The sequence below is a fragment of the Neolamprologus multifasciatus genome, chromosome 15 (assembly GCF_963576455.1).
Source record: "Neolamprologus multifasciatus chromosome 15, fNeoMul1.2, whole genome shotgun sequence".
NCBI lineage: Eukaryota > Metazoa > Chordata > Actinopteri > Cichliformes > Cichlidae > Neolamprologus > Neolamprologus multifasciatus.
This window is the reverse complement of record NC_140453.1, coordinates 145,600-217,371: the sequence shown is the minus strand read 5'-3', so window position 1 is coordinate 217,371 and position 71,772 is coordinate 145,600. Positions and strand designations below refer to the sequence as shown.

At 42.9% G+C, this 71,772-nt stretch overlaps 4 protein-coding genes across 17 annotated transcripts in view; 1 reads left to right on the top strand and 3 right to left on the bottom strand.

Moving 5' to 3' along the window:
* disp1 (dispatched homolog 1 (Drosophila)) overlaps positions 1–22,365 on the top strand; it is a 114,870-nt gene extending 92,505 nt beyond the window's left edge. For all 11 annotated transcript variants that reach the window (XM_085132298.1, XM_085132296.1, XM_085132300.1 and 8 more), the window contains 8 exons: positions 5,842–5,871; positions 6,216–6,339; positions 7,790–7,917; positions 16,049–16,143; positions 16,906–17,003; positions 17,092–18,681; positions 19,868–20,131; positions 20,217–22,365. In XM_085132298.1, coding sequence (XP_084988424.1) covers positions 5,842–5,871; positions 6,216–6,339; positions 7,790–7,917; positions 16,049–16,143; positions 16,906–17,003; positions 17,092–18,681; positions 19,868–20,131; positions 20,217–21,971 — 4,084 coding nt within the window. In that variant the 3' untranslated portion in view covers positions 21,972–22,365. The remainder of the gene's footprint in view (positions 1–5,841; positions 5,872–6,215; positions 6,340–7,789; positions 7,918–16,048; positions 16,144–16,905; positions 17,004–17,091; positions 18,682–19,867; positions 20,132–20,216) is intronic.
* A 13,537-nt stretch (positions 22,366–35,902) lies between these two features.
* Positions 35,903–45,788, bottom strand: LOC146501216 (toll-like receptor 5). 4 transcript variants are annotated; one of them, XM_085133142.1, is made up of 5 exons: positions 43,887–45,787; positions 43,727–43,775; positions 40,004–42,278; positions 38,419–38,507; positions 35,903–37,641 (listed from the first exon to the last, which is right to left on the bottom strand). In XM_085133142.1, exons 1-5 carry the CDS (start codon positions 43,913–43,915, stop codon positions 37,420–37,422), a joined length of 2,664 nt encoding a protein of 887 aa, XP_084989268.1. In that variant the 5' UTR covers positions 43,916–45,787; the 3' UTR covers positions 35,903–37,419. The 4 variants fall into 4 exon arrangements, with proteins under 4 accessions (XP_084989268.1, XP_084989271.1, XP_084989270.1 ...); XM_085133145.1 differs by having other exon boundaries at positions 45,014–45,787; XM_085133144.1 differs by having other exon boundaries at positions 45,103–45,786.
* A 2,763-nt stretch (positions 45,789–48,551) lies between these two features.
* Positions 48,552–51,121, bottom strand: LOC146501215 (thrombomodulin-like). Its single transcript, XM_085133147.1, has one exon. The coding sequence runs from the start codon at positions 50,902–50,904 to the stop codon at positions 49,282–49,284; it is 1,623 nt and encodes a 540-aa protein (XP_084989273.1). The 5' UTR covers positions 50,905–51,121; the 3' UTR covers positions 48,552–49,281.
* A 1,653-nt stretch (positions 51,122–52,774) lies between these two features.
* LOC146501214 (thrombomodulin-like) lies at positions 52,775–55,985 on the bottom strand. The gene has a single exon (XM_085133148.1). It carries the CDS (start codon positions 55,707–55,709, stop codon positions 54,189–54,191), a length of 1,521 nt encoding a protein of 506 aa, XP_084989274.1. The 5' UTR covers positions 55,710–55,985; the 3' UTR covers positions 52,775–54,188.
* Positions 55,986–71,772: the final 15,787 nt, after the last annotated feature.

The following is a 71,772-nucleotide window of genomic DNA, read 5'->3' as shown; positions in this document are numbered from 1 at the left end:
TCTGAACTCTTAACCCCTTTACTTATTATTTTGCTACTTCCTATCCGGTGGTGAAATGCAGCGAGTTTGAGCACAAATGTCAACAACAGCAGTGCACAAACGTGGCCCTGAGAGCTTAACGCCAGCAATCGCCTCACATCTGTTACAGTGCGCTCCAAGATCTCCGTTTTGGATGAACCCCAAAAGATTTCGCCATGCTCCTCCTCGCGCGATTGTCTGCTTCCGTCTGGGATGAGCCCGAGCCGTGGTGTGGAGAAAGCCTCGGTCCCCAGCTGCTTCTCTGTCAGCGCCGCGCTGAGCGAGCGGCGGGCCGTCTGTGTTTACCTTATTAATTAGCCCAGTGATCCAGAAACACTCTCCCTCTGGTAAATAGAATAACAGTGAAAGGTTACACGGGCGAGGAGAGGGAAAGAGAGAGCAGGCAGCAAGCAAAGGAGGAAAGGGAAGGCGGCAGGAGGGACCAGAGAGTCGTGGAGGAAACCTGATGTGGCAGGTCAAAGGATTTAGGTGGTTTCTGTTCATTTTACAGTTCTCGATCACGTTGACCCCAGCTCTCCAGTTTCAGTTTTATAACAATGGCATAAATTATTGCTGTGAGCTGCATAGATCAAGAATCCATCATCTCTGGTCTTCTTTAAAAGCATCCAAGTATGCTGTGCAGCTTTCCAATGGGCTGAAATGAATTCAGATCGGAGCGTTGCAGGCCAAAATTCAGACCATTAAGTAGACAAATAGACAGCCTGACAGCGCGTTTATGAATCTGCTCCAAGTGTTTCCGATAGCTCCACTCCTCCATTTTGGGCCGTATCTGTGTCCTGGGGTCTGCAGTTCAAGGCCATACATGGAAAGCCAGGAGACGGCGCCCAGTGAAATGAATTACATTAGCAATACAGAGTTTTCCCTCGGCTGCATGTTCAAAGGAGGGCTGGAGAAACGTGGCTTTCATTAGGTACTGCTGGTTTAAACCGGGTTAGAGGTCGCTCTGAAGGGGAAAAGTCTCTAATATACGAGAGCAAAGGGAGGGAAACACATTTTAATTTGATCAATGAGCTAATTTAAAGCCATTGCTTCAAATGGCTTGATGCTATGAAAACACTCAGGTCCATCTGTGAGTGGACTTTTTCCTGGTTAACACTGTGGTGACACAGGCAGCGGTGAGGCCTCGCTGGATTGGACCTCTTCCAACTCATCCGTGCTCGATCCGTTTGGGATTTGAGGAGCGTCGAGGCCGGCTCGATGCCGTGGGCTCTGTGTGCTGTTTGCAGGGAGCCGGAGCATCGGAGCACTGCATTGTAACATTTCCTTCCCCAGAGGAGCGTGAGTGATGGCCTGTTTGTGTCTGTGCATACCTGTGTTGGCAAACTGTGCTCTCAGCTTGTGCCACTTGACATTTGGCTGTCATATAAAAAGGCCCAGCGGGACTTTAAAGCGGATTTACAACCTCCTTACGACCCTGTGGAGTAAAGCTCCTCACTGGTCCCACTAGTTCATTTGTGGTTCCCATTATGACTTATCTGACTTTGATGGGGGGGACAGACGCCCTGCTTGGATCATGGGGCCATGTCGCTAAAATCAGAGTGCTGTCAACTTGATTAGCTGCACAAGATTACCTCAGAACTCACTTCACACTCTTCAAACACTTTTGAAGAGTTTCAGTCAGGTTTCAGAGTTCATCACAGCACAGAAACAGCTTTATTGAAGGTTACAAATGATCTTCTTATGGCCTCTGACAGTGGACTCATCTCTGTGCTTGTCCTTCTTGACCTTAGTGCAGCATTCGATACTGTTGACCATAATATCCTATTAGAGCGATTAGAACATGCTGTAGGTATTACAGGTATTGCACTGCAGTGGTTTGTATCATATCTATCTAATAGACTCCAATTTGTGCATGTAAATGGAGAGTCCTCTTCACACACTGAGGTTAATTATGGAGTTCCACAGGGTTCAGTGCTAGGACCAATTCTGTTTACATTATACATGCTTCCCTTAGGCAGCATCATTAGAAGACATAGCATACATTTACACTGCTATGCAGATGACACCCAGCTCTATCTGTCCATGAAGCCAGATAACACACACCAATTAGTTAAACTGCAGGAATGTCTTAAAGACATAAAGACTTGGATGGCCACTAACTTTCTGCTTCTTAACTCAGATAAAACTGAGGTCATTGTACTCGGCGCTGAAAAGCTTAGAAATATGGTATCTAACCAGATTCTTACTCTGGATGGCATTACCTTGGCCTCCAGTAACACTGTGAGGAACCTTGGAGTCATTTTTGACCAGGATATGTCCTTCAACGCACATATTAAACAAATATGTAAGACTGCGTTCTTCCATTTGCGCAACATCTCTAAAATTAGAAATATCCTGTCTCAGAGTGACGCTGAAAAACTAGTTCATGCATTTATTACTTCCAGGCTGGACTACTGCAATTCATTATTATCAGGATGTCCAAAAAACTCACTGAAAAGCCTTCAGTTAATCCAAAATGCTGCAGCAAGAGTACTGACAGGGACTAGAAAGAGAGAGCATATTTCTCCTGTTTTGGCTTCCCTTCATTGGCTTCCTGTTAAATCCAGAATTGAATTCAAAATCCTGCTCCTCACATACAAGGTCTTAAATAATCAGGCCCCATCTTATCTTAATGACCTTGTAGTACCATATCACCCTATTAGAGCACTTCGCTCTCGCTCTGCAGGCCTACTTGTTGTTCCTAGAGTATTTAAAAGTAGAATGGGAGGGAGAGCCTTCAGTTTTCAGGCCCCTCTTCTGTGGAACCAGCTTCCAGTTTGGATTCAGGAGACAGACACTATCTCTACTTTTAAGATTAGGCTTAAAACCTTCCTTTTTGCTAAAGCATATAGTTAGGGCTGGACCAGGTGACCCTGAATCCTCCCTTAGTTATGCTGCAATAGATGTAGGCTGCCCGGGGATTCCCATGATGCATTGAGTTTTTCCTTTCCAGTCACCTTTCTCACTCACTATGTATTAACAGACCTCTCTGTATTGAATCATATCTGTTATTAATCTCTGTCTCTCTTCCACAGCATGTCTTTATCCTGTCTTCCTTCTCTCACCCCAACCGGTCGCAGCAGATGGCCCCGCCCCTCCCTGAGCCTGGTTCTGCCGGAGGTTTCTTCCTGTTAAAAGGGAGTTTTTCCTTCCCACTGTCGCCAAAGTGCTTGCTCATAGGGGGTCATATGATTGTTGGGCTTTTCTCTGTATCTATGAAGCGCCTTGAGGCGACATTTGTTGTGATTTGGCGCTATATAAATAAAATTGAATTGAATTGAATTGAACTTCCTGTTTCTTTGTACCATTAGACAAGTAAAGTAGGGCCACTTAGCTTCCAGTAAAGATGTGAATCTATGATGCACTAAAAATGTATTTACAGTCCTTTAAGCTTCAGGATGAAGCCCTGCATTGATCTTTCCAGAGACTTTTCTGGCAGAATAATTATTATTATTAATCCAGTCCCTCTGGCCTCCAATAAGGACTCTGCTCATTGATGTAGTCACGGTCCTGACACTGTCCTCTCGACTTGTCATCATTTTAACTTGTGCCTGAATGTGCCTTCATTTGGCATCAGTGTGCAATAAACAGCTTTTTTAAAACGACTGATTTTCGTGTCTTGCAACGATACACAAAATTCCTGGTTCGGTTCGATACTTTGGTGTCACGGTTCGATATTTTTTCGATACAAAAAAATGTTCATGCTTTTTTAATTTGTCATTTATTAAAATTGTAAATATATATTTTAACTCAAACGTACAGTTTTTAAATTTAATGTTGCTGAAACAACAAAGGGATAAAATAATAAATCTATCTGATGGAGAAATCCCTCATCTTTGGAAAAGAGAGTTTATTACAGAGAAATGTCTCTTTCAAAATAAAAGCTCTACTATACGCTTCTTCTGGGCTATATTCTCAGCAGCATATTAAACATATCAGGTCCCCATAAGGAGAATCATGTGCTAACGGCTGTCTGAATGACTCGGGTAAAGTTTGTAGCGTGCTGCTTGTTGTTTTTGTCTGCTTCCACTTGTCTTTGCACGAGGATGATGTCGGAGTAAATGTGCAGTCATATTCGTTGTGTTCCCACTAGTACTGTCAGCGTTAATCTGAAATGACGTTAACGCCACAACACGGCAAATCTCCGTTAACGAGCTACCGCGGATCGCCCCGTGCGTGGGGCTGGACGGCCAACACGTTAACGAGCTAACTGCGCTAACGAGCTAACTGCGCTAACGAGCTAACTGCGCTAACACACTAGTTCCCACCAATGTAATTGAGCATTGCTGGCACATCCAACATACTGTTTTACTTTAGTCCATGACGCGCTTACCTTCAGGGTCATACGTCACATGAAGACCAAAATAGTTCCAAACGCCAGATCTGAATGAGGGTGGGGGAGGTTCAATTTGCCATGTTGCAACGAGCTTAGCTTCTGTCTTGCTAGCTTGCGCTGCGCTCAGTGGATCTGCGCTCGACAGTGCAGCCTAGGCAGAGTAGTCGAGCGCAGATCCACTGAGCTCTCAACACAGACAGCATCGTCAGAAGAAAAGTTGATCAAATAAATTAAAAATTTTGTATTGTTCGATACATATGCATACCGAACCGAAAGCACTGTATTGAACAGTTCAATATCGATACGAGTATCGTTGCACCCCTAGTGTCTTTCGGTAATATCGGTTTTGGCCTTATCGACATCTGCAAGTGTCAGCCATGGTAAATATCAGCTGAAACCAGCTCTGATATTGTGACGTTTACCTGTATCAGTTTACTGGTTTATGTCATGTGATTCATTTATTTATTGAGTGTTCAGACTTCAGACTATTCACTCAGCTGTGTATGTTCATCCAAAAAAAACCAACCCTGCACCTTTTCTAACTGCAAAGCTTCAGTTTAGGTTTTTGGGAAGCTAAAATCTCCAACTCTGGCTGTGCTTTCTCCACACAGACATGTGTCTGTCTCCCGTGAACCGCTTTAGCCTTGATCATTAATCTCCTGTAGCCCCACTGTGATCAGGTGGTCGTATCTGATTCTGCCACTTCCTCTTCCCTTCCACCCGGCGCGTTTGCTGCTTCTCCGGCATACTGGACGCTCCCCCCACTGCTCCCAAGAGGAGCTGACGAGGATTCCAGATAGATCCCGAGCAGCTGAAGGCCTCGTATGTGTCTGTGGGCGTGTTTGGGTCAGCCACCAACAGGAAGCCTGATTTCACAATGTGATAACATGTCTTTGTGTGGAAGTTGTAATCCGAGACTTCCCGCTGTATCGCGAGGGCCTGGTGTGTGTTGGAGTGCTGATTTATCGAGCACATGGCACACTAGGCTTCACTTGGCTTCAATGAAATTTAAAAAATGCTGATTACCAGTTATCAGGAACATTTGAGGCTTTATTTAGCTTCACGCTGACGTCCGTTTGTGTCAGGATCAGCCAGAAATTCAGGATCATTTTGAGCACAAGTTTTCAGGTCGGTGTCGGCCTGCAGTTTAGATGCTGGTACCTCGCTCGAGTCGTTAGATGTCGGCGTGTGGCTCGTGTATATTAGAAAGAAAATCCCTGCTTGTCTGTCAAATCAGAACAAAGTTTGAAAAAGGAGCAGAGAATTATGAGACGCTCAGCACAAAGTGGTTTTGACAGCCATGTCAGCTTTAATGTCTTCAGCGGTCCAGTATCCACGCTGCGCGCTCCTGCTGGAGAAAGATAAGCAGCAGATGATGGAGAAAAGATGTCCACTCTTTCTCAAGTCTCCTCCAATATGTTTTTGATTGGTTGTTGCTTTGACTTCAAAATATAAACCTGATTTATCTCCCTCTCTTTGGTTTTCAGCCCTTCGATGCCTTTTCGATTTCCCAGAAGGTAAGACCAGAAACGCTCAAACTTCTCCTCCTTTCTTTATTTCTGTCATCCATCCATCACAGTTCTACTGGAGCCATCATTCCTCAGTGAGTCACGACTTATTGATGGGAGCTTCACTTATCCTGCAGTAACTAGCAACTGTCCTCATTTATCCATTAACCTACAGTAAAATCTAACTCTTAAAGAGAAGACATGTTTTCGTTTTCTCCGTTTGTTCCCTCAGTGACTAATTTGATGCTTTTTCTTGTTTCTCCTACTCTGTATGTAATCAGAGGCACATGCTGTTTGAAATCAACTGTCAAAGGACGTCTTGTCGTCAACTTCTTTGTGTGTCTTTTTCACAGCTATGCTGAGCTAATAGCTGATTGCCCAGTGGTGGTGCTGGGTGTGTGCACGGTGCTTATTGTGATCTGTGCCCTGGTGGGCATACTTGTGCCTGACCTGCCGGATTTCTCCGACCCACTGCTCGTGAGTACACTACTCATTGGTCACCTTTGTAGATGATGGTAGCCGTCCTCTTTTCAGTGTGTAGTACTGTATTTTCCGCACTATAAGGCACACTTAAAATCCTTTAATTTTCTCAGCAATCGTCAGTGCGCCTTATGTATGAATTCTGGTTGTGCTTATTGACCTCAAACCGATTTTATGTGGTGCACGGCGCTCAAAAATCTGTCATAAATGCTTCAGTGTGACTTTGCTAAGCTACGAAGCCGCACCGCTTGAGGACTGTCAGAGCATTATGGCTGCCGTAGTCAGGAGCCTCGCGGAGGAATCTGGGTCCTAAACTCCGTCTGCTCAGGTCCCAAAGTCAAACGAACACTGCAGCATCACTGAGCGTTAAAAACTGTCTAAACTCTTTCATCTTTAATAAAATGATCAGCGTTGCTGCTTTACCAGGTGTAACTATGGAGTTTAACATCCATGAAAACGGAATTTATTACATTTAACAGAGTTAGAAGTTAGCAGGAAGTTAGCTCGCTAGTTACTTAACATGATGTAGCATGTTGTGACTGAGAGATTTCTGAAGCATTCAAACGTACAGCTCTGCTGTCACTAACAACATAAATGAAGACAGAAAACTAAACAGCAGTGACGTTTGTAGGGTTACTGAAGTTGGGCTAGCTGGTATATAAGGATGTGCTACGTGGTAGCTAGCTACACAGCTATGTTAGCATAACATTAGCACAGTGAAGCTGGAGGATGAACGCCAACTTTTTTCCACTCGATAAAAGTTAACGTGAGGGTTCCCGATGGTTAGAGACAAATGCAATCACATGGCAGGATGCTGTAAACGGACCAAACTTCAGTCAGGAGAACAACTGAGATAATCCATCCACAATACGAGGTTAGTCATTCATATACTGCAACAACATGGGAACAGAGCAGCTGCAGAGAATTCAGCATTAATGAATCAATGTTACGGAAGTGGAGGAAGCAAGAAGAATGAGTTGAATAAAGTTTGACTTATCTGACTGACTAATCCGGTGCGCCTTATGGTCTGAAAAATGCGGTACTCATGTTGTATATAGAGACGCACTCATGCAGGCTGATCGGTTCTATGTTGTCCTGTTATGTTTGAGTTTAGTTTGCTTTGGCAAACTAAACTCAAACATAACAGGAGTACAAAAAAGCAAACATGAATTTGACTGTTATTCACGTTATTTCTAATAATTTCTAAATTTCCATAGATATTGTGATGAAATAGTTGAGGGTTTGATTTTGGGGGAATATCAGTGAATATATTTGATTTTTAAATCGCTAAAAATGTGTGTTGGGCTTAAACGTCCTGTATTGGCTGAGCGTGTTGAGAACTGTGTGATAATAAAATGATCAGTTTGCCTTAATACAATACATTTCTACAAGCATAATCATGTCAATTTCTGCTGTTTTATTTCTGGTATCTTTTTTTTCCTACAAGGGCTTCGAGCCACGGGGAACAGCCATTGGCCAGCGACTAGTCACATGGAACAATATGGTGAAGAACACGGGCTATAAAGCCACACTGGCCAATTATCCATTCAAATATGCAGATGAGCAGGCCAAAATGTGAGTTTACACTCATCTGAGATGCTTTCTGAAGCTCCGTGCAGGAACATGTGAGAGCCGGTTTAGCAGCTTTTTTTCCAAAGGCTGTCGAGTTTCTCTGTCTGCTCATCAAGCCGCCTGAAAGGCGACTGACATTAAACCTCTCATCGGTGGGTTCATCTGCAGATGTTTGCTTTAGCAGAAGAAAACAAAGATTTGTTGCACAAGTGTCGCTGCAGGAGGACAAATCTCACATTCACATGTTAAATATTTGTCTAACCCTTAGTCCACGCTAAAATGTGCAGTCAGTCGATTGATTACATGGGCAGCAAACGTTTTGTTCACTTGTCTGTGTAAAATCTCCTTCGAACACCTACAAGTTTAATCCCAATGCACCTGCGAGTCTTCTCATTGTCACATCGTTGTGTCCCATCGACTTCAGTGTTCACTTTCAGATTATGGTTTTGACTTTTCGAGCATGGACGAGCAGCGGCGTACCTCAGCAAACTTTGACAGCAGGTCCCTGCTGCATCATACGAGCTTTTCTGGCTCCTCAGACATTATAGTTTTCCAGTCGGACCTTTTACTTCTTTTTGCCTCAGCAGTGCAGGCTTCTGTCACCTTCACCTCCAGGTAAACTGCAGCAGCACTGCCCTGCACATCTGAGTTTTCTGTGTCCACATTTTGCATTGAGGGTCTCTTTGTCACGTTTGCCACAATTAGCTGCAGGATTTCCTCCATAGCGTGTAGGTCAAGGGATCAGACCTCTGGCTGCTGGAACATAGCAGAGCATTGCAAACCATATTCTGGTCTTTGTGGGAGACCAGAATATGGAAAAGTCTATCCTGCTGCTCCTTCATCCATCTCCACTCTCATCTTCAGATGGGTCAGAGTTGGAGACGCTCTGTTTCTACCTCCTGTTTCCCCCTAAAAGATCACTCCCAGAGCCTCCTGCGTGCTGTAAAGTGTTGCCCTCTTCAAAATAACTGCTCCACCATAAACTACCTGAGCCAGAACCAAAGCCATTTTGTTTTCAGTGTTGTTGAAGCACTGAAAAGCTATCAGTGTTTATTATCACGGCCTTAGTTTAAACACAGAGTGGCTTTCTAAGAGAGAAGACTTGAGACTGAAACACACACAGGCACACACACAGACACGCACACACACACACAGACACGCACAGACACACAGACACACACACCATTGTCCAATATCAATCATCAATAGTGAGACCCACTTGTTGTGTGAGTAACTTGGCAAACTTGCAGGAAAAGGTAAAAAGTGTAAAGTGCCACCTGGTGGACACTATAAATATGAAACATTTAAAGCAAGTGGTCCAGAATAAAACTCTTTAAATCAAATAAATTTACATAATTTTCTTAGACATTATTAAATGTTTAATTACTTTCGAGCCTGTAAAACTGAAGTGACTGTAGAGAACATTATTAAACTGTTACTGGTTGAACAAAGACATCATATAGTGTCTTTGTTTGGCACTCGTGCCGTTGGCTTCCACTATCAGCCAAGAAGAGAGGTCACAGGGGAGCGAGAGTTAAAGGCGTGGGGGTCAGAGGTAGGGGTGAAGGATACTGTTGACAGACCTGTCTGAATCTCCTGAAAGAAGAGAGGGAATAGTCGAGGTTCGTCCACGAGGTCAGCCTCCCGTCAGCCAGGGTCTGCTCGCTAATCAAGAGCAAGTCTTTGCATGTCTTTCAGGTCTTCACACATCAGACTGCAGACCTCTGGTTTCTTAAAATTTACTGTTGCTCAGTTTTGCTTATTTGATGCATATCACCATATTCACAGGCATGTCACTTTAGCATGATTAAAATCAGAACAGTCTTTGAATCAGATTTAATGTTTAAGTTTTTATGAGCAGATGTTGTGTAGATACATGTAGCTAAGATTAGAGCCTCTAAAAGCTGCAGCTCTCTTCTGCTGATTAAAGTCTGTTCTCTCCGCCCCCCTCTGTGGACGCCTTCGTCTGTCCTGCGCCGCGTGTCTGTCTTCATGTAATTGTGTGCTTATCAGAAAGTGGCTCCTGCTGCTGTCAGCGAGCTCCCCTGGCTCATCCCTCCGTCTGTCACTCTGACAGCCGCCTGATTACTCTGCCTTCCTCCATTCCTCCTAAAAATGTGGCTCATTTAAAAAGCCGATCTGCACGTCTCCCCCCGGGCGCCCTGCTCAGAGTTACCATTATGAGAACAATGACAGCAGTACCTCGCTGTACTGCAGGGTCATTTATCTGATTTCTTGTAGGGAGCTGTGATGACGGCTGCCTTTTCTGACACAGCAGCATCTGTTTGATTCACCAAGTCATGAATAAGAATCGTATTCAACTTGGTACCGACTGATTATTATATTTGCAGCACATTTGTGCTACAAATATTTTTAGAGCTTTTCCTCATTTTCTGTTAGTCATTGAATTCAATTCAATTCAATTCAATTTTATTTATATAGCGCCAAATCACAACAAATGTCGCCTCAAGGCGCTTCATAGATACAGAGAAAAGCCCAACAATCATATGACCCCCTATGAGCAAGCACTTTGGCGACAGTGGGAAGGAAAAACTCCCTTTTAACAGGAAGAAACCTCCGGCAGAACCAGGCTCAGGGAGGGGCGGGGCCATCTGCTGCGACCGGTTGGGGTGAGAGAAGGAAGACAGGAGAAAGACATGCTGTGGAAGAGAGACAGAGATTAATAACAGATACGATTCAATACAGAGAGGTCTGTTAATACATAGTGAGTGAGAAAGGTGACTGGAAAGGAAAAACTCAATGCATCATGGGAATCCCCGGCAGCCTACATCTATTGCAGCATAACTAAGGGAGGATTCAGGGTCACCTGGTCCAGCCCTAACTATATGCTTTAGCAAAAAGGAAAGTTTGAAGCCTAATCTTAAAAGTAGAGATAGTGTCTGTCTCCTGAATCCAAACTGGAAGCTGGTTCCACAGAAGAGGGGCCTGAAAACTGAAGGCTCTCCCTCCCATTCTACTTTTAAATACTCTAGGAACAACAAGTAGGCCTGCAGAGCGAGAGCGAAGTGCTCTAATAGGGTGATATGGTACTACAAGGTCATTAAGATAAGATGGGGCCTGATTATTTAAGACCTTGTATGTGAGGAGCAGGATTTTGAATTCAATTCTGGATTTAACAGGAAGCCAATGAAGGGAAGCCAAAACAGGAGAAATATGCTCTCTCTTTCTAGTCCCTGTCAGTACTCTTGCTGCAGCATTTTGGATTAACTGAAGGCTTTTCAGTGAGTTTTTTGGACATCCTGATAATAATGAATTGCAGTAGTCCAGCCTGGAAGTAATAAATGTATGAACTAGTTTTTCAGCGTCACTCTGAGACAGGATATTTCTAATTTTAGAGATGTTGCGCAAATGGAAGAACGCAGTCTTACATATTTGTTTAATATGTGCGTTGAAGGACATATCCTGGTCAAAAATGACTCCAAGGTTCCTCACAGTGTTACTGGAGGCCAAGGTAATGCCATCCAGAGTAAGAATCTGGTTAGATACCATATTTCTAAGCTTTTCAGTGCCGAGTACAATGACCTCAGTTTTATCTGAGTTAAGAAGCAGAACGTTAGCGGCCATCCAAGTCTTTATGTCTTTAAGACATTCCTGCAGTTTAACTAATTGGTGTGTGTTATCTGGCTTCATGGACAGATAGAGCTGGGTGTCATCTGCATAGCAGTGAAAATGTATGCTATGTCTTCTAATGATGCTGCCTAGGGGAAGCATGTATAATGTAAACAGAATTGGTCCTAGCACTGAACCCTGTGGAACTCCATAATTAACCTCAGTGTGTGAAGAGAACTCTCCATTTACATGCACAAATTGGAATCTATTAGATAGATATGATACAAACCACTGCAGTGCAATACCTGTAATACCTACAGCATGTTCTAATCGCTCTAATAGGATATTATGGTCAACAGTATCGAATGCTGCACTAAGGTCAAGAAGGACAAGCACAGAGATGAGTCCACTGTCAGAGGCCATAAGAAGATCATTTGTAACCTTCACTAAAGCTGTTTCTGTGCTGTGATGAACTCTGAAACCTGACTGAAACTCTTCAAATAAACCATTCCTCTGCAGATGATCTGTTAGCTGTTTGACAACTACTCTTTCAAGGATTTTTGATATAAAGGAAGGTTGGAGATTGGCCTATAATTAGCTAAGACTGCTGGGTCTAGAGATGCTTTTTGAGTAAAGGTTTAACTGCAGCCACCTTGAAGGCCTGTGGTACATAGCCGATTATTAGAGATAGGTTGATCATATATAAGATCGAAGAATTAATCAATGGCAGGACTTCTTTGAGCAGTTTTGTAGGAATGGGGTCTAAAAGACACGTTGATGGTTTGGAGGAAGTAATTATTGAAGTTAACTCAGAAAGATCGATTGGAAAAAAAGAGTCTAACTTAACATCAATGGAACTAAGAGTAGCTGTAGATAATATTACATCTGTGGGATGATTATTGGTAATTTTTTCTCTAATGATAAAAATTTTATTAGTGAAGAAGTTCATGAAGTCATCACTAGTTAACGTTAAAGGGATGGTTGGCTCAAAAAAGCTCTGACTTTTTGTCAGCCTGGCTACAGAGCTGAAGAGAAACCTGGGGTTGTTCTTATTTTCTTCAATCAGTGATGAGTAGTAAGCTGTTCTGGCTTTGCGGAGGGCTTTCTTATAAAGCAACAAAGTATTTCTCCAGGCTAAATGATGATCCTCTAAATTTGTGACACGCCATTTCCTCTCCAGATTACGAGTCATCTGCTTTAGGGTACGTGTTTGAGAATTATACCACGGGGTCAGGTACTTCTGATTAGAGACCTTAGTTTTCACTGGAGCTACAGTATCCAGAGTCGTACGTAGTGAGGAGGTGAAATTATTAACAAGATAATCGACCTCTGTTGGGGTAGCGTTCAGATAGCTGCTCTGCTCTGTGTTGGTACAGGGCATTGACGATGATAACAGTGGCTGGATTGTATTCTTAAACTTAGTTACAGCGCTTTCAGAAAGACATCTACTTTGATAAAGTCCACTCTCCACTGCTGCGTAATCAATTATTGTAAATGTTATCAAGAAATGATCAGACAGGAGAGGGTTTTCAGGAAACACTGTTAAATGTTCAGTTTCTATGCCATATGTTAAAACAAGATCTAGAGTGTGATTAAAGTGGTGGGTGGGTTCTTTTACATTTTGAGAGAAACCAATTGAGTCTAACAACAGATTAAATGCCATGTTGAGGCTGTCATTTTTAGCATCTACATGGATGTTAAAATCACCCACAATAATTATTTTATCTGAGCTCAGAACTAAATCAGATATAAAGTCTGAGAAATCAGACAGAAACTCTGTGTAAGGCCCAGGTGGACGATAGATGATAACAAGTAAGACTGGTTTCACAGCTGGGGTGGACAATGCTAAGCATCAGGCTTTCAAATGAATTAACAGTCTGTCTTGGTCTTTCATTGATTAATAGACTGGTGTGAAAAATTGCTGCCACACCTCCCCCTCGGCCTGTGCTTCGAGATTTCTGGTAGTTAGAATGACTCGGGGGTGTTGATTCATTTAAACTAACATAATCATCCTGCTGCAACCAGGTTTCTGTAAGGCAGAGTAAATCAATTTGTTGATCAATTATTAAGTCATGTACTAACAGAGACTTGGAGGAGAGAGACGTAATATTTAATAATCCACATTTCACTGTTTTACTCTTTGGTTCAGATGTGGATACTGTATTGTTCTTTCTTTGTAAATGTTTAAGTTGTTTGTTGCTGGTTTTTAGTTTGTTTTTTGTCTTTTTGGAAGCTGACACAGTCTCTATGGAGATGGGTTTTTGGGGGGGTAGCAGGAGGAGAGAAGCTGCAGAGAGGCGTGTAAGACTGCAACTCTGCTTCCTGGTCCCAACTCTGGATAGTCATGTTTTGAGGGGTTTAATAAATTTGTCGATATTTCTAGAAATGAGAGCTGCTCCATCCAAAGTGGGATGGATGCCATCTCTCCTAACAAGACCAGGTTTCCTCCAGAAGGTTTGCCAATTATCTATGAAGCCCACATCGTTTCTGGGACACCACTCAGACAGCCAGCAATTTAAGGAGAACATGCGGCTAAACATGTCACTCCTGGTCTGATTGGGGAGGGGACCAGAGAAAACTACAGAGTCCGACATTGTTTTGGCAAAGTTACACACAGATTCAATATTGATTTTAGTGACCTCCGATTGGCGTAACCGGGTGTCATTACTGCCGACGTGAATTATGATTTTATTGAATTTACGTTTACCCTTAGCCAGCAGTTTTAAATTTCCTTCAATGTCGCCTGCTCTGGCCCCTGGAAGACAATTGACTATGGTTGCTGGTGTCTCTAGCTTCACATGTCTGAGAACAGAATCACCAATTACCAGAGTTTGACCCCCAGCGGGTGTGTCACCGAGTGGGGAAAAACGGTTAGACACATGAACGGGTTGGTGGTGTACCTGGGGCTTCTGTTTAGGACTACGCTTCCTCCTCACCGTTACCCAGCCTTTCCCCAGCTGCTTGGGGTCTGCCGGGGAACAGCTAGCGGGGCCTACGCTATCTTCGGCTGCACCAGCTACAGGGGCCTGGCTAGCTAAGGGTGAGAGCAGGGTGCAAAGCCGAGTCTCCAGTTCAGTAATCCTGGCCTCCAGAGCTGCAAATATGCTACATTTGTTACAGATATCATTACTGCTAAAGGAGGCCGAGGAGTAACTAAACATCTGACACAATGAGCAAGAAAGTGTAGAAGGGACAGGTGAAGTAGCCATGGTGCTAACGGGTCGGCTACGAGCTAAGCTAGCGAAACAGTACAGAGACAGTGAGTGAATACTATAAATTAGGTAGTGAGTACACAGAAAGTGTGCTTCGGATGAAGCACGTGAAGATTATACTGTGAAAAAAGAATGTATTTAAAAGTTGTTAATTAAACTGCTAAGCAAATAAGCTACTCAGAAACACCACTGTGTTTGAGCAGGAACAGGAAGCGATACTATACCACAGAGCGAGCGAACACCAAGTGACAGCCTGAACACATTTAAGTACCAAGTGACACATTTTTGCTCTCATTGTTCAGGAGCTCTCTGCCCTGACAGAACTTAACGGAAATGGTATCTCCAATAGTTCAGCTGTAATGTTAGCTAGCTATGTTATTATAGACTCACTGGTCATTTTGTTAGTTACATTTAGCTAGTACCAGGTTGGGGCCACGTTTAGCTTCAGAAATACTACATTTCTTCTGGCTGTTGCTCACCAAGTGGCCCAAAGTGTGCCGAGGAAACTGAACAATATAAAAATGCCATTAAAAAGTAAAACAATAATAACCATATAAAACAATAATAGGAATGTTAGGAATTAACTCTATGAAATAAAGTTAATTTTACAACAACAGCGGCCTCAAACAAAATGTCAATGTGTGTTTCAGGATAACATAAGAAGGACAGGATACTTTAGATGTTGTTGTGATCTGAAACTGAAATTTTTCGAATGAATCATTTGTTTTGTTTTTTAGGCATTTTGCTAAATTTGAAGTGTTTCATTCAAGAAACAAAATGAAATATTTGCATATGGCCTTCTGCAAAATCTGGTTTCATCCCATGATCACCATCTTCACCGAGTCTACAAGCCTTAATGCACTGAGCTGCAGTCATGTGATTGATTAATACAAATGTCCAGTCACAAAGGTGCGTCAAATAAGGTGGCCACTGAGTGTGTACTGTTACAGTGGTGGATGACCATACAACTTGGACTGGTCTAAACAGTCAGATATTTATTTATTTATTTATTTATTTTGGGGGGGGTCTGTTTTTTCCTTTCTGATGCCAAAGGTGATTTCATGCCCAACTCTGGCTGGAAGTGCAGGAACGCTGCCCTGCCGCTGTGCAAAGCTTCTGTTTGTGAGGAGTAGCCAATCACATATCTGGTTCAAAGGGGTGGGGAAGGAAACTTAACCCAGGGCTGATGATTTTATAATACTGAGCTATGAATCATGCAAAGCTTCATAGATTACACAGAATGGTCTAGCACTTCCCAGTGACATCAAGGTATTTTGTGTAAAATTCACATCCTGTTCAGCGCCTTAGTTCAGTGCTCCAGATGTTTGCTTATTCTCCTTCTACTGTTCCAGTCACCAAGAGCCCAGGCGGCCCAAAGATCACTTTGACAGAGACAAACGGCAAGCTGAGTGGGACTTCAGCAAAGAGTTCTTCTGTGATGTGCCAGGTAAGCTTCAGGACAATGGAGAACAGGAAGAATTATACTAGTCCAATTCAATTTTATTTATATAGCGCCAAATCACAACAAAAGCCGCCTCAAGGCGCTTCATAGATACAGAGAAAAACCCAACAATCATATGACCCCCTATGAGCAGCACTTTGGCGACAGTGGGAAGGAAAAACTCCCTTTTAACAGGAAGAAACCTCCAACAGAACCAGGCTCAGGGAGGGGTGGGGCCATCTGCTGTGATTGGTTGGGGTGAGAGAAGGAAGACAGGATAAAGACATGCTGTGGCAGAGAGACAGAGGTTAATAACAGATATGATTCAATGCAGAGAGGTCTGTTAACACATAGTGAGTGAGAAAGGTGACTGGAAAGGAAAAACTCAATGCATCATGGGAATCCCCGGCAGCCTACGTCTATTGCAGCATAACTAAGGGAGGATTCAGGGTCACCTGGTCCAGCCCTAACTATATGCTTTAGCAAAAAGGAAAGTTTGAAGCCTAATCTTGAAAGTAGAGATAGTGTCTGTCTCCTGAATCCAAACTGGAAGCTGGTTCCACAGAAGAGGGGCCTGAAAACTGAAGGCTCTGCCTCATCCCACACAACTCCCAGAAAGCTTTATGGCTTTATATAAGGATGAGCAGACATGGAATAGTTGTGCTTTTTACTGTGGCTCATGGAAGTGAACAGGATCTTTGCCAGGTGGTCAAATTATTTTTTGTCTTGTGTACAATGGGAAACTTGACTATGCCATCCTTTCTGCAGGTGACAGTTATTCTAGAGTGGTGTTCTCGTCAGCTGAAGGGAAGAACCTGTGGAGTATTCAGGCCATCAAATCCATGTGCAATCTGGACAACGCAAGAGTATGCTGGCATCATTCCAGTTGTGTGAATGTTTTTCTGTTACACTCCTGCTTGTTTTCGCGTATTTATTCATTCTTTCCGTCCTCAGGTGCGTTCCCACCGGGACTACTGGAATCTTTGTCAGCGCACCAATGCTGACTCCTGCTGCCCCAGCTGGACGCTAGGCAACTACATCGCCGTCCTCAACAACAGGTCATCCTGCCAGAAGATTACAGAACGAGACGTATCGCACACGCTCAAGATCCTGCGCTCGTGTGCCAAATACTATCACAACGGCACTCTGGGACCCGACTGCTGGGACATGACCCTGCGGCGGAAAGACCAGCTAAAGTGTGCCAGTGTGCCCCGCAAGTGTACGAAATACAACGCCATCTACCAGATCTTTCACTTTCTGGTAGACAAAGACTTCCTGAGTCCCAAGAGCCTGGAGTACCCTCCGCCTGTGCTCAAGTACAGCATGCTCTTTTCCCCCACGGAGAAAGGCGAGTCTATGATGAACATTTACCTGGACAATTTCGAGAACTGGAACGCCTCCGACGGCATCACCACGGTCACAGGGATCGAGTTCGGCATTAAACACGACCTCTTTCAGGACTACCTCCTCACAGACACGGTGTATCCTGCCATAGCCATAGTGATCGTCCTGCTGGTCATGTGCGTGTACACGCGGTCAGTTTTCATCACGCTCATGACAATAATAGCCATCATCAGCTCGCTGATTGTGTCATACTTTCTCTACCGAATGGTTTTCAACTTCGAGTTCTTCCCCTTCATGAACCTCACAGCCCTCATCATCCTGGTGGGTATCGGTGCAGATGACGCCTTTGTGCTTTGTGACGTGTGGAACTACACGAAGTTCGATAAGCCTCACGCCGAGCTGGCAGAGACGGTCGGCGTGACCCTTCAACACGCGGCGCTCTCTATGTTTGTCACCAGCTTCACCACTGCTGCTGCTTTTTACGCCAACTATGTCAGCAACATCACTGCCATCCGCTGCTTCGGAGTCTACGCTGGCACTGCCATATTGGTCAACTATATTTTAATGGTGACATGGCTGCCCGCCGTGGTGGTGCTACATGAACGCTACCTGCCGAACATGTTCCTCTGCGCTAAGCCTCAGCACCAGCAGACGGGTTGTTGCACGCAGATGTTCTGGGCCGGTCTTTGCCAAAAGGCCAACAAATGCCTCTTCACGGTTTCGGAGGTGTCGAGGATATTCTTCGAGAAGGTGCTGCCCTGCATCGTCATCAAGCTCCGCTACCTCTGGCTCTTCTGGTTTCTTGCCATGACCGTGGGCGGGGCCTATGTGGTTTGTGTAAACCCAAAGATGAAGCTCCCCTCCTTGGAGCTGGCAGAGTTTCAGGTCTTCAGGTCTTCTCACCCATTTGAGCGCTATGATGCAGAGTACAAAAAGCTTTTCATGTTTGAGAGAGTCCATCATGGCGAGGACCTCCACATGCCCATTACCATCATCTGGGGGGTGACCCCTGTGGATAATGGTGATCCCCTGAACCCCAAAAACAAAGGAAAGCTGATGCTGGATAGCAGTTTCAACATTGCCAGTCCAGCATCTCAGGTCTGGATCCTCAACTTCTGCCAGAAAATGAGAAACCAGAGCTTCGTCTTTCAGTCTGAAGAGCAGGACTTCACCAGCTGCTTCATCGAGACGTTCAAACAGGTCAGTACTGCATGTGTACTCGTGATATATGGAGCAAACTCAAACCTCAAGAACCTTTTTAATCAATAAAATAATAAAGTTATTAAACCACAATTGATCTCCGAAACGATTACTCTAAGAGTTGAACACATTTCTGATGTTGGTGTTCTCCTGCCGTTTGTTAAATTCTCACTTGGGCTGATTGACTTCATCAGATTAAACTTTCTTACAGTCGGCTAGCATTAGCTCATCTGCTATATAGAAAAATGACTTGTTATCTGGTCTTTAAGTGATGACGCGTGAAGCCTGCTTCCCGGTCCAAACTACTCTGCGTTTATTCAGGCTGTTGTATCTTGAACGAGTCCCTAAAAACAGGCAGTGATCACTGTCGGCCTTGCTTGGTTTTTATCACCACTGTTCATTTCAAAGCTCAGTTTTTAAACCTTACGGTGTAGCTGCAGCCCAGCAGCAGTATATTAATGACTAACCTCGTATTGTGGATGGATTTTCTCAGTTGTTCTCCTGACTGAAGTTTGGTCCGTTTACAGCATCCTGCCATGTGATTGCATTTGTCTCTAACCATCAGGAACCTTCATGTTAACTTTTATCGAGTGGAAAGAAGTTAGCGTTCATCCTCCAGCTTCACTGTGTTTATGCTAACGTAGCTGTGTCGCTAGCGATCACTTTGAAAAGGAGCTTGGAAAGAAAAGCGTCTGGACTTGTCCCAGATTTAAACCCAGTGGGAGTATCCCCCCAAAGAGGGACAAAGGGACAAAACGTAGAGGATCATCAGGGGTCCCTTTGTCCCTCTTTGGGGGGATACTTCCTCTGGGTTTAAATCTGGGACTCTCCACCATTTGACCTTAGAACTGAAGAAGCTTCTCGGATGAGAAGCAAAACGTCTTCAAGCAACTTAAACAAGTCCAGACGCTTTTCCAAGCTCCTTAGACTACGATGACCTGGATGAACCTTCACAGAGAACTGTTTGTTCATGATGAGCACAGCGAAGAGTGCTGGTGAGGAGTGAGCAGGTCTCATTCTTCAGCCCTTCTCTCAGAAATCGTTACACAGGCTATTTCAAGACATCCATGTGGATGGAAGTCTTTCATTTTTCAGTTGCAGTCCTTTTAGACGTTGGCCATGAATGAATTAAGCCATAAAGTTTCAGAAAGCAACCTGACCGGTTTACCTCTTCTGTTTTTAACAGTGGATGGAGAACCAGGACTGCGACGAGGCCTCCGTCTACCCTTGCTGCAGTCAGTCCATCTTCCCATACAAACAGGATGTCTTTGAGTTGTGTATCAAAAGAGCCATCATGGAGCTGGATCGCAGTACTAACTACCACCTTGACAGCAAGACCCCTGGACCTCGATTTGACATCAACGACACCATCAGAGCCATTGTTTTAGAGTTCCAGAGCACCTTCCTCTTCACATTGGCCTATGAGAAGATGTACCAGTTCTACCGTGAGGTATGCACAGCCCAGCATCCCCTGGACACATCTCCACTGGTGAAACAAGATATTTTATAACGTTAGCAATGTCTTTCTGTTTTAGGTGGATGCCTGGATCGAGGAGGAGCTTCGCTACGCCCCAGCAGGCCTCAGCTACGGCTGGTTTGTGAGCAACCTGGAGTTTTATGACCTCCAGGACAGCCTGTCAGATGGGACTCTGATCGCTATGGCGCTGTCGGTGGCTGTTGCTTTCAGCGTCATGCTCCTGACCACCTGGAATTTCATCATCAGCCTGTACGCCATCCTGTCCATTGCAGGGACCATATTTGTCACAGTAGGCTCTCTGGTGCTTCTGGGCTGGGAGCTCAATGTCTTGGAGTCTGTGACCATTTCAGTGGCGGTCGGGCTGTCGGTGGACTTTGCTGTCCACTACGGCGTGGCCTACCGACTTGCCCCAGAGCCGGACCGTGAGGGAAAGGTGATATTTTCCCTCAGTCGGATGGGTTCTGCTATTGCAATGGCAGCACTAACCACCTTTGTTGCCGGCGCAATGATGATGCCGTCGACTGTCCTGGCCTACACGCAGCTGGGCATGTTCATGATGCTGATCATGTGCATCAGCTGGGCCTTTGCCACCTTCTTTTTTCAGTGCATGTGCCGCTGCCTGGGGCCCCAGGGCACCTGTGGCCAGATACCGCTGCCCAAAAAACTGCAGTGTCAGGCCTTCACCGAAACCACATCCAGCAGCCCCTCGCCCCCGGGGAAGAGTTCTGGTCTGGCGAAATACCAGCTGGACAGCAGGGGCGGTGAGGTGGAGCATTATGAGCTGGAGCCTTTAGCATCCAGTCAAACAACGGAGGATAAACTGCACGAAGGGCACGATGCCAGCACTCAGCTTTATAACAGAGTTCCTCCTCAGCACCACGCTGCTCCTTTTTCCAACATTCATTACTCGAACACAGAAGAAAGAGGATCTGAGAATGGGCACGTAGCCACGCTGAGCACGCCGTGCAGGTGCCAGTACTCGCAAAACACCAGCTGCACATGTGGGGATCACCTGCTTCAGCAGTGGAGCCCACATTCCTGTGCGCCGGATTCTCGCCCTCCAACCTCTCAGCTCTTCCCGCTCTCAGGAAGCCCCCTCAGCAAACAAAACGCGAGCCTTTTACCAACAAACCGGGACCCAGCCTACAAACGCGTGGAGTGCAGTATGCACTACTTCCACTGTCCACTCACTCATTTCCACCACTGCTCACAGGGGAGATTGGTGACCCCCAGGCAAGGAGCTCCCCACACCTGTCACCTCAGGAAGCACTGTGTTCATACTGCGGCCCTGCAGGCTGCCGTAGGAGACCAGAGATTCACGAGCCCAAAGCAGGACGCTGGCCCGGATCCAGGACCTGGCTCTGATTCTGAGACTGCTGGAGAGGTCATAGTTCATCGGCATGAAGTGTCATTACCTGACAGTAGCCAAAATATCAGCACCACAGCACAGCCTCAAAGCCCCTCCCCCTCTGCAGGCTCCTTACACAAAAGCTGCCACGAATGTGCAACGGACACCAGCCGTTATCGTGGTGATGACACACCCACCACAAGAACTGAAACAGCAATGCACGTGGATGTCCCTGGCAACCAGGACAAGCCGGACAGTATTCCCGTCACACGGGAAGAGATCGTTAAGACGTGCAAGCGGGACTCAAAAAGAGAGCGGGCGGCCTCTGCCTCTCCAAAGAAACTCAGCTGTTTTAACAGGACGTTGAAAATGAAATGCAGTTCAGCGTCAGACGTGCCAAAAAGCGAAGCCGGCGTGCCTCCTCTCGCAATAAGCACCAATCCCTCTCCTGAAAGCTTGTGCTGACAATAAGTCGGCATCACAAACCAAAAGTCCAGAAATGTTGTGCAATCGTACAAGTGTTGACCAAGTGCCTCAGTGTTTCATGAAGACTCACTACATGTATTCAGTTTTGTTTTTGTACTCACCAGCGTTTCAGTGATTGTTGTTTTTAACAGTGAAACAAACACTACTGATGAAGCTGCGTCATCACTGTGCGAATGGTCGTTTTTTATTCTTCATGTTTTTAAATCGTGTGTTAAACACGCAGCAGCCATTCACACCGACAGGAAGTCGCCTCTGTTGCTTTGTGTCACCTTTTTGTATGTGCTGGAGTCGTGTTAACTTCCCAGTGTACTCCTGTTGCCACACGCTCAGAGAAAAGCTGCGTGATTAAAGTGTCGTTTTTAAGGAACAAAAACATGCTGCTGTTGTGTGTATGTGTGCGCACAGACACACACACACACAGACACACACAGACAGACAGACACACAGACACACACACAGACAGACACACAGACAGACAGAGACACACATGCACACAGACAGAGACACATTAACAGACACACACGCACACAGAGACACACACAGACAGACACATTAACAGACACACAAACATTAACACACACGCACACAGACAGAAACACACACAGACAGAGACACATTAACAGACACACAATCAGAGCAGACTTCACTCGGGAGTCGTGGCGTGTGCACCTGTTTCATCGTCTCAGTGGCTGGCGCCTTCGGTGCGATCTGTTACACGGCTCGAGGTCACAGGCTGGATTTAAACGTACGTACACGTGATTTACACAATAACGATCTGATTTGATTGTAGGTGTGCGCTTTCTCACACGGGTCCACTTACAGCTTTTCTAACATTCAGAATAACAGGTGGTGGTAAAAAATATTATTTTTATTTTTTTAAAGAAATCTTACATCTTGGGAAAATTCCTTACATGACATCATTGAACCCGATGAAGAAGGCGGGGCTACACCTCAGGGCTGTAGTTACAGCAGAGATCACTTTGGCACACAAACACCAAAAAGGAGCTGCAGCCGTGGTTTCACTCGTCTAATAGAGAACACGCATTAGCCAACCAGTCGCTTTTGTATTACCAAAGAATAAATGGTGAGTAAGCTGAAGGGGGGAAGGATAGTTATACACTTTGCAAATTCACTGATATGATACATCAGCAATAGTAGAAAAAACTTCCATACATGACTTTTATATGCAGTACTGTGCAAACGTCTCAAGCCAGCCCTCGTGTCTTTGTCTTGATAGGAAAATGACAAATGGGTGCAGCGATTTACTGAAACCAGCTGGTGTGAAAAGAGTTTGAACATTTCTACTGGGCTTGAAAGTCGATATTTGTTATGACCGCCGTTATTCTTCAAAAGAGCCTAAAAGGCTTGGGAAGCAGTTCTTCAGGATATCGGCAGCCTTTTCTTCATGACAATCCTACAATCATGCTGAGGTGCAGCTTCTGGGGAGGCCAATCCATGACTGATCCCATTTTGTTTTTTGTGATCTGAATACTGTAATGCTTTTAGTGTCTTTGCAACCATTGCCAAGCTGAAAAATAAGAGCTTTTACCGACACTTTCGACTGCTTGGTGGATAAAATCTGACGATACTTTTCTGTGTTCATAATTTCAACAAGCTGCCACAGACTGAAATTCATCCCAAACCATGACAGCACCGTCCTTTACAGATGGCTCAGGGATCTACCTCCTGCCACCTTATTGACGGCCTTCCACAGTAGCTGGATCAAGGGGCCAGATCCACCTCTCAGGTCCTGCGTCAGGTCTTTGCATGTGACTTTAACATTTTCAGCTTATTTATTTGGCTTCGGCTTCTTTGCGTTATCGTTTTGATTCTCACAGCAACAGTTTGAGCGACAGCAAGAAAAAGCTGAAGAAATCATTACACAGGCAAAGACCTTAGAGTTGAATGAATTTATGACCTGTGTTCATCGGGAGCGCTGAAAGCCGACCCTGACCCAACACTAGGAATTTCACTCTTGCTCGAAGTTTGCCAGTTTTCAAACAAATAATGCTGAGCCACTTTTTTTTTTTTTTTTTTTTTAAACATTATGTTTATTGAATTTTATATTACAGAACAAGCAAAGAATAATAGTACAATTAACATGAGATTTATATTAAAGAACATAGTCCCCAAAATAAACAAATATAAATTAAAAGAAACAACAACAATAATAATAAAAATAAATAAATAAATAATAAAATAAAACAAAACCGATGCACAGCATGGGTAAAACAAACAAAGCAAGATGCGAACGAAAAATAAAACAAAAAAAACAAAACAAAACAAAACAAAAAAACCACACACACACACAAAGAAACCCAAAACTCAGCACCAAGTATCACTTTCTAAATTAATTCTCTTCATAATGTCTCAGAAACTCAGTTAAAGGTAACCATATTTCTTCAAAATCTACTCCCTTTCCTCTGACAATATAAGTAAGTCGTTCCAATACAATACATGACGCCATCTCCTTCACCCACATATGACTTGAGGGTACATCCACTTTCTTCCAATACAAAGATATTAAGCGCCTAGCTTGATGCTGAGCCACTTTCAGAGCGAGTTGCTGTCTGCACAGGTGACAGATGTGACCTCCTCCATCCCACACAGCTCGTTTTTTTCTCTGCTCAAGCTTTTCAAACCAAGAGCAGAAAACACCTGTTTCCTCAGGGGTCGAACAAGGGGGAGAAAGCCACCTTCCTGACTTCCTGCTCCCTGTCTTCAGTAAGTCAGATATTCATCTTTGATTTGATAGATGCGTGTGCAACAGCCAAATATCAACAGCACAGTGCTGCTGTTAGAATCTGATAACAGCGACGTGATGCTTTGTTTCTGTCCAAGTTCATGTATGAATTGCATTAAATAAATTTTTATTTTTGGAAATGAAAACATATACCTCAAACACACTCTGTGAATAATGTCTGGACCCTTTGGTCACAGCTGGAACCGCCCACTGGCCTCTAGAGCTGCTTCAACACATTTATTGCTTTATTTTGAGTGTCAGACACGTTTTCCCCACTGTGTGATTAAAGTGGCGCGTCTGTGGAATTATGATAAACTCATCATGTGGTGTTTCCACCACAGTCTTGCTCATTGACAAACGCTGATGTCCAACTCCTCCTAATTCAAAAACACGCCCCTCCACCAGCCACACCCAGCAGCGTCATGGCGGGCAGGAAAAATACCACCGTGCTTGTTTCCTCTCATCCCTGAAACAAGCTCGCACATACAAACAAGCGCTCTAACGTGCATTACACAAGTAAAACCACCCACAGCTTTTGTGTGATGGTCCTGTGTTGCTGGAAAGATCGTATTTTGGCACGCACAGCTCAGCTCGTGTTCCTTCAGGTGTCTGAGCCCCACGGCTGTGGTTTCTCTCCTCCACAGCTCAGGCCCTGCAGCCCACATCCCTCTGAGGCTCGCTCAGGCTTGTGTGAGCATCCCTGTAATTCTGTTTGTTTAAGTGCAGGTCAAACATTAGCTAAGGCTGTGTAGAGGGGTTTATTACACCCCCCCTTCTAGGCAGAATCTTCTAAGTGTAATCTGCAGGCATAGCTGCCGATGATGGGTTCTAATGAGCAGATACACATTAAAAATATCTCTCGATTTCTTAACAGGTATGAACAATGAAAGGTGGTGGATTGGACAGATGCTGGGAGATGTGTAAAAATAACTCAGTTGTTTGGTGGTGGCTGTGGCGGAGCTTCCAGCAGGTGGATGAGGGAAAGGTGAGGCAGGAGGAGCAGAGACCCGAGGCGGCCGCCGGTCCGAGTGTCAGGTGAACTCCAGGTAAGAAGTTATGACCTGCAGTCTATCTGGGTCAGATATAAACCAAGTTTAGGTGGAGTTTATTTTAGCTGTGCTGACTTTTTACCGTCAGTTACAATAACTCGTACTGTGTGCTAGCTAGCATGATGGAGTTTCTATACAGCTGGGTGGTGCTGTGATGTTACTGATAGTGAACTTTATTTTAATCATAAGGTTAGTTAGTAGAGCTGCCAACCGTCCTGTAAAAAACGTAATCGTCTCGTATTCAGAGAAAATATTACGCGTTTCGTGTTGAGCTGAGAAGAGATGCAGTTTGTCCCAGACTTCAGCTGGAATGGAAAAAGACACAAAGCTGGAGTTATTCTGTGTCTTTGCTGCACAGCGGTTTCTTCTCCTCTCATTCTCTCCCCCTCCCTCCCCTGTTTCTACTTCAATCATGAAACTGATCAATGATCAGCTGATCGTCTCTCTTGTTTGTTTATCACTTCGCACCAGAAAGAAGAAACCAGCAGATGTCGCGCTAAACAACAGCAGCACGTTTAAGCTTGAATTTTTATCATTAGAGAAAAAATTACCAATAATCATCCCACAGATGTAATATTATCTACAGCTACTCTTAGTACCATTGATGTTAAGTTAGACTCTTTTTCTCCAATCGATCTTTCTGAGTTAACTTCAATAATTACTTCCTCCAAACCATCAACGTGTCTTTTAGACCCCATTCCTACAAAACTGCTCAAAGAAGTCCTGCCATTGATTAATTCTTCGATCTTATATATGATCAACCTATCTCTAATAATCAGCTATGTACCACAGGCCTTCAAGGTGGCTGCAGTTAAACCTTTACTCAAAAAGCCATCTCTAGACCCAGCAGTCTTAGCTAATTATAGGCCAATCTCCAACCTTCCTTTCATATCAAACATCCTTGAAAGAGTAGTTGTCAAACAGCTAACAGATCATCTGCAGAGGAATGGTTTATTTGAAGAGTTTCAGTCAGGTTTCAGAGCTCATCACAGCACAGAAACAGCTTTAGTGAAGGTTACAAATGATCTTCTTATGGCCTCTGACAGTGGACTCATCTCTGTGCTTGTCCTGCTAGACCTCAGTGCAGCGTTCGATACTGTTGACCATAATATCCTATTAGAGCGATTAGAACATGCTGTAGGTATTACAGGTACTGTGCTGCAGTGGTTTGTATCATATCTATCTAATAGACTCCAATTTGTGCATGTAAATGGAGAGTCCTCTTCACACACTGAGGTTAATTATGGAGTTCCACAGGGTTCAGTGCTAGGACCAATTCTGTTTACATTATACATGCTTCCCCTAGGCAGCATCATTAGAAGACATAGCATACATTTTCACTGCTATGCAGATGACACCCAGCTCTATCTGTCCATGAAGCCAGATAACACACACCAATTAGTTAAACTGCAGGAATGTCTTAAAGACATAAAGACTTGGATGGCCACTAACTTTCTGCTTCTTAACTCAGATAAAACTGAGGTCATTGTACTCGGCGCTGAAAAGCTTAGAAATATGGTATCTAAGCAGATTCTTACTCTGGATGGCATTACCTTGGCCTCCAGTAACACTGTGAGGAACCTTGGAGTCATTTTTGACCAGGATATGTCCTTCAACGCACATATTAAACAAATATGTAAGACTGCGTTCTTCCATTTGCGCAACATCTCTAAATTAGAAATATCCTGTCTCAGAGTGACGCTGAAAAACTAGTTCATGCATTTATTACTTCCAGGCTGGACGACTGTAATTCATTATTATCAGGATGTCCAAAAAACTCACTGAAAAGCCTTCAGTTAATCCAAAATGCTGCAGCAAGAGTCCTGACAGGGACTAGAAAGAGAGAGCATATTTCTCCTGTTTTGGCTTCCCTTCATTGGCTTCCTGTTAAATCCAGAATTGAATTCAAAATCCTGCTCCTCACATACAAGGTCTTAAATAATCAGGCCCCATCTTATCTTAATGACCTTGTAGTACCATATCACCCTATTAGAGCACTTCGCTCTCGCTCTGCAGGCCTACTTGTTGTTCCTAGAGTATTTAAAAGTAGAATGGGAGGCAGAGCCTTCAGTTTTCAGGCCCCTCTTCTGTGGAACCAGCTTCCAGTTTGGATTCAGGAGACAGACACTATCTCTACTTTTAAGATTAGGCTTCAAACTTTCCTTTTTGCTAAAGCATATAGTTAGGGCTGGACCAGGTGACCCTGAATCCTCCCTTAGTTATGCTGCAATAGATGTAGGCTGCCGGGGATTCCCATGATGCATTGAGTTTTTCCTTTCCAGTCACCTTTCTCACTCACTGTGTTAACAGACCTCTCTGTATTGAATCATATCTGTTATTAACCTCTGTCTCTCTTCCACAGCATGTCTTTATCCTGTCTTCCTTCTCTCACCCCAACCGGTCGCAGCAGATGGCCCCGCCCCTCCCTGAGCCTGGTTCTGCCGGAGGTTTCTTCCTGTTAAAAGGGAGTTTTTCCTTCCCACTGTCGCCAAAGTGCTTGCTCATAGGGGGTCATATGATTGTTGGGCTTTTCTCTGTATCTATGAAGCGCCTTGAGGCGACATTTGTTGTGATTTGGCGCTATATAAATAAAATTGAATTGAATTGAATTGAAAATCAGCTGTTGTTAGAATTTATTTAATATTAATTTCTAGTATCAGCTGATGTTTGCTGGAGCCACAGCTGTAAAGCTGCTGGTCATGATGTGGGTTTGGATATGTGGTGAGAGGGCAACATGAAGATGAAACCAGGAGATGTCCTTACTGAATCATCAGAGCTGAACAGGTGATGGAGAAACAGGTTTACCTTTGAGGTGACATGAATGAGTTGAAGTTATGAACTGTTTCTGAGAGACAAATAACACCAGGATCCTTTTCTAAGCAGCTGACAGCTGGTAACTGTGCAGGGGCGGGTCTAGCAAAGTGTTGCCGGGGGGGCAGGTAGGGCATTAACAGGGAGAGGGGGGCACAAAGAAATACTTTCTTATTCTCATTTAAAATGTCTCGCTTTTAAAAAATAATTATCTGAATCTTACAGCCAAAGTTTTCATCTGAAAGAAAATGTATATAATCACATATATATGATTATATAATATACCAACAAGACAGAGTGCATCACTGTCACAACAGTGTTTGTCTTCATTCAAAGATTTTATGGCCTTTCCTATAATACCTGGTGGGCCCGTCTCTAGTCAAAATGTGGGTCGATGTTTTGTCCCAGTCCATCCCCGTCTGCAGGCCAGGAATAACTGTGACGAGGCTGCAGAGCTGGAAAGCTTGTTTACAGCGTAAACATTTGCTTCCACAAATTAGATTCTGGAGGAGCCTCTGGACTCTACGTTTGTGGAAGTGAAGCAGGTTTGGCTTCTTATTACTACACTTTTAAACTGCTCTTTTCTCACATGGGATCCATGAATTTCCTGTACACAGCATCGTCATTAGCTCAGGATGATATTTCCCCTCTGACTGACATATTTCTGTCCTCTGTAATCAGTATCACTGCTGACATCTATGCGAAACATCCTCACACAAAAGGAAAAACATCAGCACTTCTGAGGGAAGTATGCTCATCCCAGCATTCACAGAGTGGACTGAAGTGGCTGTAAATAGTACTGAACTGTAACGGTTACTGTGTAGAATCTTTGCAGACTTTTGCGATATGTCAGGTCTCACACAATTATCAGCGAATAAAACTTAGTAAAGAGTTAATGCCTTTGTGGATTACCTAGCTTTCCACAGTGCCACCATGAGGCTGAAACAAAGTACAGGCTGTGACTGAACCAGGGTTATTACAATCGACTGAAACTAAATGTGAAAAAGCATTTTAATTTGATTAATCAATAAAAAATAAAAACAAGACCTATCAGAACTGGCCTTGTGAGGCTACGATGGATGTATTTGAGACTGAATCACCGGCTTTTAAAGGGTTCTGTGTTTTATTACAAAAGCTTGCACTGTTTCTTCTCAATCGTGCCGCCTATATATGTCCTTCATACAATAATAACTAATAAAGACATTTCCAATAATCATTTCTTACCTGAAAATAACAAAGTCACTCTGGAGATTGAAACTAAACTGAATTTAAAGCAAAATAAAAACAAAAAAAAATGAAATCAAAATAATGAATAATTAAAAAATACACAACTTTGGTATCAACAAACACTGAAGTGCTTTGTGGCTGAGCGCTGTCCAGACTGACAGTGAGCCTGAGTTAGTTACACCCTGCTGGTATCAGGGTCAGAATGATCTTAGTCCTTCTCAGCACAGTTACAGTAACACCAAGAGTTCTGATGCTGAGTCATTTCAATCACCTTTCATGTGCTCAGTTTTTAGCTTCAACTGGTTGCTTAGATCATGTCTAAACGATGTGATTTACTAATTAGATGTTTTTTCATGGGTAGCTAAACAACTGTACCTAATAAAATGTACCTAAAAATTATGTCAAGTCCATACCTGCTTCATGCCCTGGGGGACGGAGCTCTGGCTCCCCACACTCCCTAGCACAGCGGTCTCCAACCTTTTTTGCACCACGGACCGGTTTATGCCCGACAATATTTTCACGGACCGGCCTTTAAGGTGTCGCGGATAAATACAACCAAATAAAACTAGTACCGGTACCGAAAAAAAGAAGATTTATTCATAACACACGTGAAAAGACTCAGGAAAACCGAGTTAACGATAAAAACAATAACAAAATAACCCTGAAAACCGATAAAAACCCTGAAAACTATACATTTCACACCTGAGCCTCAACTCTCGCGGCCCGGTACCAAACGACTCATGGACCGGTACCGGTCCAAGGCCCGGGGGTTGGGAACGCTGCCCTAGCACATCGTTACATGGAGAAACCTTTTGAATACAAGTGTGCCGATCCACACAGGTGTGCACACGGGTGCTCACTGACACAAACTTCACCTTTCTTGGCTGCTGCCTCAAAGCACATTGTGCGCTGTCGATGTTGCGTGCTGCACAATAACATTTAATATTTAGTATCTACTGTTATTTACTGTCAGCTAGTTTATTGTGATGGTGTTGTATTTATTATGTTGCTCTTTTTTGTTTGTTTTGATTTCTGTTTTCTGTCTTCTCTCGACAGGTGATCCAGGTGTTTTTTTTTTGTTTGTTTTTTCTCCCCCCTTCTCACCATCTCTTTCCCCTCTGTTTCTCTCCCTCTCTTTCATTCATTCTTTCTGTCTCCCTGTCCTGTCCCCCAATCATGTCTGTCCCATCTGTAACAACTGAAAATAAAATGAAATAAATACATAATAAAGGTCAATCAACTGGACTAATATGGCCATGATGATCCACTTGTTAAAGTAATCTGCTTGGCATCTTTCTTGGCCTTCAGACAACAATTCTGATGGCTAAAGATCCAAACTCCCCGTGGAAGAGAAATATCTCTTCCTTCTCTCTCTTTAAGTCCCAACTCAAAACTCACTTGTTCAAAATAGCTTATCCCACATAACCTCTCCACTCTGCTATTTTAAATTTGTTTCATGTCTTATGCTTTTATGATTGTGTAAAATGCTTCCTTTTATGTTGCTTTTATTATTCCGCTGTGTAGAGTGTCCTTGAGTGTTCTGAAAGGCGCTTTCAAATAAAATGTATTATTATTATTATTAATATTAATAATATTAATATTGATAATAATATTATTAATATTATTAATAATATCATTAATGATATTATTAATAATAATATTATTATTAATATTATTATTAATATTATTAACATTAATATTATTAATATTATTAATATTATTATTAATATTATTATTATTAAACGGGACAGGCAAAAAAAAAAAAAAAGAGCCAAGTGAGCATTAGCAGGTACATATCTTATTATATGTTATGTTGTATTATATGTTGAACAGATGAAAAATCAGCTGTTCTCACTGAAGCTCAAGAGTCATTTTAACACCCAGTGGTGCCCAAAGGCTTTGTGCTGACATGCAGTGTGTCCGTTTGCATAAACTTTGACTCCCAGTCCAACTCCAACTGTTCACATTCTACAAATGATGTCAAAATGTTCAAAATGATTTTTCTTAAACGAAATAAAATAAACAGTCTTTGGTTCCCTCGTCTTTCAAATTAACTTCTTTTGGGGGCACAAAACAGAAACATCATTGGTGCCCCCCAAAAAACATTTACAAAGAATGTCAGGAAATAAAAAGAGCTCCGTGATGAATAGATGCTGCACTGTGTTCAGATTAATGGACTGTTCACAGTGAATAAGCAGCAGGAGCCAGCAGACTGGCCCTGATGTCCAGAACAGCTGGCTCATAAAAGCTGGGAGGATGCAGGCGGCCGGGGCGGAAGCTTTCCTCTGCCCAGTAGCTTCCTGTTTTCAGGCACATGGCCCAAATGAAAGGAAACTGGCTGACCTCTTAAGATCAGCTCCGAACTTACGGTCCAACAAACCCCGAGTGCTTAGAGATGACCTGTAGTCACCGCTGAACCTGAACAGCCTTTCTATGGGACACATCCAAAGATGGGTTGATGTGGTGACAGCTCAACACCCACGGTGCTAATAACTGCTGGTCACTCAATACAGGCATGAGAAAGGCAAAAGAAGAGATGGCTCGCCATCTAGTGGTTAAATAAGTAAACATATTCTATAGGGCTTTGGAGTTGACGTCATGCCGCAATGCATTGTGGGAGCGCGGCGCCATCTTGGGCCACGAATCAAAACAAACACAGACAGGGGCTGTGTCCCAATTCAGGGTCTGCACGCTTTTTAAAAAAAATACACTTTATTGACAAAACACAAAATACAGATAAACAAATAAAAAATAGCAAAGACAATGTCAGGGGTTCGTATAAAAAACAAAATAGACACAGTCTATTAAAGAATCACATGATACTGAACAGGGAACATAAGTTTATGGTTTGAACATATTGTTTGGTTTTATTTAAAAAGCACTGAAAGGATGGTTTTGCGTTAGAAAATTTCGACTCATGTATATGAAATTTAGCCAATAATATCAATAAATTAATCAAATAAAATTAGTTTGCCCTGTGCATGGGGTACTTAAAGAAACCAAACAATATTTTCTCGTAACAAAGAGAGAACTCAGAAAAGATAAAGGAAACAACAAAATCACAAAACTCTTGCCAGAAAAGATTCTTGTATAAGCATGACCAAAATAAATGAGAAATATCTTCCTTCACACAATTACAAAATGTACAGTTAACATCAATGTCCTTTTTATAACGTAGAAGAAAAGATCTGGTTGGGTAAAAACGATGAATAACTTTAAAAGATATTTCCTTTACTTTGTTATTTAATAGAAATTTCGACGGTAAGGTCCAAATCTTCTCCCATTCCAGGTCCTGGTATAAGTTATTCCAGTAGGCGACAGCGGTTGGGACACAAGTTCTGTCTTTTTGAAACAAAATTCATATTTCACGGTTGTTTTTCCTCTTTACAGAGGGGAAACACACCTGACCGACATAAGTAACAGCAGGATCCAGTGGTAAAGGGGTCAAATCATTAACAACAGGATTTCTAAACAACATTAAGACCCCAGCAGGGATAGCATCAAACACTATGGCATATTCCTTTGGTGGAACAAGGGTCTGCACACTTGAAGTACGCATTTTAAGTGCGATTACGTCACCGCCACTCGACGACGGCTGTCCCAATCCGAAGTGTACTTCAAATGCATACTCCAAATGCGCCGTCGATTTCCCCAAATATCAAGCGTGGTCCGGTGCACGCTTCGTGGTCCCATATATCCCACAATTCATAGCGCGGTGGTGGGTGTGGATAATTTTGCCGCAAAATACAGCAGAAGGGAGCGGCCGAAGAGTGAACTGTCAAAAGTAAGTACTGAATATGACGTCACTTATTTATGTGCGAATGTTTAATAACGAAGAACATTAAAACATTGCTGTTGGCCACATGTCGGCAAAGTTGTGTGACACTAGTGGTGTTTGTACTTTCAGCGTTAACTTGGTTTTAGAGCCTTTACACACACACATATATATATATATATATATACACACACACAGTATATATATATATATATATATATATATATATATATATATATATATAAACACCCAGCACGCCCCTGCGAGTGGTTTATCCTTCAAGCTCGGGTCCTCTACCAGAGGCCTGGGAGCTTGAGGGTCCTGCAGTATCTTAGCTGTTCCCAGGACTGCGCTCTTCTGGACAAAGACCTTGAATTGGGACACAGCCATCGGCTGTATCCCAATTCAAGGTCTGCAGCGTTAAAGTACGCAGCCTCGACGATCCTCAAGGGCCGCGTACTCAAAGACTGCTTAGGCCGGAAGTGTGAGGCTTGTGAAATGGGACGGTCTAGCCTCCGTCGCGCTGCCCAGGTTGCCTAGCAACCATGATAGCTGGAAATGTGTGGTTGACAGAAATGAAGGAGAACATATTTTGTTCGTTTGTTTGTTTCTACACGAGCTTTGTGTGATTTAATAAGTATCTGAGGCTGAGACCACAGGACTGTAAAACATGATTGTTGGGCTTCATATCTGTACTGAACAGTCATACAAGATTAGCTAGTAAACTAGAAAGTGCATTTTCTGAAGAAACTGCAGTGTGAATGCTTGAATCTGAATGTATGCACTGAAATGAATTAATTGCTGAATTTGAAGTTAAAAATAAAAATTTTGAATGATAATAAATGATAATGATAATGATAATGATAATGAAAATAAAGAAATTTTAACCTGAAAACCAAAGTGCTGAACTTATGATAGCTGACGTCCACACAGAAGAAGTTGGAAAATAGCTGAAAATATTTTAAAGGTAAATTAGAAAAACCCAAGTAATGAGAAAAGAAAATTTAGAGTCAGAAACATCTGAATGAATATTAAAACTTCATATTCTTTGAATCACAGAATGACTAAAATATGATCCCTCCACTTGGATCCACACAGTTTAAAAACTTTACATCTCTGAGCTTTGAAAGACATGCTGTTGGAAAGAGAACAACAATGGCGATGATTTGAGGGTAAAATGATGGCTGTAGAGCAAACACTGTGGACACAGCAGCAGTTGAAAGAGAAGTGTTTAAGATGAATCTTGGCAGAGTGGCAGGCAGAGTGGCAGGCAGAGCTCGTTAGGCAGGCAGGTGTGACAAGCACACAGACATGCGCCTCACTTTTGCTGCTTAAAATGAACAGAAAAGTCAGCCCGAAACAAATCGTTCCCAAATGAAAAGTACAGGTCGTATTGACAAAATTCTTTCACCGTGAGCGGCAGCAATGTCTGGTCTGCTGAATTCTCAGTTTTCATGCCTGTGGAGTTTATTATATGGACGTGGTGACAGTGGAAAGACACCATGCTCTTCTGATTTTCAAATGAACCTTCTGAGCCATTTTAACATTAGAGTCTATGGAAGAGTTGGAGGGAGGAGGCTGTGCATTGGTGACATTTATGAAAGAACCATAACACTTATTACTATAATAAACACATTGGATGAAAGAGGACAGCGATGGCTACGTTTTGAGGGTAAAATCATACCTGTAGAGCAAATGCTGTGGACACAGCTGCAGTTTTAATATAAGATTTTAAGAAAAATTCCCCCTCTCCTCTCACTCTAGCAGTTGAGCTGTCTCACTCTAGCCCCAACATTCCGTCCCATACACACCCATTATAAACTCTGAAACGGCTGAAAAAAAGGATGAAACTTAAACTGGAACTGAAGAAAAATTATAATAGATATTGAAAAGATAAATACAAGTTGAATAGTTGAATGTCTTGGCTTTGTTTTAAAGTTTGAATGGTGGCTCTACGTCAACGTATGTGGAAGTAGTAAGAGTTGAAAAATTAGTAAGTTGAATGAGGATTTGAAGGGTCTCCCCATTGAAATACATGGGAAATTTTTGATGAAAAAAGTTGAATAAAATTAAAAATATAAATGTTAAAAATGAGAAAAATAGAAGCACACATGTCCAAAAGAAGAGGAATCTAATGGTGTTTGAATGGTTTTTCTAAATTGAACGGTTTTGAAGGAGATAGACGGCGAAAAACGTACGGAAAAGAAAATAATAATAAAGATGTAGAAGAACAATACTGTGAATGCTTTTCAAGCATTCACACTAATAACAAATAGTTAATGTTGTTGATGTATAAATATAAAGTCAGTGTAAATATGAGATGGCCAATATTATAGTTATTATACTAATCATTATAAGTTATTACAGCAGTGAGTTTGAACTCTCAAATCAAATCACTTCTATTGTCACATGTGAGTGAACTCTGTGTCAAATACTGAGCTTCAGTAAATGGTACATTTCAGGCTAGAATAGCAAAGGAGAAGCTGTCAGAGGAACGAAAGAGAAGGAACAGGGATGATCAAAAAAGAAGGAGAGAAAAAATTAACAGCCAGCCCAAGTTGAAGAAAGAGTTTCTCATAAAGGGAAAGATGGAGAAAGAGAGTGAAAGAGAGAAAAATAAAGAACATCAGTGATCTGAATGGAAGAAAAAAAAGGCAGAAGAGAAGGTTTTGGAAACAAGCACAGAGACAAAAGGAGAGAAAGTCCAGCAGGGTCTAAACACACAGAGAAGTTTAGGAATCAAGGAGCAGGCGGCTGCTTGCTGGTGAACTATTAAGATGCAGAACTTGACGTGTGCAAAAACAGAAGTGTTATGTGTCTTGTGATATTACAAAGGTTGTTAAGGTTTAATGGTCATTTTGAAAGAAATAATATCTTGTTTTCTATTAGAGTGTCACCATCGTTAGATTTGTGTCACCAGCACCTTCTCAACGCCATAATATGGAGTTTTTGTTTAATTTTCTCTTTTGAAGAACCACATATTTTCCTCCCTCATGATCTTCCAATAAAAATACGTAATTTTCTCAATAAATGTGTAATTTGCATGCTGCTAAATATGACTGTTTCTTATACAGATTAAATACAAGCTTCTGAAAATATGTATGACTGTAACTCTAATAATAAAAAGCCAAAACAATCTTACTTTTAAACCTGGTATAATTACTTTGAAAACATATGTGCATAAACAGTAGAACAGAGAAGCTGCTAATAGTCAAAATAGTTGAAACAACTTAATTTAAAATATATATTTTTGCATTTCTTTGTGTGTGACGGTGTTGACAAAAACCTTGCACTTCTCCAGCAAAACATAAATTATTAAAAAATATGTTATATCTGGGAGATCGTACCAAAACATAGTGAGACAGCCAAAACTTTGTGTAACAATTATATGTAAATATGTATTTGAAAAATCAAAAAATATATTTTAGAAAATTAAAACCCGTTTTGTCCCTAATCTCAGGAATCACTGAAATACAAATTTATTTGTACAAGCTGTAAAAGTTTTTCCATTACTTTGAGTCTTTTAGGCTTTTTATTAGCAGGAAAAGTTGTAAAACGTAGAGAACGTAGAGGTCAAAGTCTATGCCTTCCTTAATAAATTGCAAAGCAATCACGTGGGTCAGCTTGGAGTCTTTGCCGGGCTGATTCCAGCCATGGGCTTTATGTTTGGTATAGATGCACCTGCTCTAAATCCAAGAACTGCACCATTGTTTAAGCCTTCTTGGACTTCTCTTTGCATCACAAGGTCTGCTGAATCTGTTGCTGCGTTTTACAAAGCCACCAGTTTTCAGTAGGCTTCCTAAACAGCAGCAGAAACAGAGTTCACATGGAAGTCTCTTTTATGTTCTCCGGCTGAACTTCAGGCCCCCCGGGCTCAGGCTTGTCCTCTTTGAGCTTTTTCACCTTGCTGTCTTTGAGTATATCTGAGATGAGACGTTCATAAAACCACTCCATATCCTGAGGGTCCTCTGGCCACGTGAGGTACTCTTTCCTCTGGACAAAAGCTCTGACTGCATTGCACTTCATCAGCTGGTAGTGAGCCACCTTTGGATGCAATGTAGGAGTTTTAAGTCAAAAACTGAAACATGTTTGGGATGAATTCAGTAAGAATCAACAGTTTTCTGCTTTGTGGAAAGCAAAAAAAAAAAGGTAAATGGCCTGTATTTGTAAAGCGCTTTACTTGGTGCCTAAGGACCCCAAAGTGCTTTACACGTTCAGTCATCCACACATCCACACACACATCCACACTCACAGTCATCCACCCATCCACACTCACAGTCATCCACCCATCCACACACACATCCACACACACACACACACACACACACACCCACACACTGGTGATGGCAGCTACACTGTAGCCACAGCCGCGCTGGGCGCGCTGACAGAGGCGAGGTTAATTGAAATCTGCATGCAGTCACACACCTGCCAGGTTTGTACAGGACTTTCAGCTATCTGCTAACCTGTTGTCACACACAGTTATCAGACCTAAAGCATGACTTTGGTTACCATTTAAATCTCCTGTCATTTATATTTTTACATTGAAAACTGGTCACATAACTTTTATATGTGAGCGTGGCAGCTCACACTGATTTACTCATGCACTCAGTGACATAAATCATCATTTAGTTGCAAAAAATATATTGTATTTCACTCAGGAGCTGGAAATTAGAGCTACAGCTTAGTGAACACTGAATAGATTTTACAGGTGACCAAAACTAACTCAGCTATTACAATAACGCTTTTTTACACGATAAAAACATACAAACACTTAGTGGATAATATATTATTGCTGTTGTTATGTTAACAGCTCATACTCACCTTCCCTACCACCAACATGATTAAGACATTCGTCAGCTCCTCCAGCATCCGGCCTTGGGCTAAAGTAAACGCTTCCAAGCACCAGCCATCTGCAAACAAACGACTGTGGTCATTTTGCTCATGTTTAAATGATCTAATGAACTTACATTTTTTAAAAATAATGAAGTATTTAACCCACATGCAATTATTTTACTGTAATGAAGAAAGTGAAAATAAAAGCCTCATTAGCTATGGCACTACTTAGCATGCTAGCAGTTTAAATTAAGAAATGCAACACGTCTGTTGTTTTATAGGAAGAAGAGACAGCAGTGCTGCTTCCATTTCTATTTGTTTACAACATGAGTTACAATGACTAGGTGGTTAGCTTACCATCAGTACGTCAGCCATGTATACATTACAATAGATGGTTAGCTTAGCATTAATAATCATTCTTTCTGCTGCTCCTCTCAGGGCTCGCCGTAGCAGATTGCCTACCTCCATCTTTCCCGAGCATCCTTCATGTTAAACCAGCATGGCTGGGCATTGTCACTGATTTCTATAACTGATTCGATTCAATCCCAGATTCTGTTTCATTCATTATTTCACTCATTTTTCGACTCAGACAGTCAGAAATACTATAATTATGATCATTTATCAATACACTGGAAGCAAAACTGCGAAATAAGAGGGACTTCATGACAATGTTCTTCAAACGTAGCGTAGTTTTGATCTTCTTTTGCTGCTGGATCAGTGAATTTTGGACAGAGAGTGACGAAACCTGCAGCTTCATAATCTGTGAGACACCGCCTTTCGGCGGCGTGTCCACATATGTGTGGGTGGATGGCGGGTGAACGGGGGGAATCTGCGCTTTGTGCTTTACACCTTTTCCCGTTTACCTGCTCTTTTTTTTTGCATTTTTAACTGTTTGGCGGATGTTTAAATTGTTTTGAGAAGCTTTAACTTGAGATTCTGGCAAAATGCATTTATATTTAAAAATTGATTCAGGATTTAATGAATCGATATCGCTTTAGTCAAACTAAATTCGATTAGAATCGGGAAATCCATTTAATTATTACACTTATGTTTTAGGTGACACATATTTTTATATAAGAGAAAGAAATGCAGTTTTTAAATAATTTCATTTGTTAAAGGTAAAATCTTTTAAAAACATATCCAAACCTGCCCCTAAATCTAATAATGGGTTGTACCACCTTTGGCTGCAGCATTTGTGATAATTAGCAATGAGACTTTTTTTACACGGCTGTGGAGGAATTTTGTCCCACTCTTTTTTATAGAGCTGTTTTAATTCAGCTACACTGTTGGGGGGCAGGGGTAGGCAACTCCAGGCCTCCTGCAGGTTTTACATGTGTCCTTGATCCAACACAGCTGATTTAAATGTTAAACTACCTCCTCAACATGTCTTGAAGTTCTCCAGAGGCCTGGTAATGAGTAATCATTTGATTCAGGTGTGGACACCCAGGGTGAGATCTAAATCCTGCAGGACACCGACCCTCGAGGACCAACGTTCCCTACCCCGTTGCAGGGTTTTCCTGTTGTAACGGCCAATTTAAGGGCGTAGCAAAGCATCTTAATCAGAGTCCAGTACCTTTAAGGAAATCCTTAGAGACAATGCACAAAGTCTTCCTGCTGCTCCAGATGGCATCTCTGATGTTTGAAAGGTGATCCTCACCTGGCAGGAAGTCTCGGGCCTCGAAACAACCGTGAAAAAGATTCTCTTCTGAAAACTGGTTATCCAGCTTCTTTAGTAAAGCCGCCTCCACCCACCGGTAGTCCCTGTTGCTAAAACAGATAAACACATCATACCTCATCTCATCCTCAAGAGGCATCAGTTTGGGGCCCTTGAGAACCCTGCTGATGATCTTTTTGTAGATGATGAATATTTGTCCCCGGAGACGAGCGTAAATGATTCCAGTAAGAAGGACAGTAATGATGAGTGAGGCAGAGAAAAGGAAGACGGCAAACTTTAGACCTCGGACTGCCTGTTCGGGATCCGTCTCACATGGTTCGATGATTGTGGAGTAATTCAGCAGAGGAAGGCCCTGGAAAGCAGCTGGAAACTCGCATCTTAAGTCTTCAACTGGGCTCAAAAACGTGACATTAGTCGTGTTCAGCCACTCCAGGAAGTTCCCCAGATTGCAGTCACAGTGAAAGCGAGTTGCTGACAGACTGAGAAAGCTGAGAGACTGAAATGTCGTAGGGTCGGGGGAGGCTAGGAAGTTGTTTGAAATATGGAGCCATTTCAGGCTGATGGGAAAAACATCTGGCTGCAAAAGGGTCAAGGCATTGTACGAAAGGTCCATCTCTATGATTGAGCTGAGACCCCTGAAAATCCCATTTGGGAGGGTCGTGAGTGAATTAAGGCTTATATTTAAACCGATCAGATTTTCAAGATGGTCAAACAAGTCGAGGCACTGCCCCTGTGCCCAAATTATCTGCAGGGAACTATCATGAAGATCTAGCACTTTCAAACTGTTATTAAGAGGTTCAAACACATAGTTTCGTTTGCACCACTTGATGATGTTGTCACCATAGAATAAAACCTGAAGTCTCGGGAGATAAGTTAAAATGAAAAATACATCCTCCATATTTGTTAATCTATTTTCTGAAATATCGACATGGATACTGTTCATGGCCAAGTCATCAATTTCACTGAGAGATTTCAACTTATTATCTCTCAAAAGCAGATATTCTAAATTGGGCAGTGATGTAGGAAAACCCAGTTCTCGCAGTGAGTTTGATGTCAGATCTAAATACTGTAAGTTCGGGAGACCGCTGAATGCTTTGTATCCCAAAACACCAATGTGGTTTTGGGACAAGTCCAACATCCTAAGTTCTCTCAGATTGGTGAATGTGTGAGAATGTATTTGTCCTAAAAGGTTGGATGACAAGTTGAGTATTAGTAAATGATCCTGAAGACCATCAAAAGCATTTCTGTTAATCTGATTGATTCTGTTCAGTGAAATATCGATCTTCTTTGCATCTCTTAGATGACTGAACACGGCACTCTGCAAAGCAAATATGCGGTTGTTAGAGACATCCAAAATTTCCACTGCACTGTTTTTCAGGCCTTCAAATGTGTTTTTATCTGGATCTGGGAAGTTCTCATGGGAAAACCCTTTGCCCAAGATTCCAGAGTATTTAAGATGAGAAATCAGAGTCCCTTCTATTGCTTGGAAAAACTGCCTTGTTTCGTTCACATGAAGTCCACTGGAGGTTAAATCGAGAACATCGAAGGCTAGCTCTTTGAAAGGGTTCCCACAGTTTCCCCATTCATCGTTGTGGTATAACTTGTTGGAGTCCAAGCTCAGAAGCTCAAACCTTTTACCCCTGAAACTTACAAGATCTTCTTCACAGATGTTTTCGATCTTATTTAGTTTGAGTTTCAGCTGCGTGAACTTTGTGAATCTTGAAAAGAACAGACCTGGCCGCAGTCTCGTTATGTTGTTGAACGAGAGATCAAGCACTTCCAAGGACAAAAGTGGTTCCAGATAGCTTTCTGATAGTATGGAGTCTGTCAGACTGCAATAATACAAAGACAGGTTTTGTAAGTTGAACAGTCCTGCAAACGCCCTCGGCTGCAGTTTGAGGCCCAGATTAGAGCCGAGCATCAATTCTGTTAATTTTCTCTGCCCGAGGAAAGCGTTGTTCCATATGACGAGTGTTTGATCCTGACCTTCAAGATTTAATACTTGCAACTCCTTAAAGTCTCTGAGCGAGGTGCTGTTAACCTCACTGATGTGGTTACTCTGCAGATAGAGGTGGGTGATGTTGTGGGGCAGAGCAGGAACCCAGTAGTGGTTCTGAAAGCCACACCAGACTCTTTGTCCCCTCAAACGGCATGTTTGGTAGGACACTGTTACCTGCAGATGGGAGGGTTACATAACAAAAATCAAGCGATGAAGTCAGCAAAATTACATGTGAAGTTATTTAGTAAGAAAAAAAAATCAAAGTCAAAGCTTCATTTTCATGATTTCATGATTAGTAGCCCCCCCCCCCCCCCCCCCCCCAAAGTCTTTATGTTTAACTTCCATAGGGCTGCCACAAACGATTATTTTGATAGTCGACTAGTCACCGATTATTTCTGCGATTAGTCACTAATCAGACCATCATCCATTGGACGTAAAATGTTCAGCTTATTGCACCAGCAGCATCTGCTCTTATATAACTATCATTAGCTTACAGCTTCAAGTGTTTAAGGTCTGTGCTAACTAAAAATAAAGACAAGATGATAGTTTTAACGGCAGCTGGCATCCTTGTACATGCAGTGCTGCCATCTTCTGTTTCAGTCCGTTATTACACTCTTAAATCCTACTACTTATTCCTGCGTCTTTTTGGATCTTACAAAGCTTCAAACGACGTGTCGACTATTAAATCAGTCGTCGACGATTTTGATAGTTGACTAATCGTGGCAGCCCTACTTCCATGGAAGCAGACTTACCTGGTCTTCAGCAACAGTTCTCCAGGCCCTCTGAAAGTGTGATAGAGTGTTTCTCTGGCTACTGTTTCACTCATTTTCAGTATGGTACTTACACCTTTACATGTTTGTTTTTGTCATTTGTAACGCCACTTAACACTGGCCTAAAGACAAAAAGGTGCCTAACCCAAGGGCTGAACATGTGTCGTCTCTATTTAGCAAAGAACCCATTTTAGGCACTTTTATACCAGCAACCTGTAGCAAACACATCATTTGTTTCAGTTTCTGAAGTTAAATGCATCAAAAATGCCAAAGTAACAGGTTTGACTAGCAAAAAAATATTTTCCCATCATGGTTGACAGTGTGTCCTGCACAAACTTGACAAATGAAGGGGAAAAGAAGAAATCCCACTTCAAAAATCCCACAATGACCTGACAGAACCTGAGACATGCATCTGAGCCTTCAGTTGACCCATCTGTTCACTGAAGCCTCATCAGAAATGGTCTCAGTGGAAAGGTCAGATTTTAGACCCACCATGAATTTGGATAGTGAACGGTGTCCATTTTCTGCATGACAGTTATCCCAAACACACTGCTAGTGCCCATGCAGTAAAAACATACATGGATAGAAAAACAGAACACCATCAGTCATGGTTGACCTCCCTAGAGCTCAGACCTCAACATTGTTGAAGCAATGTGGGATGATCTTGTCAGAGAAGAGAACAAAGAAAAGTTTTGAATGTCATTCAAGAAGCCCGGAGAACTGTTCCTGAAGACTGCTTTAAAAAATCCAAAACTAACTTAATAGATGGATTTGAGATTAGTCATTATATTCTGTGGTCCTCTGTTATGTTTGAAACCAATCAGCTGAATGAAGTCAGTATTATAAACATACCTTTAGGCACAAACCAGTGCAAATCAACTGAAGGACCAGCATCCACATTCTGTACAGACACAAACAGCAAAGCTTTGATCAGGTAATTGTGTTTCATTGTTGCAGCTGAACAAATATGTGAAATATTCAATAAAGTGAGAACATAAACACGCAGGTTCACTCGCACAAGTGTTTAACACAGCAATTCATATCTGATGTCACCTCAGACTACAAAGCTCCTTTGACTAGCTGGCGTGTTTGCCTTGAGCTAACATGGACCGGACAGCAGGATGTGTCATATTGCAGTGATTGATCCTGGTGCTACACCTGCCACTCCCGATACAAGTTCATTAACGTTTGTGCCTGTCAAATGTTTAAGCCTCGGATTACATTTCTGTCTCAATTCAGTCCAAAAGTTGCCGTTATCTATCGCTGGGAGTAGATTTTTGTTCAACAGAGCCTGTGAAGCCTGGCTGAAACATTTGAGCCCTAAACAAAAAACGGGCCTGGTAGTTTCTGTAACTGTGAAAGTTCCCAAAATGTCCCAGTGCAGCGTCCCACCAGAAGAGGAACCGAAGAAGGTGCCAAAAAGCAGAGGCAGCACAAAAACTGCTGTGCGTCCAGTTTAGTTACCTACTAACTTAGTTGTGGTGAAACCCAGCTAACAGTTACTGGCTACACCCAGCGGAGACTCAGCAACGTGTTTATTCCTCAGTCCTGCGTTAGAATCTGCAAACCCTTCAGACACACAGGGGTTTACGACTTAAGCACAATAAATAATAAGAATCAACAACTCTTAATTTGTTCTGTCCACACGTTTGAAGTTCATTAAACACTAAATCCTTTCTGTGCATGTAAGATAACCTTGCAGTTGCGTTAAGGTGAAAACATGGTAGGAGTTTGAACGTCAGCGCAACTCTGTGCACAAATACCAAGTTTGGAAATATTTAACCCCCTGGTGACGCCCCTGGGTTTAGCGAGGTGGCAAGCACGAACGAGATTTGACATTTTGTTTGTTGATAACAAAGCTGTAGTCTGTAAAATGTCAGTATCTTCATTTCAGCACAGCCTACTGAAGGTTGGAAGCTTTTACGTTTCATTACTTGTTAGCCGTTTCTGCCGTTTGGCTGCAGGTGGACCCGACCTGTGAATCACTTCGGAGTCGTTGTCGGTTTGTTTACAGTCAGAGCTGTCGTTACACCTACGGGCTTATTGAACAGTACGACTATTTTTTTTAAACAACGTTGTCTGGTTGATTCAGAGTCGGAAACGACAAACAACTTTCGGAAACACAAACACACTTTTAACCTTCTCCTTGGACGGTCGGGGAGGCGGGCGAGGCGGTACCGAGCTTTCTCCTCACAAATGAGCAAATGATAACAAAGTGAAAATCTTACGTGTACCGGACGAAGCGACAAACCGGTTCAGACCTGCAGACCTGCACCACCTCGCTCTGTCTGCACTGGGAGTTGATCTTCTCCAGTCTGACAAAACGACAATTTCGCAATTTCCCAAGTGAACAAATCTCTGCTTCCTTTGTAAACTTTGCCTTCTTTTACGCAACACTGCTATGCTCTGTTCTGGTTATATTAGTATGTAACATGTATGTATTTAATTATGAAAGGCTACTGATCACACTTACTGTGAAAAATCTCAGCCAGTTTATGTTAAAATTTATGTCATTTTGAATGCAGAAAAGTACCACCAGAGTACCACCAGAGTACCAGCGAGCCCGTCAAAGGACCTGTACCAGAGTGTCTGCCATACTGTAGTATTTCCTTCTCCTTTATTTACATCCTTGTCTGCCCACTCGTGATGCAGCATGCATATGTAGTCAGTTATGGCCACAAACTCGCCTTTGATGACCAAATTGCATTTATCAGTAAATCTGAGCAAACATTTGTCCTCGAGCAGCACTGTAGGGTCTTTGTCTTACAGTATAAAGTGATGTGAGACAAGATTTCCTGACTGTAAAGCGATGCGCAGACGACCAGAGCCCTCTCAGCACAAGGCTGACACGACTTTCCCCATTTAGGAAATAAAACGTTAAAATAAAAACAGATTAAGACAGATTATACCAAACAGATAAAAGTGCATTTACTGAATTGGTTTTGTCTGCTCTTGTTTTTCAAAGACAATGAGGAGCAAAGTACGATCTGATCCCTGTGTTCATTTTCTATATACTGTTAATCCCCAGATACTCAAAATTCAAAATCATCCTCAGTGTCACCTTTCTCTCCTCTGTGCTCGAGGTGCTCTCAGTTGTTTAAGTAAAGGAGAAAAGTTGGACATATTTCACAACCAATAAATGTCCAAGAAACCTCTGAAAATGAGGTTGCAGTTACTTCCCGAGCAAAAACTTCTGCTTTTGCTCACAGACCCTAAATTTCAGCAAATAACACAATAATATGGCAAAACTGTAAAGTGACACAAGCAGCGAGGGAAAGAGCCACATGTTGCATCTGAGCTTTGAGGAAAATAAACTTTTCCTTGGATGTTCGTAGTTTTTCCATACAGAACTTCAGCAGTCGGGTTTAACGTGTCAACTGTGTTGTTCCTCCGTCTCATTGAGCCTGCTCAGGATTTATTCAGAGGAAATGAGGAACAACAAGACATTTTCATAGGTCGGGGGTTTGTGTTGCTCTTGTTGACTTTTAAACTAAAAAAAAAAATCAAATGAATAATTAAAAAAAAAATGAATGTAACAGCCCTACACACCAGCACTGTGCTTATTTTATATGTTAATCATAATATATTTATAATGGAATAACATGAGCTCAACAGTGTCACAAAAGTACAAACCCTTAAGTAGAAGTACAAATACTGTTAAAAGTTGAGGTACTGATTGAAATTCTTTACTCGGGTAAAAGTAAAAAAGTACAGGCTCTGAAATGTACTCAAGAAAGTATAAAGTAGCTCTTTGGAGGGTGTTTCTATTTCTCTGTGCTATATTAACATGATGATATCAGTAGATCGAATACAAACTTTAGTCTAACTTTTTATTCTAATTATGCTCAGCTTGAATCAGAAGAAAAAGAAGGAACATAAAAATTTAGCCCACATGGTAGACGGTGGAAAATGTGTACAGTCAGAGGTTAAAGTGGATTCAGCAGATGTGGGAACATTAAAATTGGCTGTAATGCTCAGTGTGGCGGAAAAGACTCGTAACTCACAATAATTTCTATTGCTTGTTGTCTATTGTGTACAGGCTGCGAGCAGCTGACCTGCTGCTGTTTTGGAGGTACACAACTTCAACCAGATGTCTCATGAGTCGTCCGTCTGCTACACTGTTCATGCTGTCTTTTTTCTAGATGGTATAAAGTTGGAATTTAGTCAGATGATCTCAGTATCATCAGTCATATGAGTCTCCGCTAAATTTGATGTAAGCTAACTGTGAGCATGAAGCCACTGTGCACCACTCACACACTGTTCTTTACTTCCATCACAGTGCACCAATCTAACCTGTTTATCCTGCACCAATCTAACCTGTTTATCCTGCACCAATCTAACCTGTTTATCCTGCACCAATCTAACCTGTTTATCCTGCACCAATCTAACCTGTTTATCCTGCACCAGTCTAACCTGTTTATCCTGCACTAACCTGCAGAGCATTTTCTTGCAGTCTTTAAATGCCACAGCAATCTGCCTCAGTTTGATTTGCAGCAGTTTTCACAATATGAAGAAAGATAATGTCACATGTACAGACCCAACATCTGATTTAGAAACGTGAGGACGTGTAAGCTTAAAATCCAGTTTATTAAATCCCATTGAGCAGTCTTTACCTTTAAATCGAACCTCTTCTTTCTCTTACGTCTTTCTCCATCTCTGAGTGAAGTTAACTCTCTTTTCTCTCGCTGGGAAAAACAGCAGCTGGGCCTTTAGCAACACACCGAAAAAACAACTTTTAACCACTGACTTTGGATCTGTGTTTATGTGACATTATGACGCTAACAGTAATGTATTAAAGCAAAAATAATGAGCCTGTTTTGGAAATGTAAGACGTAAGCACAGATATTGGTGTAAAAAGGTTAAGTAGTGCATGTTCTGTCAGTCCTTAGAATCGTCATCTCTCCATCCTCCCATGCAGCCTCCCTGTGTGACTCATCACTGGAAACACTGGGTCCTTCCTGAGGCTGTAAGTCACCCTTTTCTCCACATCATGGCGCAGTCAAGCTGTGCATGAAAACAAGGAAGGCCATTGCGCTTCTTTTCACCACTGCCAAGACAAACGTCTTAACCAATCAATAAGATATTCCAGTAATTTCTGTCAGTTTATTTTTGTACTTTTGGTAAAACCCAACAGAAATTGTTTATGTTTTATATCATTTACTTATAAGGTGGCGAGTTTCAAACTTTTCTCCCTCCACATCATGTAGATGTTGTTCATATAAATAATCACACATCTCTGTGTGATTATTGACACTTGATTAAAGTTTGACACTTGATTAAAGTGTCAATCATTCATTGTCTAAGAAATAAGCACACAGACACCACACATCAGCACTGAGTGTATTACATGATGAAGAACTGCTTTAAATAAAATATTCTCCACTTACTTTTCATCATGGTGGCATATTTACAAGTGTGACATACTGCTAAATATTTATGCAGTTATTTATCTGACATTGACTCTTAATGTAGTCCCTAAAAACACTAAGCTTGACTTCACAAGTTAATGCTTCAGATGTTATAATACTGATGCAGGAAACATGAGTATGTTGAGTGGTTGCTGGAGCTAGTGTTCTTGTTGGGAAACTAACTGATTAATGCGTTTGTAAAGTTTATTAGGAAAATATGACAACGAGCACTTTCATCAGTGAGTTCATTTAAACAGGCCAAACACGTATTTCAGGAAAGAATGGTGAAATCCTTTTTATTTGTACACTTCCTTAGAAAAATTAATGTGGGGTTGCATTCAATTCTCAAGAACACAATTTATCACAGTTGCTCAAATTTCCACTGAAATGACCCTTCTCCTCTCTCCCCTCCTTCTGTGGCACTCTTCTTTATCTGCCTCTGAGATTGTTCCCATTCGATATTGGTATCAAGCGTGAGCTCATGCTGGCTTATAGTGAAGGTATTTCCGGTCATTATATTTAGTAAATGACGTCTGTGCTGTATGTTTAACTTCTGCTTCCTGATGCCAGCTTTGTGCAAAAACTGTTTACAGTAAGATCAAACAAGATCTGCAAACTATTTCCAACAAGGCAAAAGTGTTTAAGGTTTTGCCAACAAAGTGAGCGCTTTAGTGGTGGGTTCAGGGTGCTGTGCATTCAAAGGGTGACATGCTGTTTTCTATCGATTCAGAAAAAAGGTTAAAGGGAAAAAGAAGCCCCAGACATTTACATTTTAAAAACATTTATTAATATTTTAGAATTTGAAGTCCTTTGTCATCACATGGCATCTGTACCTGAATGGTAAATAAAATGAAGGCGTGTCCTTCCACAGAGAAAACTGTTTGTAATATTTCTGCAGTGCTGTGGACACTTTCCCTTCCACTGCAATGCGATCTGCAAAGTTCCGGTAAACCTCTCACTGTACATTCACGTGTCATGCTTAAACCGTCTCTGCTTGGCTCAGCTTTCACCTTTCACTTGATGGAAGCCGTGATCCTCCTCAGCTTTGAGCGCAATGCTGTTCGTCCTCTTCGCCCTGCGTCTGATGGCGCGATCCGCCAGAAAGACCACGAGAACGATAAAAACCGCAGTGAAAATTATTATTCCCACCAGACCCCCCGGTGGCACCCCCGAGGGCTGCCTGGTTGGATCTGGATGTGGTACCGATACGGTAGTGGGAGTGTCCGGTGCTGATGTCCCTTCAGAGCTGTCGTCGTCGCTTTCTACGCACTTGTATCCGTCGACTAGCACATATCCCAGAGAGCAGAAGCACGCGTAGCTCCCGAATGTGTTCTTACATTTCTGTTCGCAGTAAAGGTCACTGCATTCGTCCATGTCTATGCACACGGTACTGTCCCCTCTCTCCTCGGCTACGTAGCCGTCGGGACAGTAACACTGGAACTTGTTGTTCGGGTCACACTCCGCGGGGCATTCCTCCTTCCCGCAGAACAGTTTGCACTTATTCGCTGACTTCGGGTCCACTCGGTATCCATCATAACACGAGCACTTGTAGCTACCGTGGGTGTTGTGACACTCATGCTCACACGGACCAGACACGCACTCGTTCACGTCGACGCACTGGCCGTTGCGCGTGGAGTATCCCGCCTTGCAGATGCATTCGAACCCGCCGGGTTTGTTGACGCACACGGAGTTCTCCCCGGGACACTGCCGCGGGTCGTTGCAGTCATTGAAGTCCACGCACGACCTGCCGTCACCCGCCAGCTGAAAGCCACGATCACACGTGCACGCGTAGGAGTCTCCGTTCATGTAGCAGATCTGCTCGCAGCTCAGCGCCAGACACGGGTCTCCCACGAGCTCCTGCTCGCAGGTCACTTTATTCGCAGGATTCAGGGTTTTTCCTGGTGGGCAGTAGCACGAAGGCATCTTGTTAGGACTCTCCGTGCATTTATACTCACACCCACCTTCGTCCATCTCGCAGTTCCAGGGCGCCGGCTGCCACATCTCTGCGTAGCACAGATATTTGGTCTTAGATGGCATCCGGAGAGCGATGCTTCCAGGAGGCGCAGACAGCAATTCTCTGACCACAAACCCATACGGAGTGGTGTACGTGACAGTCTCTCCCGGTGACTCTTGACTTTGGCACATGCCAACGCTGGTGTACTCACAGAGAAACCCGGCGGCCTGATCCTGGCACGGTTTCTGGCTCCACCTGAAGTCCAATTCTGGGGAAACTGAGACGCAGCGCTGAGAAGAGCAGTTCATGTTAAAGTCTGGCAGCCAGTTTGAGAAGTCACTCTCGTCGTCTTTAGTCACCCACTCGTAGCCCCTCAGCCTGGCAACGGGGTCTGGGCAGCGGAGGGGTCGATGTAAACCGATCCAGAAGCTCCCCTTAAAGTTTCCCAGCAGAACAGAAAGAACATCGTGTGCTACAGATGAGCGCACGGTCATTAGTTGCCCCTCTTGATCTCTACATTCATTTTGCGCTCTGCTGAAATCGCTCGGGTCTCTGAACACAGCAAAACACTGGTTATCGATGCAGTACCCCCCACTCGGGGCTATACTGCCGACTCTGTTCACCAGCGAGAGCAGCAGCAGGACCGCCAACTGCAGGACAGGATTCATGTTTGACCCTCGGCTGTCTTCCTTTAAGTTTATGTGCGTCCCGTCAGATTATGGGCCTGTTTGTGTGAAGAACCCTTTAGCTGGCATTTATAGCCCATCAACTCCATGTCAGTGTCCCGACAGAGGAAGGAAGTCGCTCTTAATCAGCCGGCTGCTCCTCACTTTGTCCCTCAGCTCTCTGAGCGGGCTAGACCACATCCCCACAATTACGCACGGCTTTTACGCACGTACGCAGCGAAGCCGTGGGCGCGTAAGGGGGCGGAGGTCATCAAACGGACCCCTCCCCTCTGTTTGCAATAAACCCCTCCCATCTCTCTCTATGTGGCATGTCTGTTATCGAGCAGCATTTCTGGGGTCAGATGTTTTACCCCCGCTTCCCTCAGGTTTTACAGTTTTACATGTTTTTTGGGCATTCAAGTATAACTATCTCACAACAAGGTAGAATAGGAACGAAATTAACAGCTGTAAAGTGTTGACTTTCATGTAAGACAAGCGATAAGCCTTTTAAAAGCAGAATTCCATGCATTTTTGCTTGCCTCTGTTGTTGTGTGCTCTATGATGCCCTCAGAGCAGGCCCAAGTTGTTATGGAGCCCTGCGCATAGTTTGATTTGAAGCTTTTCCGTCAGCTTGACCAAAGAGGACATATCAAATGCAATTTAACACAAACCTAAAAATCATTTTCTTATATAAAAAGGATAGAAAAGAAAAGTTGAAAGACCAACTATTTGTAGGGAAAAGAGCTCTTCACTTTTCAGAGATGGAATAAAAACAACAAATATGTCATATTAAAAGCAAATGCATTTGTTAGTGATAAACACATCTCACAGGCTAGTCCATATTAATCTGTAGGAAACACTCACCTGTTGTTCTGTCGTCATGGGGGAGCATCACGGGCGGCTTTGTTGTTGTTTGTTGCTTCCAAATATTCTGACAGTGCTCCTGGGGACACGTGATGGAATGAGTTGAGTTTATTTTAAAAACTTATTGCAAACTGTAACTTTTGCAAGGGAACAAGACCCAAAGCCGGTCTTACTAAACGAAACAGCTAACTGAAGTGTAACAATTTTGGACTATAACTGCAAAGAAATCAGAGGTTCTGTTTCATAAAGACACAATGCAGGTTACACAGCACGTCAGTGGGATATGCTGAGGATCAGAGGACATCCCTCTGAGTATGTGACTAGCACAGTCCGTCGGGTCAGGAATCCATGGTTACATTTCATTCCAGAAAAAGCAGCCAAATCAGTAACAACTTATCCTTACAGTATAACTTTAGCTAATGCAGCGTTTTTACATTACAGGATGAAAGCATCAGGACTAACACGACTCACACATGAACATCACATCTGTTCTCTGGTCTGCTTGTTTGAGTCTTATCTTTAATAAGGTCATAAAATACAGTAATTGTTGATGGAAACATACCTTCATCCCCCTGCATTTGTTCCCTTCGTGTTATCTTTTGCTTTTCACACCAGAGGCGTACATCTTTTTTTCCCACTGCTAACACTGACAATGTGTCTGAGTGTGACCCCAGCTCTGACACAGACAGCAGAAATGGTAAAACCGGAGAAATGATAACACATTTATCAAAATATTTCACTTTGGTTTGCATGATCACTGATTTATCACATGCAAAACAAGTGCACATTTATCAGCCCGTCTTGTGTGACTTTAAAGGACTCTTGAGTTCCCCAAAGAGTCCTGTGGCCTTTGGACCAGTGTGAATGTTTATTGTTATGTCTTATTAGTATTTTAAGTATTTTATTTATTGAATTTTATTGTTTTATTTATATTTTGATATGGCTAGGGATGATGCAATGATCGGGGACCATGCTTAATTTCGTTGTACCTGTGACAATGACAATAAAGTTTCTGATTCTGAAAGTTAACAATTTAATAGCAATTTAAACAGTGTTACACCAGGTTTGTCTAAAAAAATAAAATATAAGGAAAGAAAAAAGGGTAGTATTGACTCCAACAATAGCAAAGACAGTAACAAGTGAAAGCTAACAGTTGTGGTATTTTATATACAAAACCATAGCAGCACAGATTTACATTCATCAGTCCAGATCGCTCTGTTACACAGCAAAGACCATAACATTCAACCTCGTATGATGCGAGCATTAGGATTGCACAGACATGACAAAATGCTTGTTTCTGATAAAGAGTCTCCATTAGAATGCTATTTCTTCCCTCTTTTATTCAAGGGAATTTTTTTATGGACATTCCTCATGTCCATAAAAAATAAACATAAAAATCAAAGTTTTACATCCAGTGAAATCCTACATAAAGAGAATTTGGCGATTCACTCCAAAATGTCTTTTGTTTGGGGCCAATTTTGTGAGCAAACGTCAGTCAGGGTAAGTCGTTAAGGCAACAAAGAGCAACTGTAGCTCCTTCAAAACTGGAGAGTGACCAAGGTTTGACTTCTCAAATACAAAAGCATTTTCTTGAGGACTAATAAGATGGCTCGCCTTGTAACAGCATGGCTGTTATGAGCTTGTTTGGAATGGGACTCTAGCTATAGATAAACTTTTCAGTACCATTACTGTTAGATTTCTTCCATCATAGTATCATTCATACATTACTGCAAACTGTCGGTAATTTATAGAGTTCCACCTGTGCCAAAAGGATGTCTGAATATATCCGATGAAGCATTTGTTTCTGCTCTTCAACTCTGAATCGAATCCTGAATTAATCTGTGCCACACTAACAAACAGACTGTGCGTGATGATTTTTCACATCACATCTTCCATTTTTTGCAGTTCCATCTGATATTTAATTGAAAACTATTTTTTGTATATTTTTCTGGATTTTGTTTGAGCAGTTTTTGAAAAATGAATTCTTATTCTGGATATTATTACATACAATTCAAAAATATGTTTTCTTTACAAATAACTAGAAGAAAGACATCGAGCGGCACATCGGCCCACGTGCTGAACAATGCAGGAGAGCAAAATTAAAGGTGCTGTGAGGGTTAACACAAACAGCCTGCACGCGAAAACAATTTTGCTCAAAGTAAAGAAATAAATGACTCCACGCTTGTCAGCATAATTTTGGCACTAATGACACCCCATAAACTGAGCGGACTGTGTTTTAGTGGAATACAAACCACAGGCCAGTAGCTGTGCTCCCATGTAGAAAACATTCAGATGAATATCTTAATGTGCAGCGTCTATACTCTAAATTTACAATGTGCCATTTATTGCAGTGCTGGGCTATGAAGCCTCTCCGCGGAGAAACCAGTGCGTTTGACTTGAAATGAAGGCTCAGCTGTGCGACTTCACAGGTTCAGTTCAAGTTTCTGGGTGTCACTTTTAATCTGCTTGTCGAAGGACAGCCTCTTGTAGGTCTCCGTGGTCACCTGCTGCAGATAGAAGATATCTATATCTGGTCGTTTGAGGGGCGGGAGTTCAAGACTGCCGCAACGTCTAAAGATGTTCCGGAGCAGGAAAACCAGCAGCACGCCAACCAGCACGATGAACACGGCGATGCCCAGGACGCTGCCGGTTTTGATGTAGGGGGGCAGTGAAGCCGGGTGAGCGCTGGCCGGCTCGCCGGTTGATGTGACGCTCAGAGAGGAAGAGCCCGAGCCATCGTCTTCTTCCTCCTGCTCCTCGGACAGGCTCACGCACTTGCCATTGTCCCGCAGCTGGAAGCCTTCGCGGCAGCGACACCTGTAGCCACCGAAGAGGTTTTCACACACGTGGTCACACATACGCTGAGCCTTGCATTCGTCTATATCTGTGCAAAAGTCTGTGCCGTTCACGTTGTCTTTAACGTAGCCATCGAGGCATTCGCAGCTGCCTCCTCCCGAGCTGCATCTGCAGTCCCTCTCGGTGCAGTTCAGCGTGCACTTGGTGGGGTCTGACGGTGACACCATGAAGTCGCGCCGGCACACACACCGGTACTCCCCGTTGACTTTATCGCAGTAGTGCTCGCAGGATTTACAGATCGTTAGATTTAGGCACTCTCCCTCCTCCAAAACGAAGCCGTGAAATCTGCACCTGCACTCATGGCCCTTGCGCGTACTCACACACACCTGATCAGCTGTACATGCCTTACATTCATCCGCCTCCACGGAGCTCTTGCCCCCCTGGCCCAGGTCGTGACCCTCCCGCTGGGATCCTTGCGCGCACTCTGTGCACGGGCCCGTGGAGCAAGAGACGTTATTACGATGGAGGACGAGCCCGGCGGGACAGACGCAGCCGGGTACTGAAGAATCGCACTTGTGCTCGCAGCCTCCACCCATCACCTCACAGTTCCACGGAGCTTTCTGCCACTTGTCGTAGCACAAGTGCTTCGAGTCTGGATGTTTACCGCCGAGCTTTCGTTCTTCAGCCGTGGTTCCCAGTGGAAAAACCTCCGAATAACCGAACTTAAAGGTCTCTAAGGTGTAGCTCACAGCTGTGCCTGGCGACGCATTCAATGGACTGCAATACTCGGTCATCTGGCAGAAAAATCCGTCCAGCTTTTGGTCTCGACACGGAGCCCTCACCACTGTGGCGCCCTGTCCCTCCATCACGGAGACCACGGGGCAGTTCGGACCCGTCTCGTCGCTACTCTGGAGCCAATATTTACCGCGGAGTCTGGTTAGAGTCGTTAAATCACCGAGTTCTTCCTTGGAGTTGAACTGATATAAGCTTCCAGAATATTTCTCACACGTTTCTTTGGCGCCTCGAAGATCCACGGGAACGTCGAAAGCACACAATGCCTTCTTGGAACAACGTACGAGCGGAGAGAGGAGCGCTTCCTGCAGCCCGCAGAGGAAAAGCAGAGAGAAAAGAAGCATTCTTGGAATCATGGTGCCGATCTTAAAAAGGCCTCCGATTGTTACCCCGGTGGCGTGAACGTCTGTGTTTGACGATCTGAAGCTGATACAGCGGCTGAAAGCTGAGCATAGTCCCCATTTATAAAAGCGTCGACCTGTTTTTTCTCTTCTCCTTCGTTTTTTCCTCCCCTCAGGTCCAGGCGAGGAAGGAAGTTCAGTCCGGTCCGTCTGATTGCTCAGCCCCCACGCTCTCCAAAAGGCTTGCCCATCAAAACACGCGCTCACGAACTTTGAATAAGGTGAATTAAACCCGCACCCCCCCCCCTCTCGATTTGTACAAAAACGGGAAGCTTAAATCTCTGAGACGACTTGAAAATCTGCCCCTCAGAAACGGACATCACACGTTGTATTTGCGATTACGCGCGTTGAATTTAATGTAAAATGCCATGTTTGTATTTTAAATGATTGTGTGATATCTAAATAAGAATTCTTTAGGTGGAGGCAGTTAAAGTAAGTACCAACGCAAAAAACATGAGAAAAGTTCGAAATAGAGAGATCCTGTGCTCAGTACCAGCCTTTACAAATCAATAAAATAAAATAAAATAAAATAAAATAAAATAAAATAAAATAAAATAAGCGTCTTAGAAAGGCTGATTGCAAATTGTTCTTAAATATTTTAACACGATATTTGAAGAACTAAACGAACCGATGGAATTAAGGCTTATAATCATCATGAGTCATTCAAACGCTCAGGATAAATAGAGATTTATTAGTGTAAATAATCAACAGTATCGTTATTCAAATCTTAATTATTATATTTTACTTTACTTTTCTGCTTCTGCGTCATCGCAGACCCCATCAGCAGCTGGTCTTCCAACACAGAAAAAAATAGTGACTTGGTGGTTGCACATGTAGCTGTTAAAGAAGCAGATATTTCCTACAGGAACAGGGCCAGAGCTAAAGGTGGCCGTGACCACCTCAGACTGAAACGTAGCCACCCCACATTATCTGATTTTTTTCAGTAACAGACATTCAGCTGTCAGAATTTGGTTCGTCTGAGAGAAGGATCAATCAATCAATCAAATCTGTATTTCCAACATATAAGTAACAAGTTTTAATACACATAAAAAACAAATGAATATTAATTTTTCATCACATTCGCATGAAAAAAAAGTTGACAGTTTTCCAATGAAAAAGCCTTATCTACCTCCTGCTTTGAGTATACTGTCAGTTTAATAAATATTTATAAATATGTAAAAAAAAAAACCCACATACACACAATTGATATTTCTTTATAAACAGATCTTTAACTATTTTATAATAATAATAATGGATTGCATTTATAAAGCGCTTTACAATTCCACTATTCATTCACACACCAGTGATGAAGCTACATTGTAGCCACAGCCACCCTGGGGCGCACTGACAAAGGCGAGGCTGCCGGACACTGGCGCCACCGGGCCCTCTGATCACCACCAGTAGGCAACGGGTGAAGTGTCTTGCCCAAGGACACAACGACCGAGACTGTCGGAGCCGGGGCTCGAACCGGCAACCTTCTGGTTACAAGACGAACTCCCAACTCTTTGAGCCACGATCGCCACGATATTTAATGGTAAATATCCAAACTTACAGCTTTTTCTAAGATATTATTATATACAATAACCCAATAACCGAATTTAATGTACAGCAAGACCCTACCTCATCATGACAGTTTTTATTTATATAATTTTTATAAACTGATTTACATTTGTACATCACGACCATGTTTTTGGTTCAGATACACCCTTTCGCTAACACTAACTGCACCAGCTTGCCTTTTAAACTGGTTCTGGGCTCTGAAAGCTCCTTTCCGCCGCTCCCCCATTTGCAGGCGGTTGCCACAGCAGATGGACCCACACACTGGTGCAGATTTTTAAGCAGGATAGCCTTCCTGACACAACTCTTCCAGGGATTTGTGTCTCATGCAATACCAGGGATATTTTATGTGAAAGGCACACGTGTTAACCACTGCATTAAAAAACAGTCTTTTTCTCGTCTGATTCTGTGAAGTCTGTTTTGGAAAGGGGAAGGATTTAAAAAAAATACATAACAGGTGATTGGATGGATGAAAAAAATGGTTATCATCATATACCACAGGGTAACCAGTCAGATCAATGACCCATGAGGAGAGAAGAGGAAAAAACAGTTATGATGTGAGGAGCTTTAAAGGGCGTAGAGGTGTCAGCATAGCTGGCTGTGTAGTCAAACATGTCATTACAAAGTTCTTGCTCCCTGTAAGGAAAGATTGCATATACTGATTGGTCCAAACTTGATGTTCCAGGCTGAAGTCTGGAGAAATCGATTCTCTCATGACTGAGATCTCAGGAAGCTTGTGATAAGCTCCTCCAGTAAATTGTCTCATTCTAAGTACCTTAGAAACGTTAGATACTATCGGCAAAGCCAGAACATCTTACTATTCGTCACTGATTGAAGAAAATAAGAACAACCCCAGGTTTCTCTTCAGCTCTGTAGCCAGGCTGACTAACAGTCAGAGCTCTGTCGAGCCAACCATCCCTTTAACGTTAACTAGTAATGACTTCATGAACTTCTTCACAAATAAAGTTTTTATCATTAGAGAAAAAATTACCAATAATCATCCCACAGATGTAATATTATCTACAGCTACTCTTAGTACCATTGATGTTAAGTTAGACTCTTTTTCTCCAATTGATCTTTCTGAGTTAGCTTCAATAATTACTTCCTCCAAACCATCAACGTGTCTTTTAGACCCCATTCCTACAAAACTGCTCAAAGAAGTCCTGCCATTGATTAATGCTTCGATCTTAAATATGCACCTTGAAGCCAGGAGAACACCCTTAAGTTCAAGAATAGCCTCAGAGGCTGAGATGCAATTGTCTTATTTATGGTCAGAATAAATCAGTCATCAGTCGTAAGCTGGTATTCCCTCAGATAGGCAGGCTTTTCCTTAGAGTGGATGGTGCTTGCAGAGGAAATAGGAACAAGAGGGTTGAATAAACTTCCCATACTGCGACAGGATGCAGAAACAAAATGTGACTGCATTACATAAATGCGCTATGTTGTTGGTTGAGCTGCTTGGTTTCTAGGTGGAGTATCAGTCACAGGGATTAGAAGCACATCTGAATGATGCCCCCACTCATGCAAATATGGAGGATATATATATCAGTGCAGGACAGTTCAGAATTATGAGGAAATCATTGTGGAAACATGAGATCTGACTTATCGTTCTGACAGCAGGAGTATATGACACATTATAAAACTATGTGCAATCCACAGAGGTTGTAAGCATACTGCTATTTCAGCGGCTCCTTATTTCCCCCTGTGAAAGGGGTGTGGTGGGATGGGTGGAGGGGACGTGACCAAACTTCTTTGTTCACACCATAGGAAAAAAAATTAAAACCTGTGGAGTATTTTCATTGAAGTTCTGGACATTTAATTCACAGATGCTGACCTTTGCCAGCAGTGGGCAGCAGGCATTTAGTCCAACAAGCTGCAGGCGCTCCGTCAGCTTGGAAAAACCAGGGAACTCCGCCCTGCTGATAGCTGATATGGCCCGAAACCTGTTTTGTCTCAATCAAAGGGAGCTCTTGGCTTTGACTTTGTTTTCTCAGTCTGACCAGTTCAGTTTGTCCTTGTTGACCAATGTCCTGCTCACAGGTCGGTGTTTTCCATATTCTATGTAATTCCCATATATTAAATCCCATAATTACAATCACGATACAGCTCCATCTCAGTATATCTCCCATAATAATAATAATTATAATAATAATTATTATAATAATAACGGTGTTATCAGGATGATTCTGTGATGCACTGGAGGAAAATCACAGATCATGATAACCAATTGGTTATGATACAACAAATCATTTTTAAGTATGTTGTGGATATTTTGTTGACTCCATTTACATGTAGGGGATTTTCACATACTTCTCTGAAGAGGTATGTGCCACCGTGCCTACACCTCTTGCCCCTCCTTTGCCCCCCATGTAAAGTCTCTTAGATCCGCCACTGCACTACACAGTATTGAGTCAATACTTTAGCTCCACCTTTACCAGCTGCAACGTTAAAGGGACGTTCATCAGTGTATCCAGGGTCTAATAAGTAAAACTTTGATTCCCTCATTGCAAAAGTTCAAGACATTTGTGTCTGAAGTTGTTGGAGATTAGCATCCATGCACTTCTAGATGCATCCATCCAGTAATATAAGAAACTGTGCTGCTGAATGGTGTGTGGTACTAAAGCTTTCATTAAGTAATCGAGTATTTCTGCTCTGTCTGATTATTGCTTTTCTGCTAAGTAAAGGATGTGAGCACTTCTTCCATTGCTGCTCTGCCCAGTAGTCTATTTAAAACTAGCTAGAGCAGTTTGGCCTTAACTGCACCGTGAAGCCTTGTTTGTTTCCTGATGGCAGTGACAGACTTTCTGCTCCCCACTGCCGGTCAAATGTCCAGGTCAGCTTCTTCATCCTGTCGGAGGAGTGCAGGAAAACAAGCCATAATGTGATGGAATATGACAGTGTGTGTGGGAAAGCAATATGCAGTCATTAACATTCATCATGGTGCTGCTTTCTAGCCTCTTGTGTTGTTTTATAGCAGGCGCCCTGTTACACTTATAATTATTGTATCCTCAGACAGATCCATTATATAAACAGCGTTGATGCTGTCCCTCTTGATGACCTCATCAATCTCGCTAAACAGACATCACAGTGGTCTCCAGTACGCCCACTGTATAAAAGAACAAACCACAGCATACTTTCTGTGCAATTAAAGACCTCGGGTTAAACTTTCCCCGTCTTTAGAGACACTGAGAGAAATAAAATCATCACCCGTTGAAACCATCTGCTTCAACACGACGCAGCTCAGAACCGGTGAGGCTAACCCACAAACAGCATGATCCAAGTCTGGACAGACAACTGTGTGGAACCGTTTCCAGTTTTTGTAGACGGAGAACGTGTTCCACCCCTTCCTCACCAGAATCTAAACTCAGTGTGACCCTACCATAACTGTATGTAGCTGTATACACCTACCCACAGACGCCTTGATATTATAACTTAAATTCAGTCTCCACAGTCTCTAGACTACCTGCAGTCTACCTAGAGCTTCAGAGGCGGATGCGATGTTAGGGAAGCCCAACATGGTTGGATACGATGTGTATTTGAGGTTTGATGTGTCGGTATTTCAGGAAAATAGTAAATAGTAAAAAAAAATAGTAAAAAACCCACAGACAGGTACCTGTCAGGTAAACCTGTGCTCATCCCGTAAATCCTGCTCACTAGGAGGAGTCGTTACCTCCCAGAAGGTGGTAGCACATGAGAACTAGAAAAGTGTAAACTAATAATCCTTTCTCACCATAATACATCTTGGAGAGGTAAGAGTGGGCCAGCTAACAAGGCTGAAAAAGTTGTGGCTTCGAGACCCAAAAGGAAGCTTTGTTTCTTCTGCCACAAACCTGGACAGCTTGTTGCTAACTGTTTGAAGCTGAAACTCAAACAGAAAGCGCACTCAAAGCAAAAAGGGCCTGCTTTGAGAAAAGTCAGTCGTGGTTCTCAAACTGAAAAGGTTGTCAGGCCCAGCAAAGGACCACACTTGGGGCATAGTTGTTTAAGGGGCTCCTGTGGTCAGTGTAAGGGGTCAACTCACCCTGAGCTGCCGCTGGTTCACCATTTCTCAGATCATTTCTCAGGTCCTATTTATTTATACGGAATAAATAAAGGTTTACAGTCCCAACAATATATGTAAAGGGCAGAGCAGCTCATAATAAGAGTGCAATCATTTCAGTGTGTGTTGTTCAGATAAAGTAGCGAAGAACCAAACCAGTTTCTAAATGAAATGAGCAAGAGGTCGTAAAACCTGCTTTTTCTCTCTTTGGATCAGAGTACACACTAAAAGTGCAGGACAAAAAACGTAATAAAGTTTTTTGTCCTGCACTTTTATCACACCTGAGTGGTCGTGGATGTCAACTTTATTAATGAGACTTGACTCAAACCCTGTGTCTGCCTTCAAAGCTCATCTTTTTGTCCAGTGACGCTACAGCAGCTGCCCTCATCTTAACATCAGCACAGCCCAGACTTCCATCCCCAACTCAGTAGGTGTGAGCGGGCAGCGGGTGGCTGCTCGCTCATATCGCAGAGGAAAAGGAAACTGTTTCCATGTCCTGGATGAAGATGAAAGGAAGGAGTGCTGAGGTTAGTTCAGCCACACCTACATGCATGCAATCTTATCTAAACATAAGGACATAGTCACTTACTGTGTGTGTGAGAGACAGTGAATGTGTGTATTTGTGTACACACACATGCCACTTTCATTTATCTGTCGTCCTGTTCCAGCCACACCCAGAGCTTAGTCAGTACCCGAGGAACTGACTAAGCTCTGCTATGTGACGGTCTGCCCCGCACACATGCAGATGCCCATGACCACCCAGAGGACTTCTCCTGTTCTCCAGAGAGTGGCTAGACTTTCTGTAAACACCACACACACATTGAGAGGACAAATTGATCCTTTATAATCAAAAACTGAAATATTTTAGCATACAGCTGCTGTTTAAGTAGAAGTAAATTCTGTCAGGAACTGGGTGGAGAGGAGGACAGAAGAAGTCCTTCAGTGTCAGCAGAGTCAGAGCAGAGCCGTTAGGCTGATGTTCACCTGCTTGCATTTGGCTACACCAGAGTAGTTCACATTTATTTCTTTTGTCACATTTATTTAACCTTATTTATCTCTTATTGGACAGTTTGTCCTGTGTGAAAAAAGCTTTTGGGTTTCCTCCATAGTTGTAGGTGTTTTTGCTCACAACACCTCAAAAGTAAAAACTGTTTTTTCATGAATATTTTGCTATAATAATTTAGCAGCAGTGACTGCATTTTAAAAATGCCCTTTAAGTAAGTAGGTAAAGCTGATTGATGTAGCTCTTTTCACAGACACAAAGCCAGGAAAGTAAAAACTAACAATTACAAAAGATATAAAACAAAAATAAACCACAATTGTTGCAATACAAAACCTCGTTAAAACAGAATAAAGATAACATAAAAATACATAAATAAAGAAGGTCAACAGAAGATCTGGTTGAGCACAGACGTTTTGAACTGCTTTTTGAAGGAGTCGACTGAAAGGAAACACTGGTGCCACAGATTGAAAGGCTTCGATCTTGTCCAAAGGACAGATAACACATCATGAGCCTGTGAAGGAAGACTGCGGGCAGCTTTAACAAGTTGAGATGTTCTGGATCTTGAAAATCCATTGAACTAGTAGACTGGTTTGTCAGGGAGGCAGCATGTTAGCCAGATTACTGTATGTAAAGATTTTGTTGAGAAAAATGAATGCAGGCTTTAAAGCACTTTGAGTGCTCAGGTACAAAAGCACTGTACACAAAGCAGCCGGCTTACCGTTTACTCAGAGCAGCAGTAAAGCTCTGTGGCAAACTATGGCCAGTTGTGGGCATCTGGCTCCACAGGAAAGACCACAGACTTTTCATTTGTTTTCTCCTGAACTAAAGCAACATTTGGACCTCTGTATTGTGTATTTTTCAGTGTGTAACTGTTTGTTTACCATATGCATTTAAATGATGAGCCCCAGGTATGCTTGTGCACAATCTGACACATTCCTGCCAATAGTTTTAAAGTATTTCCTGGATCAGCTGGTAAACAGGCACAGAACTCTAACAACATGTTCAAAACATTAGCAAATGTTTTTACTTTTTCATTTTTAAGATAAATAAATAATCAGGCCCCATCTTATCTTAATGACCTTGTAGTACCATATCACCCTATTAGAGCACTTCGCTCTCGCTCTGCAGGCCTACTTATTGTTCCTAGAGTATTTAAAAGTAGAATGGGAGGCAGAGCCTTCAGTTTTCAGGCCCCTCTTCTGTGGAACCAGCTTCCAGTTTGGATTCAGGAGACAGACACTATCTCTACTTTCAAGATTAGGCTTCAAACTTTCCTTTTTGCTAAAGCATATAGTTAGGGCTGGACCAGGTGACCCTGAATCCTCCCTTAGTTATGCTGCAATAGACGTAGGCTGCCGGGGGATTCCCATGATGCATTGAGTTTTTCCTTTCCAGTCACCTTTCTCACTCACTATGTATTAACAGACCTCTCTGTGTTGAATCATATCTGTTATTAATCTCTGTCTCTCTTCCACAGCATGTCTTTATCCTGTCTTCCTTCTCTCACCCCAACCAATCACAGCAGATGGCCCCGCCCCTCCCTGAGCCTGGTTCTGCTGGAGGTTTCTTCCTGTTAAAAGGGAGTTTTTCCTTCCCACTGTCGCCAAAGTGCTGCTCATAGGGGTCATATGATTGTTGGGTTTTTCTCTGTAACTATTATTCTAGGCTCTACCTTACAATATAAAGCACCTTGAGGCGACTGTGTTGTGATTTGGCGCTGTGTAAATAAAATTTAATTTAATTGAACTGATATGCGTTTTGCTGGGTAACAGTAACCACAAACAAAAACTGTGTTTGGTCAAAAGCTGCACTTTGACATTTTGGTTAAAATCAATTGTTGTGTTTCAAAAACTGGAAATCTCCTTGAACATCACTGCTGCTCTCACAGGAAATGACTTCTTTAAAAAAGAGGAAAACCCATTTCCACTGCTGTCACAGTCTGAGGTATATTGTTGGCATTATTGTGACATGATATGACAAATAATGAGGCTTTTTTCAACACATTTTTTTTAAATAAGATGAGACAGACCAGAAAACCACAAAGTGGGAAACAGCCCGCTTAAAATATTGGGAAAAAAAAGATTTAACATCCCCAGCGGTAGACTACATCATGACAATGTTCACACAAAGCAGCAGAACATGGTGATCCTGTCCTGAGCTTCAAGCATTTGGACCAAATTTCAAAGCAGCCAGTCTCAGCTGGTAGGGATGCGTCTTGCTTTGCTTCTCGAGCCCTCGCTGACCTGTGAGGAACTTGCAGAGAGGATATTGTGTTTCACCATCTGAGCTACACAGATAAATATGCACGGCATAAATCATGCCCTGGGCTGCAGTGCGAGGGGGGGAAAGGTAGATCCACTGCCTCAATGGTAGGAAATGCTGGCCCAGCACTCTTGATCTCACATGCTTTCAGGTTAAACAAGCAAAAAATATTTCAGCATCATCATCATGGACATCATCTTTGTTTTAATTCCAGATTTTTCCCTTTTTGTTGGAGAAAGTCTCTGGTTCTTGTAATACCGACTCTACCAAAAGTTATTGTTTGACAGTTACATATCGTATCTAGCTTGAGATTTCCTGAATTAATGACGCTGGAGATTTTTGTGATGAGCTTTAGAGAAAATCCATCAGAACTGGACAGGAATACCTTTTATGAAAATGATCTTCGCATCTTCCAGTGTAGCTCAGATCAGCTTTACTACCTCACACAAGTCTCATATTGTTTTACACCAGACTCAAACAGTAATTCCCAGAACCTTGTATACACACATGCTGCCTAACGAATCAATTAAAACCAAACATTTTACGTTTATTTGACGATCTTTAATTTCGTAATCTTGAATTGGACTGTTAGGTTGAAACTGCTAAATGTTGTCATTGTGTTACTTAAATTTGTAAGCCTTGGTTCAAACTGTATGATCAAAGACATTCTTCTGTTTCTGTCCTTATTTAGTGAGGAGGTTTACTTCTTGCAGGCAGATGTTTGCCCTGGTGCAGGTGTGCAGCGGTCAGTGGAAGAATCCGCGAGTTTCTCTGTGAGTTTCCCATTACGTCGTAGCTACTCGGTGCTTGCTCGGAAGTTTAGGGGTTTTTTTCGCTGTAAAAAGAAGTTTTCTTCCCACGCACAACGGACACTAATGTTTTTGTCACTTTTTATGGAATCAAACTCAAAGTAAGGTCAGTACTTCCACGCTTTAAACGCTGCACGCTCATACTCTCTCTGCACTCGATATATGATCCATTGTTGATCTGCACACAGCTGTTGTCACCAACGTCGCACTCGCTTACGTCACTGTCATGAGACATTCTCGCAAAAAAAATCACAGTTTTAGTAACGTGGACAGCCCCCTTCTTTCTCCGTAGAAACTTTACTGAACAAACAATGAGTATAATAATGGATTGCATTTATATAGCGCTTTTCAAGGCACCCAAAGCGCTTTACAATGCCACTATTGATTCACTCTCACATTCACACACTGGTGGAGGCAGCTACAGTTGTAGCCACAGCTGCCCTGGGGCAGACTGACAGAGGCGAGGCTGCCATATCGCGCCATCGGCCCCTCTGGCCAACACCAGTAGGCGGTAGGTGAAGTGTCTTGCCCAAGGACATAACGACCAGGACAGAGAGTCCGGGGATCGAACCGGCAACCTTCCGGTTACAGATACGCAGATACGCGCTCATCATCTCCGGGCATGACGTGAGGAGAGCCTTCAAGAGAGTGAACACCAGGAAAGCAGCAGGATCAGACGACATCTCGGGTCGTATCCTCAGAGTCTGCGCATACCAGCTAGCTCCTGTGTTCACTGAGATATTCAACAAGATATTCAACTCTTTATCTCAGTTGGTGATCCCCACATGCTTCAAAGAGTCCATCATTTGAGGGTGACCGTGGCTCAGGGGGTTGGGAAGCGCATCTGTAACTGGAAGGTCGCCGGTTTGATCCCCGGGCTATCCAGGTCGTTGTGTCCTTGGGCAAGGACACAACGACCTGCTGTCTACTGGTGTTGGCCAGAGGGGCCGATGGCGCGATATGGCAGCCTCGCTTTTGTCAGTCTGCCCCACGGCAGCTGTGGCTACAACTGTAGCTGCCTCCACCAGTGTGTGAATGAATAGTGGCATTGTAAAGCGCTATATAAATCCAATCCATCATTGTTCCTGTCCCGAAGAAACCCCACCCTGCTTCTCTCAATGACTATCGTAGCCCCCACCTCAGTAGTGATGAAGTGCTTTGAACGCCTGGTCAGAGACTTCATCATTTCTTCACTACCAGACACACTGGACCCACTACAGCTCGCTTACCGTCCAAATCGTTCCACAGACGATCTCTCATCTCCTCCACACATCACTTACTCACTTGGACACTAGAAGGGGGAATTATGTTAAAATGCTCTTCATAGACTACAGCTCTGCATTTAATACCATAATTCCCTCCACACTCACCACCAAGCTGGAGCATCTGGGACTCAGCTCATCTATGTGTCAGTGGATCTCCAACTTCCTAACTGGCAGACCACAGGCAGTAAGGATGGACATGTCTCAGCCTCCACCACTCTCAGCACTGGAGCCCCCCAGGGGTGTGTTCTGAGCCCCCTGCTGTACTCTACACATATGACTGTGTGGCCACTACCAGCTCCACCACCATCATCAAGTTTGCTGACGACACCGTCGTGGTGGGCCTGATCTCTGACAACAACGAGGCGGCCTACCTGAAGGAGATTAGGAATCTGGAGAACTGGTGCCAGAGGAACAGCCTCCTTCTAAACGTCAGTAAGACAAAGGAGCTGATAGTGGACTTCAGCACTAAGCAGGAGAGGAACTACCAGACCCCCGTCATCAACGAGTGTCCAGTGGAGAGAGTGGACAGCTTCAAATACCTCGGAGTTCACATCACGCAGGACCTGTCATGGTCCTGTCACATCAACACCGTGGTGAAAAAGGCCCGACAGCGTCTCTACCACCTCAGACGCTTGAGAGACTTCCGACTGCCCCCCAAGGTGCTCAGGAACTTTTACTCCTGCACCATAGAGAGCATCCTGACGGGAAACATCTCAACCTGGTTCGGGAACAGCACCATGCAGGACAGACGAGCTCTACAGAGGGTTGTGCGTTCAGCTGAGCGCACCATCCGCTCAGAGCTCCCTGACCTGCACTCAATCTACAGCAGGCGGTGCTGGACCAAGGCCAGGAAGATCGTGAAGGACCTCAGCCATCCCAACAACGGACTGTTCTCTCTGCTGAGGTCAGGAAAGTGATTCTGCTCCCTGAAGACCAACACAGAGAGACTGAGGAGGAGCTTCTTTCTGCAGGCGATACGGTCTCTCAATCACACCACCACACAGCACTGACCCACACAAATGATCTTACACACACACTGGACATTCTGGACATTTGTTTACATTAGTGGCCACTGCACAACTACACTGCGTGGTCATGTCATGTAAATGGTGTGTAAATTTATTTATTCTTGTACCTCCACGCCATAGCGGCCCAATTCTTCACCCCAGTGAAGAGGTGATCGTTTTCTCCTCATTTTAATAATTTAAGCCGTTTGTTCTTTGTTCCCCACAACATGTCACCAATTCGAAAAAATCAAAATTAGCTGTATGTAAGCGGCAATACATGAAAAACTGCGGGACCCACCATACAAGCTGGTTTACGGTTATTTAAATAAAAAAAAAAAGTCTATGCAGATGCCCAAAGCTTAACAACACAACCGCTATAACAACTTTTGTACAACCAGATTTTCATATAATCACATCACAAAGTGTTTTTCTCTCCCGCTTCGACCACCATCGTTATCAGAAACAAATCTCCTGCATGACCCGCAATGAATCCTGGGATATGGTAGGGCACGAAGGACACATCGGACCCATCCTTAAAGTTTGGGGAAAAGTAGGACGCATTTGTCGCCACACCTCAGTCGTGTTGCTGTGACGTCGTTGCATCCAAATATGGCAGTTTAAGCATCCTTCCCCTGAATTCGGACACAGACACAGACTGGTTCGTGAGCAGTCATGCTGCAGACGGACTGACTGGTGACCAGTTCAAACCAAGAGCTGCGAAAGTCAGCTGATTCAGTGCATCTCTAATTCAAATTTCAAATTTCCAGTAATAATATCAAACAATGAATAGACTTGAGGTGAACAGAGATACACCTTTACTTAATTTTGCACTCTTTTTTTAAAGATGAATTTTTCCACCATTAAATTAAGGTGCAAAAATCTCACAACAGGTCATTAGGCGCAAACCACAAGACCGGAAATAAAAATAAGTTGTTAAAACAGACTTTCACTAGCTGGGCCCACGTCCTCGTTTTAGGTTTGACAGTGTTTTAGTAGGTAAAGGTGATGCTTGGACATTAATTGAGCTGCAGTTTGGGGAAGGCCTCGAAGGGGACCGGCGACGGCTCCAGGCAGATCCCCGTGGACTAAATAGAAATGAAGAAGTTAAAGAATTGAGAACAAGGAGGGACGGTGGGGCACGTAAACGACAATGAACAGTTTGCAGAACTGGGGAAACCTATACAGATGACAACCGGAAGGAGCGTGTTTGTAGGCGTGGTCCCGCTCCTGAAATTCCGATACATGATCTCCAAATAAACTGTATTTAAGGGCTGGAAGTAGCGCCTGTGACCCACTGCTGTCTTGCAGCCTCAGGCTGAGAGAGCTGAGCAAGGGTACGTACTCAGTAGACCTACATGGGGTGTGTAGGTCTGCTGCCTTGCTTCATCGTGTCTTGACTCTAATAGGAACCACATGTCATAAAGACAACATCGTGTTATATTCAATAAGACCAGAGTCACAGATTGAAATAATAAACTCATCATAGATCGGGGGGCTGAGGGGTCATTTTTCCAGAGATATCTATACGATCTGACATTTTTTTCAACTAAAGGAGCCACCCTGCTGCTGTACAGATTTAAAGCACTTCAGCACTGGGCCCACTTTTAAAATCTGGAAGCTACATCCATGTGTTATATCTATGAAAAACCTTTCACATGCTGGAGGGTCGACAGCAAGTTCTCTGTGTTGTTGTCCCTGGTAGAAACTGCTTATATAACACACAGTCCTTTGGCCCATTGTCAGCACAAGAATAATGATACCCCCCCCCCCCCCTTTCTTTTTCCAAACTAAAAAAAGATTCAAAAATGGAGTTTTCTGTAATGTTTACTGGACAGTGAAACTGTGTGCAGCACCATCTTCCTACGACAGCTGACAGAAAATATGAGAAAGCAGCTTTTAGAAATAAACTAGCCATTGACGCTGTTGTTGCTACTTTACTGTTATCCTAAAACAGCATAGTCTCAAAGCATAGTCTCTCTTTTGTGGAAACCAGCAACTGCTCTCTATTTTCCTCAGTTGATTGGCTTTAAAGGGCTCTCACTCGTATGAAGCCTTGTTATTGTGTCTTTCTGAGGAAAGCAAGGGAAGTGTTAAAGAGAATATGTTCTCGCAGAGACACCAAAGCTGCTGTCCAGGTCCCATCATCACCTCATCATCACCTCCTTCCAGCAGGAAGCGAGACATTACATTTTATCATCTGTTTTCATTTATGGGATGGGAAACAGGAGAGCGGTGTGTTCAGACACAATGCTGATTTATTGGCACACATCACTTGTCACTATTTCCTGCTATTGTGTTTTGTGTCAGGAAGAAGCAAAGTAAAAATGGGATTAAACACATGCTCAGTCCAAGATAAAGAAAGATGCACTGTAAATTCTTCCTCTTCTTATATGATTACAGAAACATATCAGTGTTCAAGATAAAGAGTCATCAAGCATGCATTGCTCAAGAGTTGCATGTGATGCAAGCAGCAGTTGCTACAGGGAAAAATGTGTATTTTCCAACAGGTTGGCAGCGGTTCCTGAGGATTGCTGGTGGTCCCGCGTGAAATCATTTGCAAAGAATGTGCAGAACAAAAAAACAGTGTTGTTTGGTTGTTAGCACATTGCCAAGATGTCCTGCAGTTTTTTACGTTTCTATGCAAATAATTGCCTGAAGTTGTAAAACTTGTCACAAAAACGTGTTGCAAGTAAAAGGTATTAGCTTAACCTCTAGTGCCCCAGACCGTGTGCTCAATAGTGCAACTGCGTTGTCTTATCATAACGGAGCTTTCATGACAACAATTCGCATAAACTCCATAATGTTATGAAGAGTGATCAGATGAATTGCAAAGTCCCTCTTTTGATCCCAAACAACCCATTTCCACTGCATTTCATGATCAGCATTTCATACCATAAAACGACCTGCTGAGATCATTTCAATAATCTTCTCGTTAACACACGTGAGAACGTCGACGAGCCCCAGGCTGGAGATCATTATGTCCCGCTGATTGAATTAGAATAGCAGACTGGAATCGGCAATCATTGTTCTTCCTGTTAACCATGGTTACCTGCAAGAAGACATCACTGCGTTGCATAAAAGGGCTTCACAGGCAACGATGTTGTTGCTACTAAGACTGCAGGTAAATGAACCATTTACTGAATCATCAAGAACTTCAAGGAAAGAGGTGCAGTTGTTGCTAAGACTGCTTCAGGGCGCACAAGAAAGTCCAGCAAGGGCCAGGAACGTCTCCCAAACACGATTCAGCTGCGGGACCGGAGTGCCACCAGTGCAGAGCTTGCTCGGGAATGGCAGTAGGTAGGTGTGAGTGCATCTGCGAACACAGGGAGGCAAATACTTTTGACGCCCCTTTCCCATTGTTTGGGGCATCTGGAAAAAGGATTGTCCGGTGAACATGCCAACAGTAAAACATCCTGAGACCATTCATGTGTGGGCCTGCTTCTCATTCAAGGGAGTGGACTCACTCACAATTTTGGCAAAGAACCCAGCCATGAATAAAGAATGGCACCAAAACAGCAACTTCTTCCAACCATCCAGTTTGGTGAAGACCAACGCCTGATGGAGCACCGTGTCATAAGGCCAGAGGGCTTCACAGCAAAAAGACCAGTGTTATTTCCCACAGAGTCATTTTCAACACTTTTTCAGGGTTTATATAGCTCCACACTCTTTAGAGTTAAATCAACATTTTTGAACAAGGTAAAATATTTAACACTGTGCCAGAGTTTTAGATCTCAACATAGAATTACAATAACACTAATAAGTGACTCTACTGAGATACAATTTTTAACCTTCTGGTTAGTGTTGGCTTCACTCCCTTTAATTCAATTCAATTCAATTCAATTTTATTTATATAGCGCCAAATCACAACAAATGTCGCCTCAAGGCGCTTCATAGATACAGAGAAAAGCCCAACAATCATATGACCCCCTATGAGCAAGCACTTTGGCGACAGTGGGAAGGAAAAACTCCCTTTTAACAGGAAGAAACCTCCGGCAGAACCAGGCTCAGGGAGGGGCGGCCATCTGCTGCGACCGGTTGGGGTGAGAGAAGGAAGACAGGATAAAGACATGCTGTGG

Bases quoted from the DNA above. Each gene is read 5' to 3' on its own strand.
- LOC146501215 (XM_085133147.1), bottom strand. From the start codon at position 50,904: ATGAATCCTGTCCTGCAGTTGGCGGTCCTGCTGCTGCTCTCGCTGGTG.
- LOC146501216 (XM_085133142.1), bottom strand. From the start codon at position 43,915: ATGAATTGCTGTGTTAAACACTTGTGCGA. The intron at 42,279-43,726 runs GTATGTTTATAA...TCCCATCTGCAG, and splicing joins GCACTGGTTTGTGCCTAAAG to GTAACAGTGTCCTACCAAAC. The intron at 37,642-38,418 runs GTGAGTATGAGC...TTGCATCCAAAG, and splicing joins TCATGTTGGTGGTAGGGAAG to GTGGCTCACTACCAGCTGAT.
- LOC146501214 (XM_085133148.1), bottom strand. From the start codon at position 55,709: ATGATTCCAAGAATGCTTCTTTTCTCTCTGCTTTTCCTCTGCGGGCTG.